Here is a 70160-nt window from a genome sequence, read left to right on the forward strand (position 1 = left end):
AGGATTTACGGTACTAAGAGTGCGTGTGACAGGCTCTTATGTTTTTCTAAATATGATTTAATTTGGTGGGATTGTCTCTGTGGGTAATATTAATCATAGTTTTACATTGGTAAAGTTGCAGTATGTGATGAACAATTGAAGAATAAAAGTTCATCACCAGAATGCCTCTGTCAACGTCATCAATAAGCGAAATTATTGATAATATTAATGATATAACAGATCCAGTTTATTTCATCCAGTCTATTATATTAAAAGTTTACACGCAACAGAATTTTCTGACACTTTAAACAATCAATTAACAAAATAAAGGTTTTATCAGGAGTTTTTTACAGGCAAGAGTTTCTGGCAAGATATCCAATGGATAACCAATCCATTGGTTGGGTCAAACAATTAGGAATCTCAAACATATTACAAAACAAGATATTCTTATAGTTAATAAAACTATTCCAAAAGAGACCTTTAAATTAGTCTATCTGCTGAAACCTTTTTTTTAAGTCTTTAAACTGTAATGACCTTATTACTTGATTATTATAATATAACGTATAATAAATACATTTGTTATATTCGCATGACATGTAATGGTTTTGCCTTGAAATGGTTTTCTTTTATATTGTATATTTTCAATAAAAAAATTAAATAAAACAAAAATGTTCAATTCAGGTTTTGTTTCATGGTTACTTTTTGGGTTCCGACCTGAAAACTTTGGTGTTTTGCAGAAAACGTCACTTGAAATAAAACAAAAGATAAATAAAGATAAGGTCTATTCCAGGGTACTGGAGAGGAGAATAGTGGAACCGATAAGTGAACCTCGGAGGAACAGTGTGGTTTTCATCCTGGTCGTGGAACACTGGACCAGCTCTGTACTCTCCATTGGGGGCTCGAGGGTTCATTAGAGTTTGCCCAGTCCACATGTGCTTTGTGGATCTGGAGAAGGCTTTCGACCACATCCCTCGTAGTGTACGTTGCAGCGGAGTGTGAAGCCGCTGAAATGAAAATCAGCACCTCCAAATCAGAGGCCATGGTCCTTGACTGGAAAAAGGTGGCTTGCCCCCCTCCAGGTGAGTGGGGAGTCCTTGCCCCAAGTATATCAGCATTGCTTTCACGAGTGAGGGAAGGATGAAATGGGAGATTGACAGGCGGTCGCTGCATCGGACTGTTGTGAAGAAGCTGAATCGAAAGGCAAAGCTCTCGATTTACCAGTCAGTCTACGTTCCTACCCTCACCTATGGTCATGAACTTTGGGTAATGACCGAAAGGACAAGATCACGGATACAAGGGGTCCAGCCATGGCTGGGCGCTCCTTTAGAGATAGGGCGAGGAGCTCAGTCACACAGGAGGAGCTCGGAGTTGAGCCGCTGCTCCTCCATGTCGAGAGGAGCCAGCTGAGGTGGCTCGGGCATCTGTTCCGGATGCCTCCTGGACATCCTCCGGGAAGAGGCCCCGGGGAGGACCCAGGACACGCTGGAGGGACCATGTCTCTCAGTCTTGGAGGCTCTAGACAGCTGCCCCTGCAACCTGCCCTGGATAAGCAGAGGTTTGGCCCATTTGTGCATTTTGAATTCTTTACATTTTCTAACAGTACCAGTGTAAAACAGGTGCCTGAATAGGTGTTTTGTTAATGTTTTGTTTTGTCCCTACACGACCTCTCTCACCTTTCACTGATTCAACTCAATTCCTTCTACTCGGTTTGTTCCGAAGAATTACTCGGGTGGCAGGCCTCTCTGTCCCCGTCCAAACTATGAAGACACAATGAAGATGTAGGATAAAACACATTTATTGAGAGGAGTTAGTTAAGGCTGTGTGAGTAACATTTGTGTGTAATTTATCAAAAGCATTACAGATATTTAAGAACAAATGTGATCATCAAACTAATGTATCACACAGGCACACTTTTTGATTATAATTTTGTGGACAGTTATGTTTTTTCTATTCAGTGTTTTCAGGCCCTTCTTCTTGCTCCTCGGGCTCCTCCACTTTATATGGAGTTTGCTCTTTCGGGTCAGTCGTCACTTCCTGGACATGTTCTGTATCATCTTCAGCCTCCTCTAAATCAAATCTCTTTGGTTCCTGGGTGGGATTGGTCTCTTCCTCCTCCTTCAGTGGCTCACAGTCTGCAAAAATGTTACAAATAACATGTTATTTAGACCAAAGATTTAATGTCCAAATGCTGACAGAAACATACACACAACAACAACAAAAAGTAGTGTAATTTGGACATGCATCAAAAAGTATCGTCTCTACTGACACCCCGTGGCTGCTGCTGGAACTTGATTAGTCTCAAACGCTGCAAAAAGAAATTTATTGTGTGTAAATGACTTGACTTTTTGAGTAGATCATAATGCCTAATCCTTTGTTTTATTTCAAACTAAATTATCAAATAGAAGTACATTGTTGTTCGGCAATAAATATTTTTTAAATAATTAAACGTACTAGAAAAATATATTTTTCCTTAACAAAGATAATCAACTTTCACAGTTTGTCAGCAGGTTTCAAAATCCAGTTAGAAGTAATAATGTTTAGATATTCCTGTTTGTAGTGCATGGCATCTATTGGGTTCTTTAAGGGACATATTATGTAAAAATGTGTTTAATTAGCATAATAATAGTTCTCCCTCGTCATAAACTTCCTCTAAGTTGTATTTTATGGATTCATGCATGTTTACATATTTGTGATTATTCAAAAAAATAATAATAAAAAAATCAAACTCCAGGTCTTGAATGTTGGGTTAAAAATTTAAACAAATAAAACATCGGCTGCTTTTTTATATCTATTCTACTATTAATTTGTTTTAGATCAATATTGAGAATGAATGCCCAAACAAAGCATAATATATTGTCTTTTGTGTCTACTCCTTTTGTGATCCACTATTATTCTTAAAACAGATATGAAAACCTCAACCATGTACTTAAGCGTACCTTCTGGCTCCTGTGTTTTGGCTCCAGTGTAGGAAGTTATCATCTTTTCCTTTGGTGTATTTGGACCAAACACCACATTTCCCTCTGCATCAGTCCAGTATGAAGTAATGCCTAAATCAGGAGTTCCCTCCACGACCTCCAACTGACAGCAAATTAAGCCGTTAGATCACAAAAAACCCACTAATACTCACAACAGCAAACTCATTACAAATAATACTTACCATAATGAGCGTGGACAGTCCAACTCACTTATACATTTTCTTTTAAGAGCGTTTGCATGATCTACTTTGATTATAGCCTTATATCCTTCAACATGTGATGTGACTTTACAAAGGGAATCGTATTAGTCTTCATGCAATTACTGGTAGTGAGCTTGATTTTCTGCCACATTAAAAACCAAGCCCACCACCTGTAATTGCAAACAAGAGCAAATGTGGAGGTTTAGGATAACACAAAAACGTGAGGGCAGTCGTCATGACGGCGCTTGGTCTTGAAGAAGTCCAAGTGTGCAGTGACAGGGAGGGAAAGAGGAAGTGGGAGACAACTGAAACAAAAAGTCAATTGTGAACAAAGAAAATGGGTTGAAAGACAAAATAGAGCAGGAGAGGGAATAGGTGTCATGAAGGCACATGCTTATTTATTAGTTTCACCAACAAGGAAGTGATACAGAGATATGCTTGCATCAACAGAAATACAGGGCTTTTGTAACAGTGTCTTTACAAATAAATGATCTAGTGACGAGGGGGCATCCAGTGAAGAACATAAAGTGATGGGTGGGAAAACAACATGTGAAAACAGGGAACATGACATGACAAGGCTTTTGCTTCTATTTATGTCATTCGTTTTTTTTAAATCAATGACTCCCTGAGTTTCAGAGTGATGAAACCCATTTACATGACAATTAACAATTTAAAACAAAGTGTGATATTTTTTAAATGGTGAAACCTGCTCAAACTGGCGCCTACAATCAGAAAGCTGAAATCCATTCTAAAATTACACGTTGCATAGTTATCTCCCCAAACAAGCACTGATTGAATTATAATACATACAGTACCTCCTTATTTTTATATAGCACTTGAATACATCTTATTACATGTTGTTTCAATAGACTTACTGGTTAAAGGGTGTATATTGTCTGTCTTTGATCGTGTTATCTCAAGGCTGGACCTTACCATGGTTTAAAATACTAAATAAATATCACTTGCCCACTTTCTACACAACTTCAACATTTTCAAGCTCTTTTTAAGCCTCTCGATACTTTTCCTTTGTATATTTGACGCTAGTGAACACTGTTACTTGCTCTTGCTGGCCTGGTCTGGGATGAAGACACTTACAGTGAAGTCTCCGCTCTCCGTGCCGTACTTGTTCTTCACCAGGATGCTGTACTTGCCAGAGTCTGAAGTGTTCACACCAGTGATGGTGAAGCTGGCAAACTTGCCAGACTCAAACTTAAGGATGCAGTGCTCATCTGATGTGATCTCTCTGTCATTCTTCAGCCAGGTAACCACTGGCACAGGGTCTCCAGAAATATTACAGGTCAAATTCAGGGCCTACGGAACACGAACCAAATGTGTTAAAGAGTTTTATGAACAGTGGAGTAAGTGTTTTCTCTGATACATTACCTTTCCCTCCTGGATAGTGACCACATCAGGAAGACCTCCTGCTACTCGAGCACGGCCTTAGAAAATATACAAACCATTAAAACAATAATTGAACAGGTAACAGAAACATTAATTCAACTGTAACAATTGTCAATATATATACATAAATATGAACAATAACATACTTCTCTCTGCAATAGCAGCAGCCCTAAGTAAACAGAAACAAATAAATTAGACATGTACTTTATCAATAAATATGAAACTTTTACTTAATACATACTTGAGTCTGTTGTATTCTGCGAAAGCCTCATCATACGCTGCAAATCAGAAAGTTGCAAATATTTGTTATCGGTGGCATCATCAGAACTTCTTATGAGAAAAGTCAGTGTGTGACACAGAATGGGGAACGTTGGTTCTTCTTGTCTCACCTTGTCCGCTCAGCTCCACAGTCCTCCTCAGGCCGCCTTTCCCATCGCTAAACTCAATGGCGTATGTGCCCATGTCTTTTTCTGTTGGCTCTGTGATCTGAAGCCAGAGCTGCTCCCCGACCACGCCGCTCTTGATGCGAGCAGAGAAAGCTATGGCTGAATCCCTGGGAACACCATTCGTATGTCACCATCTTTCAGGGCAGTTCTTGTATCTCTGCCCATCATGCAGTCTGAACTCACTTGTAATGCCATGTCACTTGCAGCAAGTCGTTGAAGTAGTTGACAAATGTGTAGAGTCGGATGCCATTTTCTGTACTGGTAATCTTCAGTGGAGTTGAGGAATTGGCTGGCAAGCAAAAATAAATAATGATGTGATATTATTCAATGTGCACTGAAATGTACGGCTGATAGGATTTTCAGTCTTACCAATAAAGCTGAAAACCTCATTCATCAAGTCTTTAAAACCTAAAGAACATACATTTTTCTTATTGTGGATACATGAATATATAGGGAAAGTGTTTTCTTTTCTTTTATATAACTATTCTACCTTGTTCTGTCAAATTCAACTTAGAAGTGTCCTTTCCCCGGTCGTCCTTCAGAACCACCTCATACACGCCAGAATCTTTCTTGGAAATCTAACAGAGACAACAGAATCATCACGTTTAACATTATTCACACAGTGCACAACACAAAACAAGAACATAGTTTGAAACCATCTGAAAAGGCAAAGCTTTTCTCTTCTGCTAAGGATGCTGCAGAAAAACGGACACATGACACAAGGGCAAAAAAGCCAACAGACAGACACTGATATGAGAAAGAGCACTCTCAAGCCGAATATTGCAAATCCACAATCATCACTTATGGTAATGAGTCATGACAAAATAAATGTTTCCAACTTTGAGTTTTCTCCAGAGAAGGCTGTCGGCATACTCTGCTGTTTCTGCTGGGGAGTCACGCTGAAATGGAACAAGGTCACATGTTTATACTGTAGATCCAGACTGTAGACCTAAGTATTAGATATATTATGTACCACTTGGACACTGTGGCGGCAACAAATGAAGAACAACGGGAGTTTATGTAAATGAAGAGCACAAAACAGGGTAGAAAGTTGTACAAAATAAAACAAAAGAATACAGTTGATGACGATTTTTGACACTTAACACTGACTTACACTTACTTGACATGAACAGGTTGGCTGATCCAGATTTCACTGTTTACATTAGTATATGCAAGAGAACTGAGTGACTTGTATAGAGTACACAAATACACAGAGATATCACACAGTATACATTACACATGCAGTACAACAGTGACATTTTCCTCACCTGAGCGATTTCCAGCTTCAGGACTCCCTCCGTGAAGCCCAGGCTGTTATCTGATTTGATCTCTTTGCCATCTTTGTACCAAACTGCAGTGGTCTCTTTCTTCATGTTCCCAACCTGAAGTGCCCAAAGCGTAGATTAGTCATTGGCGTATTATTTACAAGTAATCTTCTGATATTACTCTTAAAATCTTACCTTGCACTTGAGTATCACACAGCATTCAGGTGTCACCTCATAACCCAAGTACTCGATGAAGTGAGGACCTACACAACACAACATGTTAAGTATTTACATAGAAATATGTTTTATATTTCCCTCAATAGCCTTATTACCTTGTTTTCGGAACCATTCTTTTCTTTGGAACTCAGACTCCTTTTGCAGTCCCTTAAACACTGTCAGCATTAATAGATTATGTTATGAGTGAAACAAGTTATGGGAAATTGTGTTTAAATGTACTGCGCTGCCCTTCAGTGGAAGGAACAATGGACTTACCATCCCCGATCAGAACCAAACTAGACTGGTTTTTAGCCTTTCCATCCAGCAGCTGGAAGGTGAAGGTCCCCTCGTCGGCAGGAGTCAAAGACTCCATGATCATCTCAATAATGCCAGTATTTTTGTCAAAATTCATCTTGTATTTCTGCAAGAGAGCAAACTCCACAGTCATTTTCAAATAATTTTAACATGAATAATTGAAGAGAATAGAATAAACCTGACCTCCCCTTGAGAGATGCCATTATCATTGAACACGTAATCAATTGTGCCATTTCCTGACATCTCTGCCTGCAGCCAAAAGCGGACTCTGCCCTTCTCCAGCATCTCCACAGCCAACTCTGACTTCAGTGGAATAACTAATGCGTAAAAGGGATTGGCACAAGTTAAGGAAGTAGATAAACGCATGACATAGTAACAACCGGCTGTGACTGTGAGGATAAAATACTCACTGGGAAACTTATGGTCGTGACTAATCTTCAGCAGTTTTTTCAGCTCTGACAAAAGAATAATAGGCATCAGAAAGTGATGTAAGTGCCACAGATATTCCTTTTATTATAATCTACCTTCAGCAGACAAAGTGTAACTGGAGGAAGCACCATCTGTGTGAGTGACACTACACGAGTAAATGCCAATGTCTTCCTCTGCAGGACTGCTGAACACAGCCTTCGACCTGCAATACATTCAGAACACAGTCACTTATTTAAATATCAAATACATTGCAGTACTGTACGTCATTATGCAATGTTAGCAATAAACTGCCAGTATTGATGAGTACAAAAGAAAACACAGTCCTTGTGGTGTGTAAATGTGTGTTTTTGCTCTTCTAAATAATGGTACATAAATGTTTAATAATTGGTGCAATAAAACAAAAATGTCTTCTAATGTGTCATGTTTCAGATTAAGTAAAGACAGAGAACAAAATGCAAGTTTACTGGCAACACATACCTGTTTCCCTTGGTCTCTACAGCCACTCGAGATGACTCTGAGATTTCTTCATAGTTTTTGGACCACAAAAACTTGGAGTCTGGTGTAATTTCACCACATTCAAAGTTTAGGGAGACAATACCATCATCATCAACATCCACAACAATCTCCTTGGTGCCTAAAACACAGATATATATTGTTAAGTGTTGTAAATATCGACGCAGGAAGTGATTGAAAGTCTGAAAAACTTGCCTGGTTTGGTGACAGCTTTGACAGGCTCTGAGACCTCAGAGGATTTTCCAACACCCGCTTGATTTTGAGCACGAACACGGAACACATAAGTGTTCCCTTCAGTCAAGTTTTTAACCTGTCATTACCGTAGAAAATGTTGATGATGTGCTTGGATACAATGTGTCATAAACAAACCCGTGTGAGGAGACAGACCTTGAAATATGGCTTGTCAGTGGCCTTGGTGTTCACACTTCTCCAGGCCTCCTCTGAAGACTCAGCTTCCTTCACATCAACGTAAAATCCATTGACTGGATCACGGCCCTGATATACAGGTTTTTTCCACAGCAGCACTACAGACTCATTTCGCACTTCTCTGATCTCCAGGTCATGAGGTGGGCCTGACAACACATCACATTAAAATGAGCTTGTTTTTTAGTTTATTTAGTCATTTACATCTTGACCAAGTTTTATATAACAACTTTACCAGAAATAAGTTTTAAGGACTGGACAAAACGATACTACTAACTAAAAGGACATATATTATCTGTCTTTCCACTGCCTACCTGGGACTGCGATGGTCCACTCTTCACACAGGAAAGTGTCACTGGGCAGAGAGGGGATCCCCACACCAGCTATATTGGCTGCCCTCACCTGGAACTGGTACTTTTTTTTCTCCAGCAGGTCAGACACCTGCACAGTACACAGTGCACAGATGAGTAATAAACACACTTAAGAGCTCACTGTTTCAAGTACAGCAATGGTGTATTATAATCCTTGAGAATATTCAATAGAAACCTACTCTGTATGCCCTCTCACTGACAGCCCTGATGTTGGCTTCATGCCACGGTCCTGGCACTCCATCAATGACCTCCCGGTAATCCACAAAGTAACCTGTGATATCAGCGCCGACAGATGTGGGCTGTTTCCATGCAAGCACCATTGAGTCACGCACACACTCCAAAATATTGATGCCAAAGGGTGGAGTGGGGGACGCTGAAATGACAAAGTACTCCAGTTAACCTCAGTATGTCCAGCGCATGGAAGAGGTGGAAATGGAAATGGAAACCACATACTGTATGCATGTATATTATGTTTACTGTTTGACAGGGAAAGGCTAAAATGTCAAATGTTATGTTTTGTTCAAAAAGACATTGTCACTGCAGTATAGCAGTATATAGCACAAAAAGGTATTTTCACAAATACCCTTCTCAGACAAATCTGATACCTAGAGCTGAATAAAACCAATTGAAATGTGGCCCCACTTCACAGAATTCAGAGAAACCATGTGAGGCTTGCGTGCCACTTTGTGTGAGGTGTGATTAGCTACTGTTACTCTGTTACTTGTCTGTTATGTGTCCTTGGTGCAGAAGAGAGTGAAGAGGTGACTGACAACACATGACCAAGCGTGAGACAGGCAAGTGGGAATTTCATTGGTGGGTGACTACTTGGGGGGAATTTCATTGGTGGGTGACTACTTACCTTGGAGAAGAGAATGCCAGCAAATGTTAATTTGAAAATGTTGAAAATAATTGATGATACAAAGGAGTCTGTGATATTCCATTGCTGCTCACCTGACTTCCTCCTTGGCCTTGTAGTGTCTTGATAAGCAGAAGCATCTACAGAGAACTTACATGCCTGTGTGGGCTCAGGGTGGGCTGCAGCCTCAGCAGAGAGCTTTGACTGAGCAGAGGTCGACTCACAGGTAGGAAGTGTGACCGGCTCTATATGTTCAACTGTGTGAGTGAGTGAGTCTAAATCTACGGCTGACACACAGTCCGTGGCCAGTTCTCTGCCCAGGTTAGGGGTCCGGGGCCTGCAGTCTTTGCTCACAGACTCTTTACTTGCCCCGAGCCCCTTCCCTGGATCAGTGTCAATTTGAGCTATGCACTTTAGCACAGTGTCAGGGAGGGACTGGACAGTCTCATGCGTGTCCATCCAGAGTGGCCTGTGCTCAGTTAGTTGGCCCAAGTTACCCCCTGGCCCAATCTCCAACACACCATGAGGAATGCCGCCTCCTAAAGGAGTTAGCAGAAAAAGCATGGATAAAACAGGCAATTCAGAGCATTTTCATTACCCAATCACAAAATAACAAACCACAACATAAACCTGTAACCAATTATAATTTCAGTCTAAATGTCTTCATCTGAGAGGTCACAAATAATGAAGACAAGATGACCAACATCCAGGTGACGAGGTGAGTGAGGGTGAACATGCTGAACAAGGCGTACATTTAGACCCATTTATTAATGCAAAGAAAAATCTTTTATCTTTAAAAAGAGACGTGCACTGACTATGGTGTTTAATACAAATAATTAATTTGGTTCTACTTTGAAGAGACCGACTTGCATGCAGATGAGTAATATCAATGAATGCTTTGTCCACACATGCATGAAAGTAAAGGAAGGTTCAGTGGTGAGTGAAAGATTCCTTCATGCAGTTAATCTTGTTCATTGGAGTATAAATGCTACCTTTAAACCAGGTGGGGTCGCTGACACATCTCGTGCCCAATATAGGAAGGGAAAATGGAAATGGTGGAGTGTGATACGAGCTGGTTTGTAACAACCACTGAATTGGATCACTGTGACCCAAATAAGAGGAAGTGTACAAGTCCTGGCCCTGCCTCAGGCTGTGCAGGAAGTGTTGGGGAGAGTGAGGGAGACAGGGAGGTGGTGCCCACAGGGAGAATACAGTGATAAGGTGATTCAGTGAAACTGTCGGTAACACTTATAAAGCAAATTATTTCCATTCAACATTTTCTGTATTGTGAATATTGTGCCATGAGAGGCGTCATATGTAAACAGACTATATTTGTAGTCAAATCCTTTGTCTGCTGTTTTACTTAGACTTACTCACCAATCGCAGCCTTCACTTCAACAGCCTCAGATTCTGGGGAGAAGTTGCTGAGTCCAGCTGCGTTCACTGCCCTAACCCTAAAGATGTACCTCTCCCCTGTCTCCAGGCCATGGCAGATGAACCTGCAGAGCACATGGACATCAAACTACTACTCTAGGTTAATGAAACATATGCACATTTCCATTCAGTTTACCTGGTGACATTCACCGGCTTGTTGTTGCATGGCTCCCACACATTGCTGCCCTCAATGCTACATTCTATATAGTATCCCACTAATTCCTTTGCATTCTGGGAGGATTCCCAGGATACTACCACAGAAGTATCTGTATTTCTAGTGGGGACCACTTTGCCTGGAGCCGCTGGGATATCTATAAATAACAAAAGGTTAAAGTCTCATGATACTATTATACTCATAATACTACTATATAACAAATTATGTGGATATGATACATAGTTTTCCTGACCAAGTTTGTCTCCGACTGTGGTGGTCTCGGTTGGTTCTGATGGTTCGCCCACTCCGGCAGAGTTGCAGCAGCGAACACGAAAGTTGTAGGATTTCCCTTCAGACAGATCGAACAGTGCAAAGCGTGGGGATTTGACTGGGATCTCTGTATTCACCCTCTGCCAATTGTCTGTGCCAGAGACACACTAACGAGAAGAAGACGTTTCACTGCCAGTTTTTGCATATACTACGCTACATATTTACAGTTTGAAGTACCTTTTCTACATAATACATGAGACCTTCAAGGCTCTTCTCTCCTGGGGGCTTCCAGCTCAATACCACATAGTTTTTGGTGGCCTCAGTCACTTGCAGTTCACGAGGTCTTCCAGGAACAACACTTTCTACACAACAATACACAGATGAACTGATAACCACCAACTGCTTACTGTAAAAACTGTTAATGATAGAAATATGGTGGGTTTATACCTGCAGGTTCCTCCTCTGTCACAATGATCTGTCCGGTCCAGGGAGCAGAAGTGCCTGTTCGTGATCAGGAACGCCCCATGAAGAAATGAATGAATTCTCTCAAACACTAAGAAAATGATGATCCAATATGTTTATAGTGGATTTAGTACCTCGCATACGTGCACGGTCTGCTGGGTCCATGGCAGCGACAGGCTCAGACACTCGGGATGGATAGCTCATACCACAGCAGTTAACAGCGCGGATGCGGAACACATAGGAGCGGCCTTCAACCAGGCCAGTGACGGGGATACGGGCAAACTTCACTGGAGTGTCATTACACTGGACCCAGTGGTTTGTTCCAACCTCACACCTTCACACAATAGAACACATGGAACCATGTGATTTGAGCTCTTTATTGATTTTGAATATCTTATGTGTGAAGTTTAGTGTATTATAACTTTGAATGGTACTGAACATAAAAAATGGGACATTACATTCTTTGTCCCCAAAGAAAGGATGACAGTCAATTTATAGACTTTATTCAAAAACTAACTACTGCAATGGGAAAAATACTGGGAGAATGGGAGATATCCATTTGTTCAGTTAAATGGAAAAGTGGTGGGGCTGGACCATACTGACCTGTCCACAAAGTAGCCAAGAATAGAGTTGCCACCATCAACTGCTGGCTGCTTCCAGGTGACGATTATGTAATCCTTATTGGCATCAAGACAACGAACATCCAGAGGTGCGGCTGGGGCTCCTTCCACCTCGGCCTCATTATCTGATGAACACAATGACGCAGCTGTTTGTTCATACTCCACTGGAAGATGTCTTTTACTTGCACAAATATTGCCACTGAATATAAAGTCTGTATTCCCTTCCAGTTGTTATTTCCAGTATTTTATTTGGGTTGCGAGCCAGACCAGAGATTCCAGTGCTGAGCTTTCTTAGAATGGCTCCCCCACACAAGGGATCACATTGGTATGGAATCCCTGTTATAGACTCCTCTTTAAAAAGGGACATCAGCTGTAGCCGAGCGACAACTGGGGGAACACAGTGACTAGTATGTTTAGACAGACAGAAGCTCTTTAAAGGTCACTTAAGCCAGACTTTTGAAGGTATTCAAACTATTTTATCCGGTGATACGGTTTGAGAGGCTTGGCTTTTAGTGGTCAGAAGTTGTGTTTTTAGGGGACACGGGAGTGTCAGGGGAGGCATTTAGTTTACAGTGCCTCAAAGTGTAAAGACCAGTGCTTTACCATAAATTGCATTATTCCTCCTTTAACCCAAAAGCACCTAGTAGTAAAAAAGATTTAAAATTTGATAGGTTGAATAAAATACCTCGAACAAACACGTAGGCAGAGTGTGTCTCATATCCAGACTTAGTGGTAACACGTAGAGTATAAAGTCCCTCGTCCTCTTTGTTCAGGTGTGCGAGTGTCAGTGTGGCTCTGTCCCCACTCCAGTGCATCTGGTACCATTTAGAAGGAGACAGTAACACACCTAGAAACATACAAATCAATATAAATACTGAACATAAGCAGATATATGTTAAAGTGGTTTATTATAGAAGCAGTTCATAGACCTACCATCTCTGTACCACTGGATCTCAGGCTGGTATCGGTTTAAAGTTGGATAAATGATGACGGTACATCCCAGACTCATAGTCTCGCCCTCACGTCCAAACGAAACTCCAAACTTATCGACAATCTGAGTCTGGAAGTTAATGCCATACTCAGACACAGGGCCCTCTACAAACAGAAGAAAATGAGTTGGTAAAGTGGCAGTGGTCAAACCAACAGTGATGGCACAACACCGCAAGAATACACGTATTATATTATATATCCACCAAAAAAGATATAGTGGGAAAACATTCACACAACAAATGGAAAATAATGTAGAAAGATGTGGATGAAAACCCACAGCAAAAGCAAAAGAGTGACTGAACAGAGTATTTAAGATGAGCATTGAATGTGACCACAACACAACACAGCCAGAATGTGTGCTAGTGCCTGTACATTGTGAACTATATGAATATAAAACATAAAATTCTATTGCTAAAACATAGCTGACAAAAGCCATTCTGACAACATTTTTAAATTTGGTTCCACAGTTTCAATGGAAGGCCGTGAAGTGAGATGAGGCCATGCAATGATTCCAAAACCATTGAAAGCCAAAATGACCAGTTACCTCGAGTAATGGCCCCTGCAAAAGCGGCACAGCGTCAAAGAGACAAGAAAGTGTTAATGCAGTAGCACCCCCAGTCTCCCACACCCGCCCCATCACACAATATGAGGGATATCCTTAGAATGATAACAACATCAATCTAAAAGGATAGCAGCAGCAAGCAGCTTTGCAAATGATTCAGATACTATTTTGCTAGATACTCCTGCAACAAAGCAATGACCAGGATTAGAGTCAAATTGGAAAAATCTACAATAACCCAGAAGATACATAAAGATTAGTTTTATAGTAGGTACATTTTTGCATTCTGTATTAAAATAACTAAAGCAAATATGAACTGAAACTTAATTACAATGGGAACAATATTATAGCAAAAAAATTATATATTTGAAAAGCATGTGTTCATTCTAATCAGGGCACCCTTAGACACAAGGAAGTAAACAATAACAGATAAGATTGTACTTACGCCTGGGAGCTGGCAGAAACTCATCCACATCACCTTTAAACCCTGTCAGATACAACATAGCAGAATGGGTTTTATGCACACATTTTAATGTAGGTCTGTACATGTACTGTAATGGACTTGAGACCCTTCTTGATTTGAATGGTCACATAATACTAATAGACATATTGGTGATAAGAGGAGGGGGAAGCCAAACCTACTCTTCACAACGACAGAGGCAAAGGCGGACAGCTCCCCCTTGGAGTTCATGGCAGAAACGCGATATTGAGCTGTGTCATCAAAATCACACCTGAAACAGAGAAGCATCAGGTGATCTATGCATCCATGTCATCACATACAGTCACATACACAGAGGCCCTCCCTTAAGTCATCCCCGATGCTCGAGCCATTTTAATAACATAAACTATGATGGCGCCAACAGTGATGCATTCCATAACAGACTGAAATACTCAAGTAATAAATAGACACCGGGGACTGGTGACGTCAATCAGCTGATACTTCCTTATGCTCTACATCGTATGTACTGCTTATGTTCATTAGATACACATAGTTTATTAATATTAAAGAACTCACCTGTTGATCTCCAGAGAGTGGACATTGTATTTGCTTTCAAGTTTATATTTTCCAGGGTTGCCAAGGGGGTCAATAGGCACATTGTTTTTGTACCTTGTAAAACAATTCAATTCATTTATGAACAATGCCCATTAAAAAGAAATTGATTTCATGTAAAAACATTTATATAGGTATCTCTCACCAGACGATCCTGGGGTCCGGCCAGCCGCTGACAGTGCAGTGCAGGCGCACACACTGCTTCTCCCACACTGTGTGGGAGCGAGGCTTAATCACAAACTCTGGAGTGTGCATCAGGCTGTCTTCGTTCATACGCTTAAAGTGCTCTGATTGTTCATGGATCTTCAAACACAGCACAATTCACTTGTTAAAACATGCATGTTTACTGGGATATTTGAATATAACATATGACAGAATTACTTTGTATATACTATACAAATGTACATTCACATCAGGCATATGCATTACATGCCTGTTGCAAAGTAGTAAAACAATTACATGCAATGCTCAAGCAAAGTTTCAGTTTACATTTGCAATGACATTACAGTCTTTCAATATTCTAAGTGGTGATGAAACTTTATGGTCACACCACTGGTATTATGACAAGGCTCTTGAGACTTGTGTGTCTTCAGAAACGTGATCTTCTGGTGAATTTGTCACCTAGTAGTAAAGGCTAAGGAGACATGGGTCTGTTGAGGATTGAGGGTTACTGCGGTTTGTGACATCCAGTAAAGACATGTCTCTTAATCACCCCGGGATAAATAACTCCTTCATAAAAAGAAGCCTCTTAGCCATATTCAAATCATGGCAGTGGGTAGTCCACAACCACTAACAAAAACATACAAATACAGATACAAATTAACAAATACGTTCGACGAATATACAAATTAATAGATTTTGTGTTTGGTTTAAGAGATCATCGCCCTAAACATAAATATAAAACTCTACAACCTAAAGGGTTGAAAAATGGAGTGAGTTGTTATTATTCCTTGGTTCACCCTGAGTAAACTAACCCTTTTGTTGAGAGAGATGCGATTGGCTGTCTCACGAATGGCCTCCTTCCTAGAGATCTGCTCCATCTCCAGGGTTTCCCTGCGGGCCATCTGAGCAGACTCCCTCCCCCTGGTCTCTGTATCAGAAAATCCTGAAGCAAACTCTCCACTGGCCAGGTGTGTAGAGGAGGGCACAAGACATTTTCAATGTTCAAGACATTTTTGGGGTTCCACTTCCATGAGGTAATGAGCTGATTACCTGCCCCTGAAGATAGGCACAACATAGCCAATGACGTGGTTCTCTTTGTCCACTGCTAAGTAAGTTGGCTTAGGTCTCTTGGGCAGAGGGCTGAGTCTGCTCTCCTCCAGCCCAGGGAGGAAAGACACTGTGAGCCTGAGATGTACAGAAAACCATAAGCCTGGCTCCAGGCCAGACACAGCTGATAACAACAACACTAAGAAGTCAAATGTTGAGGACAAGAGGAATCGGGAAATGGAGGTGAAGTGAAGTTTCCATTAAGGGACTAGTCATTCAATTAATCACAAATCACAAACTATATAAACAAAGAAATGTAGTTATTAATTCCTTTGGCATTCCTGTTTTCCTATGCAATGTAGAAGTGTTCCTACACATCCTACACTTAATTCCCAGGGCCTTTAAGGATACAAGTGGCTTCTGCTGGAATGGAAATACCATCTGTGGCACTTAAAAGTACGGGTGTGTGATAACATGGGGCTGGAGGCTGAGGGCTGACTGTCCGCATTTTTTCACTATCTTTCTAGGTCACTCTCTTTTACCCTCTGAAATGGATGTGTGAATAGCATAAAAGATAGGAAGCATCTCAAAACGTTAGTTGTGGTCTTGAATAGTGCATGTGTGAAGCCGAAGATCACACAAGATTAAAAAAATCTAAGCCATCAGATCCGTTTATACTGTGTCTTCTTTACACAGTGTCACTTTTAAATGAAACCTTTAAATGTCTAAACACACGTAACCTCACAAAACAGCCTAACATAATATTGACAATTTGATAAACTATTTAAGATGAGCAATTAACCACTTTCTATATATTCTATAGAAAAAGAGTAGAGTCTCAAGCTTAATGACCCTCTGAATCAATTATCTCAACACCAAAAAATACAGGAAGAAGTCAGTTTACATTTTAATTGTGCAAACAAAAGTTGAATGTCCATGTCACACTATGCTACTACTGCATAACACTCTCCTTCTTCACAGCTGATTGAGAACTGATCACACAAATAAGACAGATTTTTTCAAGACATTGTAAGTCAGGCTTGGCAGTCATGCATGTACGGATGGCTGTTGTTAGTGTAACAAACAAAAACCAGGCTGAAGAAGTGTTTGCGTTGAAGTAGGAAAACTTGGGTTTGTCAGCCAAACATGAAATACAATATGATCCAGGGAAGGTGCTCGACCAGAGGGAAGTGGGGTGAGGGCCTTGATCAGCACAGGAAGGGTAGATGATAGTGTTAGGGGCAGTGGGGCTTTACTGTTACAAAGAAGTGGGATGATGGAGGTAGATGTTCTCCTCTTGACTTCCTCAAAACTCCTTACCCCCTGCTGCTGCTCAGAGCAGAGCTGCTGCTGCCAGCTCCTGTGACCCTGCTGCTGGACCGGTACCGGCTCATGGTGGACTCCATCTCTGAACTGCGGTAGCCGCGGTCATAGTGGCGATGGCGCCTTTGGTAGAAGGGTATGGATCCAGACATGGTGCAGGCGACTCCTGTGTCAGCCTATTGTGTGTTTATTATGATGTTTGGTTTGTTAGTGTAGAGAGCTCTAACATTCACTATTAAAACATATTTACACGGCCTACAAATATAATTAACTCACAAATAATAATCTTTGACATTCAGACTGTAAATTCAATCCAGCAAGACAGCTGAGAGACATGTCCTGTACTTCAGGCTAACAGGCATTAATCCATCATGCACAAATAGACTTATGCAAAGGGTACAACTATTAACAAGCCTTACCTGGGAGAGTCACTCCAAAGATCAGTGAAAAAGACAGGTAGCAGGCAATGGTTCGCTCTACACAACAAAAATACTGTTGGCCCTTGACAGAATGTCCAAGCAGCAGTCCCATCCTTTTATGGAGAGGGTGGAGATAAATATAGCAGACAGTGTTGGGGGGCAAGTCAAGTCCCATGCAACACATTTATGGGTGCAGGCTTCTCTGACTGAGTATCACTCCCTGTGATGCAGGTAAACAGTGTTAGTATAATTGTAGGCTTTATATATAAGACAGTAATTTGTGGATCATTTGGTGGTGGTTATTATTTCTTAAACTAATTACCATTTTTAATTTAGTAAGCCAAACTCCTCCACAAATGGAAGGCCTTGGACATTTGGCAGCCATGTTTTATTTGGGTGCACATATCTGAGACTGTTGTCACTGGAAATGGTGTCTCTCACGACTCAAGGCTTCTGTGTTGAACACTGTGCCCTCTGGCTTTGGGCCTTCAATCACCACTGTGTATCTGGTTCCCCTCCTCGCTTCTGATTGGTCCTCATATGCAACTTTTATTAATGCTTTCAATCAACTAATTAAACTAAGACGTAACACTATCAGACCAGGCCGGTGCGCGGATGACTATGAGTCATTATACAATATCAATATGGTTATTAATAAATCAGACCATAACAAAGACATCATTGTTAGATATAGGCTGCTAAGACAAAATTAATACTAGCCTTTAGTAAACTAACAAAATTGTTGATATTATATTTTTAAAACATGTAAATAGTTGCGCTTTAACCGTGTTTGCGCTAATTAAGATGTCAAATATATATTATACAACAGATATATCATAAGATAAGAGAAGAAGAGAAGAGAGTATAGGCCTTTATACTCATCATGCATACTAAACAAGAATGTATTTTAGACATGGTTTTAGGTTGAACATTTATAACGGATGTTGTTTTATTTACACCAGAAATTAAATGGAAAAATATAAACCTATTTTCTGAATGTATAGCGCACTCTAGTGGAGTAATGTGATAATACAAGTAAAGTAAAGCACATGCACATTTCTGAAGCATCTTTAGTCTTGAGCTTATTCATATTTTATCCATGAGTTTTGATGTCAAACTTCTGCTTGATTTCATTGTATTATTTTTTCTAATATGCTTAAGATATTAGAAAAGATGTATAGTTAAATTGTGAAGGCCTTATATTTAAGCATGAAAATGTTCAGGTGAGATGTAACCAGTGAATTACTCTGTTTTCCTTATTACTTAATAACAAATAGTGTGTATTTTGAAATGAACCAAGCTTGATCAAAACAAGGTATTCCCGAAATAACTGACAAGGCTGGACTCTTTTCCTAACATTGTAATGTGACCCTCAGAGAACAATGTGACTTAATTTAACCTGTGACTCAGTAGTTCCACATGCTGCTCATCCCTACACAAAGACTCACTTTCCAACAAATGTTTCTTGACATTTTAAAAAAATATTGTAATCTATCAATCAAAGCTGGCTATCTCACTCATAGTTGCTGTTAATGCCCGTGTTAATGCTGTTTTTCTGTCTCTCTCCATAATTGTCATTGTCTAACATTTAATCAACTAGTTGTGACGGGTGGCACAAAGTACTTAGTAATAAACATGTAAAACTGATAACATATAATAAATGGGCAATGTGTATATGTCTATTTTTAATCACGCATTATCAATCACGAGGGGCACATAAACCTATACATGCCTAAAACTAAAACACTATAATTGGTGTATTAGTACAATTGGCCACCTTTCCTGGACATAATTGCCTGGTTTTGGAAAAGGGTGTAATTCTATCCATAAAAGGAAATCTTCAGGAATGTAGACGGAGGAAAAGGGAGTGTTTTGTGAACGCACCATCGTCTGTGGCGGGGGCGCTCTATTGTTAAAGTTTCAGTAAAATGTATTATTTTCCTCAACTAATGGTGATTTCTTGTCATATCATATTTAAAAACCGTCAAGATTTATTTGTATCGTTACTTACAAATATTACGTACGGTGTTTCAATAAATGATAACACTTTTTGTTTATGAGAACCCCCTTTCTTGAGTTGGTTTCTTCCAGTTGTTGTCGTACTTTTATCAGGAAGTGAAGGGCGGTGGTTGAGAAAAGAGCAGCTGCACTGGACTAGTGGTCGAGATTTAGAGTTTCGGGTTGTTGACAGGTAAAACGCCTTTACTATCATTTTAATGTACTTTTAGTTACAATCTTGGTTTTGAATAAGAATTATGTGCTGTCGTGTTATCAGCTGTGCCTCCTTAGCAATCGTTAAGATAAAGTTATGGCCATTTGTTAGCCAAGATGCTAACTTCGAACGAGACGTAACCAAACAACGTCTAATCAATAGCTTCATTCTGTGTAGATATTTTACAAGTATTTGTCGTATTTAAAGTGATAAAGTGGACCCGGGTATACGGTTTTGATGTTTTTGCAACACTTTGTCAGGCCGCAGACCAGTGACAAACGCAACATCTTAAATTGCCTCTTAAATGTCATACCGTTTCGCAGAATTAGGAATTGCGCGTTGAATTATATTGTATGTATTTTTTATTTCGTACTTTATTTTGTGTAAAAAAAATATAGTCACAATTAATAGCTAAATTGGACAGTATATTTGCAATCATACGACTGCTCGCTCGTGGATATAACTGACAACAGAAATGAAGTGATGTTTCTACAGTGAACTGGAGATAAAACAGCCTGTTGGTTTACTGGATTGTGCAGATGCATAAGGCATTGCCTAATTTGGGCATCTGTACTCACATCAGTAGTTTTTCTGTCCTGAGTAAACCCACCCAGCTGATCAACCTAGAAAGACAGGAAATATGTCCATTTATAGCACAGTGAGGACACTACTCCAGAGGGCTGTTGGTATAAAAATACTCTATAACTGACTTGTAATGAGCTCAGTTGAGAAATGACATCATTACTTCAACATGACTTTATTTTTGACTTATGCTCATCACAAAATATCTTATGTGGCTTCTATTGGATTGTGTTTACAAATGAGTGCAGTTACTAATCTGGTTTGTGCTTTGTCGCCTTTCATCTTCTCATTCTTCTGCATTGTTGATTTGCATTGAAAAGTATTTGTGATATAATTTAACATATACTTGTTCCATTTCTTTGCAGAAATAAAACCTCAAAATGTCGAGCAAAAGAGCAAAGGGGAAGACCACGAAGAAGCGCCCACAGCGCGCTACTTCAAATGTTTTTGCCATGTTTGACCAGTCCCAAATTCAGGAATTCAAAGAGGCATTTAACATGATTGACCAGAACCGTGACGGGTTTGTCGACAAAGAGGACCTTCATGATATGCTGGCATCTCTTGGTGAGTGCTGCTGAAGTATTTGTGGATGCAGCTGCAGTCTACCTGCTTTTACTTGAGCTGTATTTGCCCTTTTGCCAAGCAAAACCTCCTCTAAATCTTTTATTAAAACATGTTATGTTTGCAATTCTAAAGGAAAGAACCCAGCAGACGATTACTTGGAAGCCATGATGAATGAGGCTCCTGGGCCCATTAACTTCACTATGTTCCTCACCATGTTTGGAGAGAAGCTCAACGGCACAGATCCTGAGGATGTTATCAGGAATGCCTTTGCTTGCTTTGATGAAGAAGGGTCAGGTACGTTTGAGGGACTATAAAATTGATTTTTGCTATCTTTTTAAAACAAAATCTAATCAGCATTTGTCTTTGTTAGGATTTATCCATGAAGATTACCTCAGAGATCTGCTCACAACCATGGGTGACCGGTTTACAGATGAGGAGGTAGATGAGCTTTTCAGGGAAGCCCCCATCGATAAGAAGAATAACTTCAACTATGTGGAGTTCACACGCATCCTAAAACACGGTGCCAGGGATAAGGACGATTAGAGACAATGCCAAGATGTTTCCCCAACCTTTTCCCTCTTCCATCAGCTAATCTCCAGTGCTGCATGCCTTAACTGAGAAATGAAAAAAATTTAAACAAACCAAAGCAATAAGTACTTGCATTTGCTGCAGATTAACACTTGTGGTAAAAATGTGTCAAAAGTTTGTTATACTTTGTGTGAAGTAATTCACAATTCATGTGATTGGGTTTAGCTGAATTTATACATTTTTATAAAATACACTTTTTGAATAAAGCCCTTTATTAAATTGTTTCCACAGTCTTTGGTTCAAATCTTATCATTGAGTGACTTTCTCCAGTAGACAAATACATGCTGCTTTACGAGTCATGACGCGTCTTCTACAGCAGGAAATTAGCATGTTCAGGCAAGAGCTCTGAATTCTTTTGGACTATTAACATGATGTCAACAAAATAGATTACTTCACATGTTCATAGACTAAAAAATATTTTTTAATGTCTTACTGAATCCGTCTAAAAGCAGTTTTCATACATTCAGCACGTAAAGTTTAGAAATGATTTCGTACAAGCAGTATATCTGCCTAGACTCAATGCACCATTGTTTATGCAGGATGGATACTGTACATCCTTTTATTTACTTTCTTCAAACCTGAGGTATTCTGTTCATTTTATCTGGGCATGGGCAGCTCTGTGAATGCAAATCTTTCCCTTTCACTGACAAAGAAGCTCAAATAGTAAATTACTATAGGGTACAACAGTTTAAATGTTTTCTTAGGGTGGCATTTAGATGTCAGGCAATTATTGATTTATTCGACTAAAGGGCTCGTTCAGAGACATGATTCATTATCAAATTTACTGAGGAGAAACTTTCAGTCACCTGCAGGATTGTGGAACAGGATGATCAGTCAAACCTTTGAGTAACATTTGATCTGTAATGCAAAAAGAGTTGCTAATTATGTAATTATTTCTCAAACCGATTCACATAAATGACATGCAAAAAAACAAAAAAACTATGATTTGTAATCCCTGACCCAGCAAATGTCTTGAGGGAAATTGATATTGGCCTTTTTCTAAAAGCATAAAATCAAATGAAGCATTGTGTTTCTTCATAATTGAGACTACGTGCCAGAAAAGTGCATGAACAAGAGGTGCAGGATGAAGAGTTGCACTGTGTGGATCCTCCCGTAGTGAGAGGGAGCCCAATATATCCTGTCCAAATACAAACAACTAAACTTTTTCTGGAAAAATTGTGAAGACTTTACACCATTGAACGATGATGGAGCTGGCGGTGATGGGAGTGTTGGGAATCAAGATTATGGTGACGTCTGTGGAGCTTAGATGAAACAAGTCCACAATGGGGACATGAATACTGTATGATTGCACTGACACAAATGCATTAAATAAAGATAATACATCTGATTGCACAATGAACTGATAAACATGTTTTTAATTACCATAAATTGTCATTTAAGAACACAGGATAATACATTACAATTAATATTTTCCTACCGTATATGTTAAAAGCGGGAAGTTTAGCCATAATAGACTTTTTTTTCTCGTTTGCGAAACATTGTGGACTTTAAATGGAATACGCCATCTTGTGGTGTTATGTGCATCTTGAACGCTTTTTGTTCATACAGCAGCATTACATTTAAACAGTAGGCTGACAATACATCTTAATGAAGTTAATAAGATAAGAAATTAAGTAATAATTAAGTAATAATAGAATAAAAATATAAAACGTTTTCAGCCAAAGCTACTTGCGAAACACAGTAAAGTTCCGAGGTACCTTGAACGCCCCACAGGCGGTGTTACAGAATGAACTGGACCCACGTTATATCAGCCGCATCCTTCTCTTCATTACGTTACCGACTCTGAGGACGTCTGCCACATGCTACAGGTACGAACTGATTTGACATGATCATAGTACTGTTGCTGTTTTTTTGTGAACGCTTCATTTAGTGTTCTATGCAATAATACACGCAGAGTATTGAACGTAGGCTAACAGCTAAGCTAACACTAGTTTAGATAACCCTCAAGGTTGATAAAGTTTTCTCAATCCTAAGAATGAAAGCGAAAAGTAAATGAATACGTGAATCCTATTATAAACTCTATTCATGAAACTCAATGTTTCTGATGTTATTCTTTTCTTGGTGTCTTTCAGCAGCTGTGTGTGGGTCATGGCACTGAAGCTGCTCCAGAGGCTTCCTAAGCAGGTGGGACAGATTGGGATTCATCGCTATGCTTTTGCTTGTTTCAACTCACGGCTCTTCAGGTGCCAGCCAGAGCAGCATCTGTGTGTTGCCTGCCTGTGCACCTCATCTACCAGCTGCATCCAACCTCATGGCTGTTGGAAACTGGACGAGACCAGGAGGGGACTCACCACTATTGTACGTGAGCCCTCATTTGTGGGCGTCAGCTCTGTTGGACTCCACAAAGATTCTTTTCCCAGGTTCTGTCTGACTCAAATGCACCAACCGGCTCCAGCTGATCAACAGGCTTTCTACAGGAGTCTAAGCAAGTGCACTTCATCCAGGCAGGTCTTCAGACTCCTGCACTCTGTGGAAGTACTAACGGACAGCATGGCCGCAGCATCCCTTCATCGTGTAGCTGACCTGGAGCACGGGGGGAACTGTTTGAAAGACCCTTCGGTGCTGGAGAAGGATACCATCAGAGCGCTATGCAAGCAGCTGGAGGAAGACTCTGGGCGGCTAACGGATGGCGGACTGGTATCTGCGCTTCTTGCCTGCACACGGCTCTACCTAGACCCCTGGAGTACTCTGATGGTGCGCCTTGTGTCCGAGAGCCAAGAGAGACTAGACCGAGGCTACCTGAGTATAGGGCAGTTGTGTGACTTGGCTCAGGCCATGTTGGCTCTGGAGGGTTCTGGCTCTGTCATGCTGGAGCAGATCATGGCCCAAATACAAAAGCAGGAGCCAGCGCAGTGGAGCTTGGCAGAGCTCAGAGCGATGTATAAACTGTTACAAAATGGTGTAGGTTTTGATAAGAAATACTGTGACCTACTGAATGCCATGCACACTCGTGCTGTCACGGTCACCTCTCATATGAGCCCTGCCACTGTCAGTGAGCTTCTCAGTGTTCTCACAATTCTAAATCAGACTCAGGCCATGCCTTTAGTGATCAGTCTTTGTAAGCGGGCTGTACGCCATGTGCCTCACTTTACAGATGATGAGCTCAGTCTTGTTCTTGGAGCACTTATGCACTTTGGTCACAGTGATCATTACTTTGTGGATGCCATGGAGAAGTATGTCCCCATGATGGCCTTTACCTCCCAACCAGAGACTGTTACCAAGGTGATGCAGTTCTTTGGAAGAAGAAATATCCTGTCTCCAGTGGTGTTTGATGCTGTGGCTGAGAGTTTTGTGTACAGAGCAGATGAGTACTCTACCAGCCAGGTGGCCAGGCAAATCATGCCCTTCGGAAAGCTTGGCTATCTCCCACCGAACGCTGCCGATGTGTTCAGGAAAGTCGAAACAATCCTACACACTCGCTTTTCACACTTCCAGCCTCGCACTTTGCTCAATGTGCTTCATTCTTGCATCTTGGTGGAGCGGTTTCCTGTGAACTTTGTCTCCAAACTTTTCAGCCGATATTTTCTCCAACAACTGCAAGGTACATATCATTATGTTTTGTGTAAATATTCTAATGTCTTATATTTGGTATGCATTAATTGTTTTGTTATTCAATCATTACTTCAGAGCAAGGTACAGGAGTAGACCGTTATGTTCTTGCTCAGCTAACTCAGCTTTACATGACTATGAAGCTTGAGTGCCCCTTTTATGAGGTACTTATAATAATCTCATTTGTATTTAAAATGTTGCAACCTATTATAGTCTTTAGTCGAATTAAAAACACATGCTGCACATTATGTCTCTTCAGGGACCTCGGCTTTTTCCACAGTACCGTGTCAAGTCTTTCCTCATGCCCGGTCAGTCCTTGGAGACTCCAGTTGACAATCATTTGTACAATTCTGTGAAAACTGGATTGGTGGATTTGCTCGGTGGTCGTTCATATTTTGGCTCCAAAGTTTTGACACCGTACTGCTACACAATAGGTATGATTACTTACTTATAGGATTACTTGGTTACATTTGTCAATCCCTTTCAATTGATTATGAAATGTCTTGTAATCCATAGATGTGGAGATCAAACTTGATGAAGATGGATATGTCCTGCCTGCCAGTTATCATGATGACGTTTATAAGAGGTAGTTTTGCCATATACATACATTCTAACATATGAATTAGTGTGTGAGTTTCCCTATTCGTTTCCTTTTCAGAATAGCTCTATGCATTGATGGACAAAAGCGGTATACTTCTAACAAAAGGCAGTTATTGGGTAAAGAAGCTATAAAACAAAGGCAACTTAGGCTTCTAGGATATGAAATTATACAGGTAAGAGGCCTTAAAATGACAGATTGTAGGCTTATTTCTTTTGATGTTCTGATAATGCCTTTTTATTTTTCCTCAGATCCCATTTTATGAATTTGATAAACTCCGAAACAAGACCAGTGTTGTGGAGTATCTGCACAAGAAGATTTTCCCGCACAGCTACAGACTCAGCTGGTGAACATCAGCTGAAGGGCCATTTAGTTTTTTACTATTTAGATGCTTAGGAATGTATTTATAATAAACTGCCAAATAATAAGAATAACTATGACAATTGCTGTTCTGAATATTTTTGTACATGGATGATGCAGATTCCGTTTGAAAAATGTTTTATTTGTTGTTGGCAAATTTCATGCTGGAGAAAATGTACAAAGTAAAGAACCCATCTCCAACTATGGTTTATATAAAATATTTATAAAACGGTAAACCCGAAGCACGATTTATTTTCTAAAATGACCACCATTTCTTTGATAGTAATTGCTTGGCAGGTTAATCCTATGATTAAGGCTTGGAGTGCAGTTAGATAAATACACACAAAAGGAAATTATACAACTTTGGATTAAGCTGGGATCTGGGGAAGACCAAACTCGTCAACAAGAACGCCATCCTGCAAAACAAAAAATACTTTAATTTCGAGTCTCTTTAACACAAGCTACAGCCATACAAGTGCACATTACCCTATTATTGAGCCTATCACCAGGAAGACCCTCTGGGATTGTGGGTGCTGTTGAGGCTTCATCAAGGTAAGAATTGTCATCATCCATCAAGAGCTCGTCTCCCAAAGCGTCAAGTTCTATGCACACACCAAAAGAAAACGGCACTGAGCAAAATGCGACCCAACAGTAAAATGTAAAGTGAGTTTGTGACCGACCTGCTTCCAGATCAGCTTCATCAATGTCAGGGGTGTCATAGCTTCGGCCCAGAGCGTCCTGAATCTCGCTGGCGTCTTCCATCATGTCCTGTAGTTGGTCTTGAAGGTCCTAAACGGGATAACAATTGTATTTTTGATTGCGGACAAGACAAACTGTAACAAAAGAAGAATATAACTTACCTCAATTTGATCTATTTTCACATGTTTATACGCTTTCTTCATGTCTTTGAGTCCAACTTTCATAGCATCAACCTACAAATAACAGATTAGTATAAAACATATGACTGAAAATGGTTAGATTATTGAAGTGTCTTACAGTAGTTTTAGTGTCTTTCAGGGACTGAATTGAATAATTTGTTTGTTCCATGTTAAACGATTGCTGCATTAGATTGTCTCGTTGGTTTTCATACCTAAAAGAAAAGAGAAGGATTCATAAATACTTTTTTGACAACACAAATGGCAGTTAAGATGAACTACTTACATTCGTTTCTGCTTTAGAACTCTCATTGCTTTTTGTTTGACCATATTCTGTGAACAAATGTTTTTTCTGTGTCAGTTTTTAAGACACTATAAGCACAGTTACACAAAACAGTTCTAGCAAAGATGCTTACTTACCTTTGATGGCCCATCTCTCATCTTCTTCATCTGTTCCTTGTACTTCACTAGTTCAGAGTCTAGTCTGGCTATTTTCTTGTCAACAGATTCTGCTCTAGAATCAACCTAAACAGAAAACACAGAGGACATTTTCAGGACCACCAAAATACTCCACATGAACTAACAAACTCGTCAAACTAAAGGCTGACGCACTGGCTGGGGCAGATACTATGAAAACACTTGTGAAACCGGTTATTGCCACTCGAATAACCGAATACTTATGACATAATGCTGAACCCATTGTTTTGTTAAGCACGTCATTTTCATTCGTAACATGTGATCGTGACAAAGACAGCATTGACTGAAATAACGTTAGATTAGACAAAAATAAATAAATAATAATAATAATGTAGTGACAGTATCTGAGCTGTGGAGATATTTGACGTTTCCTGTTCTTGAAGTAAAGTTGGTCAAAGTCAGACGAACAATCAAGGCTGGGCTGTCTTCCATATTTGTTTACTACAGTTCAGCCATCAAAAGTGGTTTTAAATTTCTACTTACGTTCCCAATGCAGTCGCCGAGGTTGGGTGGCGGACCCTTGGCTTTCCCTTTGCCGAAAATACGATTCATTTTGCGATTTCAAAGAGGAAAAGGACAACGGAACAAAATCTGATCTCGCTTGGACACAATCCGTCCCGAGCTGAACGCGAGAACCCGGAAGAGGTGTTTCTGTGACGTCAGAGAACACGTGACCTGCTCTTTAACGCCTGCTCACAGTCCATTGTGATGTCATCGTTTGATTTTATGTTATGCATTTTATTACATGCAATTATCAGGATGGAGTGGTAGATCATCGGAAACAAAAAAGCAGCACTAAAATATAAAGTGCAGCCTAAACTGGTGTGTGAATAAATGGCCACAAGAGGGAGTTGCTTTACCATAAATATTGTCTATTGTTTATCTGAAAATGTTAAGGCACAAACGTATTATTTTAGAGCTATACGAGGACATCAGTTCATTCTTGAATGTAAAAAGAAATACGCTTTACTTTTAGAATAGAATTTGTGCAGGTATGTGTGAAATTGTCTTAAATTAGTATTGAATTTATTGCATTATTGAATACTGTCAAATTAAAGTGAATTATACTCGAGAGTAGTATTGCTGACCATAAGCAACCTAGATATAGGCCTAGAGAGTAAGAAATTACAAGTACAAGAAATTGTAGGCTAATAAACAACCAACAACTATATTTTCTCTATTTTATTATTACAGAAAGGTATAGAGAAGACATATAGATTTATTTAAGCTAATCAAATATGCATTGGACATTCAAAATAGTTTGCAACAACACAATCCATGAAGCATAAACTGCTGCTTTTTCTTTACCTTTGCAGTTATTGTCATGCTAAATATGTTATGTGCTATGCATGTTCAAAAACTTGATTTATCTTCATACAATTTTGTACAGTCACATTTTATTTACAGCACACTATGTGCTCACACATCTAGTTGTGGTTAATGATTGTACTTTTCCCTTACGACAAAGCACAAATATATAATATTGAATCTAGTTATATACAATATTACGCACTATGTCATTGTTACACAACTTTTCAAACTGGACACAACTCCAGAATCAAAGCTGAAAGAGCCCTCTGACAAATTGAAATGCACATTTGAGTCAAGGATCTTCACATTTCTTGAGAATCAGTGGTCGAGCAGCACAATCCTAAAACTTCCATACTCCAGACATAATGGACACATTTTCATTGTTTCACTAAGTCACAAGGCTGCACATAAATTGAAAATGCTACTTGACCACAGCCTCTTCAAATCCTCTATCTTGATATCCTGGACTGTAAAAGGCACTTTTGGTAAATCGTGTGAATGAAGGGAGATATGAAGATAACACTTCATGCTTCATTTAATACCATTTATATATTATTTGGCACAAGCTTTAATAATTGTTATTTAAAAATGCTTACAGTGGATGTGAATAAAAAAATATTTTAGGCTGACGGGGTTTTTATTATTATTTTTTAGCATTGCCATTTTCTGAAATAGTTGACTGATTAAAGCCATAACGGATTTGTTTAATTCACATGAAAATGGCCAGTACATATTAAATGTCACATTGCTGATGTGACGTGGGTCAGGCCCAGGTCATTGGAGTCTTCTTTTCCAATGTGGGAAATGGAAGACAGTTCCACTGCTAGTCATGTGGGCTTAGTCCCATCGGGGTTCTCCCGGGGAACAGCCAGCTCCCGCACTTTACTCAGGGCCGTCTTGCTTCCTGACACTTTCTCTCTCTTCAGCCTCGCAGAGAGGCAGAAGTCTTTGAAGCAGCGCTTGAAGTTCTCATCCAGAAAGGCATAGAGCACAGGGTTCAGGCTGCTGTTGGTGTAACCCAGTGCAACACAGAAGAAGTAAGCAGCCATGATGGCGTTGGACTCCGGGATATTCACTAGCGCCTTCACTAGGATGAAGATGTGAATGGGAGTCCAGCACACAACAAACACTGCCACCACAACAACGACAAGTCTGGTGATGCGTCGAAGGTTCCGGTCCTTTTCCCGAGAGCCGGACAGCATGCGGACACTCTTCAGCCGCAGCACCATGAGGGAGTAACACACGGTGATGATGAGCACCGGCACCACGAAGGCAAAGACAAACACACACACTTTCATCACGGTGTCGTAGTACACGTACGGCTCGGGAAACTGTAAAGCACACTCCGTGATCCCTGCAAGATAAGTCAAATTAGAAATTACTTTCAGCAAAAAACAATTAAATGGCACTCTGTCAATTCCACTTGGGCTAATATGCACTCAAAAGTGAGCAAGTCAATATTTAATTCATAAATTGTGTTCATGTGGATGGAAAAGCAGAGCTAATCAAAAGAATTGGCAGATGAATTTGATTCATATTAATATTACACATAAAAGTAAGGTTTATTATTCTCAATTCTCACCACTATTTGTTTGTGTTCCTCCCAGAATAAACGCAGGTATCCCGGCGGCTGAAGACAAGATCCAGATGCAAACATTTATCATTTTGGCCTTGACTGCGGTGCGGAAGTCCAAGGCTTTGACCGGATGGCACACGGCGATGTAGCGGTCCACACTCATCATGGTGAGAGTGAAGATACTGGTGAACATGTTGTAGTAGTCAATGGCAATGAACACTTTGCACACCACCTCTCCAAAGGGCCATGTCTTTAGCATGTAGTCTGTGGTCTGGAAAGGTATGGTGGTGGTGACCAGGGCATCGGCCAGGGCTAAGTTGAAGATGTAGATGTTTGTAGCAGTCTTCATTTTGGTGTACCTGAATATGACAGATAGTATAGAAGCATTAATTCGTAGTGTGGGTTGTGTACAACCTCGACTTCACTTCTGATCTCATTATGAATTATACAAGCTCCAGCCCTAAGGCTGTACCACATCTTAGAATTTGTAATGTAATTCTTCTGACTTGAGGTTCACTGTTGGGTGCTGCTGATTTCATTCCCTACCCTGGAGTTTGGAATAATGTGTGTATCTTGTTATAATTTTAAATGCTGAATACATACCTATTTGTTTATGAAAAAGTCACAAAATTGAAACAAAAACTAAATAAAAATCAGTGCCTTTGATTAATACCCTAACTCTTAAAATAAACCCCTGAAATAAGTAGCAAGCTTAATTAACACCTTGTTTAGTTTGAATTAAGTCTTCTTGCTTTATTAAGGCAAATTTAAGTGCATTTCCCTAAAAAATCTTCTAATTTAGCCTTCTTCTTTTATGTGGTTAACTCTACTTCACGTGATGGATTGAAAGCCCCTTGGAGGGTTTTGTGGTAATAAGTTTACCCACAGTGGTCATGAGTCATGACGTCATCTAAATGTTATGGTATTGTATTATAGTTGGTATTTAATTACCTTTTACCAGTTGTTGGCCAGATGGCCATCCATCTGTCCCATTCCATCAAGAAGTTTCAGTTATGCACCACTTTTGGGGGGTCTGTTGAATGCATACATTTACTTGAAGTGCAATGTGCTTTCTCAGCCATCCCAATCAATTATCTCTAATCTCTATCTCTAATCTCTAATCTAATTTTATGTACCATAATGTATGGTGTCTAAGCAAGTTTTATCCCATTTTTCAGGAACTTGATTGCTCCGGTGTGTGTTTCTAAAAAGTATAACAAACCACACTAAGGTAGTTGAGCTTTTAAAAAAAGTATGGGCAATCTTCTAAAGAGCACATGTGTTGCTGTTGTTCATTTACATTTAATCCTCCAAACCCATTTGAGTAGTCTGAATTACTCTCTGTGGAGCACTAAACCACATAATGCAGTCCTTTTCAGTTGTAAAGTGATAAAAGTGTGTCTGGCGACAGTCGATGCGATTGATCTGGAGTAATGGCTCTCTGTGGACCAGAGTATTCAGGATGCCACTGCTGCGCCTCACTATACATCAACAAGATGGCTTCTATAAACTTCATAAATAACAGCCGACTCTACATGAAGTGTTTCTGCTTTAGCAATAATTGATAACAAGCCCAGCTATGTGAGTGTGGATTTTCAAAACTGATTGTTGTATTGTTGAAAAGACAAACATCTAAGTTTTTAGAACTTTGACTCACCACTGAGTTCAGAAACTACATTAACGATGTTTACCCTTGAGAAATAAAGCATGTGTGAAGAATGGGCAGTCTGCTTATCTTCAGTCACATGCTGTCACATCCTAAAGAAGTGAGGCACTGATCAAGTGTGAAGTATATTTAATAATACTCTTTACTGTATCCAATTAAAGCAGAGGGCACATAAAAGGTAAATAGGAAAACTAGAACATGGACATTTTCTTGGAATAATCTATAATTATTGCACTTTAACCTGTAACTGACCATTTTGATATGACTCTGGCTCAATTTGATCCTCACCTGATGATGACGTACATGACCAGACAGTTGCCAAAGAGCCCCACCACGAACACCACAGAGTAGACCGCGGGGATGATGGGAGACATGCCCTCCTGCTCCCAGCTCTCCTCCTGCGTCACGTTCTGGCTCTCCGTGTATCCAGACGTCCAGGATGAAGACCCGTTCATCAGACAGTTCTCCAGGATTCCCGAGACGCACTTGGCGTCCTCTTTGTAGATTTCCACGGGAGTTTCCTCCATCCTGACACCTGTTTGTGCCAACGCAAAACACAGAGACGTAATTTCAGATTGGAGCAGATGGGTGCGGGGTGATGAGAGCCACGTCTGATTACGCACAAAACATACGCAATTAGGGCAACAAAATGTACACTTCAAATACAAAAAAATGAAATACAACAATCAAAAACTTCAAAGGGGAAATATAGCTTAATACACAGAAAATCTCAACTGTATTATTCAAAGCAAAACGCGCGCCTTAAGCACACGCACACATCTGGCGCGTCACTTACCTGATTTATCCCAAACTAAAGCGCGCGTCAATTAGAGATGAAAGCGCAATAGAACACAGCAAATTAGGTTTTATCTCGGAATTGGAGTCGCGTTGCTTGTCTCCCTCCCAGCAAACCGCGCGTCAAAGTTTGTGGACGGTTCTGCGCGCCCGGTGAGCGGTGGCGGCGGCTTTGCGGACTCCCGTGCACGCGCAGCGACGGAGAGGTGGCGCGCAGAGACGCAACACCAACGTACTCACGGACACACGAGCCAGAATGTGAGCTGACAGGGCGATGACAACAGCCCAGGGGCAGAAGCGCAGCCACGCTTGATTGGACTGAAAACAGACAATAAACCCATCTACTGAATTGGTTCCAAATGCTGGGGTCATCATCTTTTCAGTGGGAGCTCGGCCATTACGTGAACCCTCCACTGCCAGGGCAATGTGGTTTTAGGAGTCAGTGTGGAGTTCAGGGTCCAGAGAGCTCCAGAACAAATTGCACAAGGTCTTGTTACACTTGTAACCCACAATTCTGGTTTACATTGCACAGCAGCTTTTACAAGTGTCATGAAATGACCTCAATCAGCATAAATGTTGGGGAGGCCATGTCCCATTTTTCATTCAATTGTTCAAATAAAATAATAATATGTCTGTTTCTTTACAAATGCAGTTCAACCATAGATTGTATAAATGATATATACAAAATGTTAAAGTCTCAGGAAATAAAATAGAATAGAAAAATAAAAATAAATTCTGTTCAAAAGTTATTAATCATAAAATGTTTTTTTATGAAAAGATAATGAACGTAAATGAAAAGATAAACACAAATGTAATTAAGATTTCACTAACATTTGAGAAACAAAAATATATTGTATTTAGACTTGTGATCAATAACTGAACAGAATAAGATACAGGGCAGTGATTTAATTATTGTGTTACCAGAGACGTTATTTCCTGCTTTGAAATTTAATATAAAGATAAAATGTTTTAGAGAAAATCTGATGTATTCAAAAGTCAATCCACCCAACTGGACTTTTTAGCATAGATCCATAAAATTAATTATTTCTACATTTTGCAGTTGTAGTTATAAAAAAAAGGTCCTACTTAGCCCCAACTTTGACCTTTAATATCAGTGGTTCTTGACCTTTGAGCACATTAAAAAATCAGAATTTTGATATTTTTGTATGTGGTGAATTTTGATGCATTTTCTGCACATTTTACTGCAGCTTTTTCAAAAGCACTTTTCAATAAGCTGATATTTTGATCAACCCTGGTTTCCATTAAAAAAAAAAAAGTCTGCAGAGACTACTGCGTTTGACAAAAAAAAAAGTTTTTTGTATGAAGCAAAAAAAAACGTTTTCAAAAATGCTCAAAACAGCAGTGCAGTGAACGCATCATATCTGGTGAGTGATGGAGTATGAACTTTAAAAACAAAGAGGCACACAATGGAGGAGGCAGGTCTTTTACTTCTAGAGACAAACATTAACTATGACATTAAAATGTTTACAAATGAAACAAATTCACTTCTGATGAGGATCATAAGCTAAATCAGTTTTGCATATATTTATTTTATCAGAATCAATATTTTATGCACATTACAAGTTGCAAAGTAGCAACATTTAATCAATCTACTTAATAGTTTTCTGATATAATGATGGAACCCAAACCTTGACTGATTTGGGCAAATGGAAGTAATTATCATGCATGTAATGTATACTGTCTATTAGCAACATCAAAAACATCGTAGTTATTGATGTTCCTCTTCAGCACTGTCTCCGCCTCTATCTGTTCTTCTTATGTTAATGAAATCACATTGTTGCGTCACTAGTTTAACTGTGTAATGGCAAACTGGCAAGACGTGTCGGAAATATACATTTAAAACTGTTGTAGTTAACGTTCCATTAAATAAGCGTTACAAAATAAATCGTAAATACAGTTTGATAATTATGGAGATAAATCACTTCTCTTTCACACAGTATGAATAAAATCAAAATGTGTATGAAAGTGTGACGTGCAGCTGTCTTATGTACTGCATTGCAACAGTTTTCTTGATGCAATTCTTTTATTCTCATTTCTATATGCAGTGTAGTGGGCTTACCTTTTGGTTAATTATACACCTCAAGCATGAAACGTTTTATATTTCAATGTTTTTGTGCAAGGAAAGTAGATTTTATCGTTTTTGATTTGTAGTGCCACAAATATTTAAGTAAAAACAAAGTCATATTAGACATACAGACAAAAGCAAAACATAACTATATAGAGCCCTCCGGGTGTCTGGTGAAGGAAGACAGATGCATAGTTGTTTAATTATACAACTTAATTTCGCCTTGACAGTGGAAACGTACAATCCTGAGCCTCCAAATGTAATTACAGCATTAGTCATTTACACAGCGGGTCTTTACACAAGCACAGGCCGACTTGCTGGGCTGGACTTGAGAAATTGTAGCCTGCCCTGGGGCTAAGAACATTGGCAAGGAATATGTCTTGCGGAAAGGGCGGTTTTTACTTTCTCCCAGCAATCACACATAAACTCTAATTCCCTTCTCACCCTCCCCCGGTGGTCTTGTCCCTTTTCCCCATCAGAGGACAGGGAGCTCGAGGGTTCTGCGCAGTACCTTTGCTGTTCCTGCACTGCACTTTCTGGACTGAAGTCTTATGTTTTTCCCAGGGATCTGTTGTAGCCACTCCTCCAGTTTGGGGGTCATTGCCCCAAGTGCTCTGATGACCACGCCTTCTCCAGCTCTTCACACTTCACACTTTGAGGGCATGGTTCTATAAAGCGGCTCCCCTGCACTGACCTTAGAATCCAAGCCGCCTCTCTCCTTCCTATAGAAATCAATATAAAAATCACACAGCTATAATCATGGCTACTTTATATGGTAGATGTTAAGGCAGAGCAACAACAATTCTGGACCTATAAACTCTAAACTAAGCTGGGCTCAAGCTACTGCTATACCTGCTTATGTAAACATTGAGGTCTGCCATTTAAGATGTTATTGCTTTGCCTGGAATGTACACAGTATGGTGTTCAATGTATATCTCCATGGAGACAAGCAGTTGAGACCACCATATTGCAGATCTATGAAACAACACCTGTAATTGAATAAATTCAAGAAAGTTATATTTAATACAATTTCCTATGGTAGAGCATTTGAGAATCGAGGCAAAGCAATAACGTCTCCATAGAGATAAGCAAAAAAGTCACATGTACGGTAGTGCATCCTACTTTTAACATGAATGTTTAAACAAGTGTATGTTAAAGATCCATTTGTATGTGGAATGTGTATGGAAAGTCTTATTTATCAAAACGCCAGCAGGTGGCACAAAGTGCATCGAGGAGTAAAGAATGTAGAGTCCAGTGAAGGTGTTTGCCTTTTAAAAACAAGAAGGAGTAGTTCCTGAATTAGCACAAGGTGGCTTCAAGCATGTGGCAAAAACACAACTCAAGTATGTATTGATTAGGAAACAACATTAGTATTAAAATCTCCATAAAGTCAATTTAAAATAAAATAGACCTAAGTAGAATACATTTATCAATGACTGATTTACGATGTACGTACCAATAATGCTTGAACAATTAAGGATTAACTACCCAAAATATATTTAAATGTTCTCTTTTAAGTTGCCAACATAAGGCATCAATTTGGAAGACAAAGCTTAATGAGATGGGTTTATGCTTTAGGTCACTCCACTGAGCACAACTTTACGTTCACACGTTACGTTGGTGAGAAACCCTGTGGACAGAGTAATTACCTCTTATAACACATGAGGAAATTAGCCAGTGACATTCTGTGTTTATTTATAACCTGCCAGTCCAGAACGCTCTCTGACAGCTTGTGTTTGTGATGGTGGCAATTTGCTCATAATCTGCTAAAATGTGGGAGGGAGGACGTTAAAACCAAAAAAAACTGACTGATCTTCAGAATTATCCTGGCAGACAGAAGAGTCTCAATATCTCTCTAGTCTGATTAATAAACATGCACAGTTCTGCCTGTTTTTCTTTTCTGGTTTTAAAAGATATATTTGTGTGACTCTAAGACATGTATTCTCGTATTAATTATAGCTTATCATTTTGTGAATATTTTATATGACTTTTAATAGTGGCAGGGGCTTGTTTCTTGTAAAGTTAATTTTGTTTTGAAAAAAATATAAGCTCCCCTATAAGCTCCCCTTCTTACTAGAAAGCAACAGGAAGACAGTCCCATTATGGGCCCCGAAGACCCTGGCCCGGGACAACACACCCCTTTGTGTGTCATTCTTGTCAACTGCCCTGACAACAACATAAAGCATCATTGATTTATAGTTTAATAGTAAGCAGGAACCAGGGACACAATCATTAAGGTGTAATTTGAAACACAATAACCGCTTACAGGTGCAATACGTTTGATAAATTGAGCTGTATCAACTCAGCACATGCGTATTTCCAGTGAATTTCAAGAACTTTGATTGAAAAAATGCATTCCGTTAGTGTATTGTATTGTTTCCTTTTCACAAATGGCCTTTCTGAGTCAATCCAGAGTTTATCAGCTGCAGGTGTCTGGGGATAAATGAGCTGTCTTTTAGTGTGCATTGTAGCGTGCACCTCTTTTCACTTTTAACACAACAAGGCTAAGACAGAAAATGTGTAGGTTCTCAACAAATGGTATCTATTTTTGGACAGTGGATTTCCCTGGTGGATTTAGCAAAGCATGTTACAAAAGCAGTGCTAACTTCTGTTCTTAAATCACAGCCCACTGTATAATATAAAATGTACAGTTCGTATCAATAGTCAAGGCTTTACAGGTCAAAATGTCATTGGTTGAAACAGCAGAGTAGTGTGCTGTTTGATTGACAGCGTTTTTAAAAAATCAGTGTGCCCCTGTTGCATTGCATAGGTCGGGAAAGTTGCATAAGCTTGCTGTAAACTGCCATGACACATACCATAGAGCGGCATATTGGAGCGTTTTGATTTACCACCCAGAGGAACAGCTGATCATCCTCAGATATGCTGAATGTGCAATGTGGGAGAACGGAAGACGGGTACAATCAATGCCCAATGGATCGGACGGCGCGGGGCAGCTCACTACATCAGCCAGACAGAAGGCAAAGATAAGGATTTAGGGGTTGAGGGGTGAAAAAGTTAGGACAGAATATATAGAAGAGGAAGAGAGAAGGCAAAGTTGGTGCAGGAATGAGTGTGTGACTTGTGGAGCACTTTCAATGATTGAAGACAGTCTATATGTATGTAGATGTATTCATATCCACACTGGATTTCCATATTGATCGTTGTCTTTTTTATATACTGACCATACATTGGCATCATGGCGTCAGCACTCAGTGTTGCCCGATGTGATTTATGTGCTCACTCAAGCAATTCTAGACCTCCACCAAGGCATTATGCTGTAATTAAACCACTGAATTCTTTCAAATCTAAATGATGTGTTTTCTAGTTTTACACAAAGTTTGAAGACAGCACACAGGTCTACATGTGTGTCTTAATCTACATTGAAGTTGTATGACAAAACTCTCTCTTATTATTCTCTTATTCTCTCTTTTTTTTTTTAAATTGGCCTTGAAAATATGCATAGCTTTAAGAGGCTGTAATGAAGTTAAATCTGATTAGCCCCAGTCCATATTTATAGCAAAAGCATCTATTTGGGTGAAAAGGAGTCCATTGTGTGCTGTCTGCATTATTTCCTGTGTGCACTGTTAGCATGCCAGTTGTTGTTAGCTTTACTGTGATTGCAAAACCTCCAAATCTGGCCTCTGATTAAAAAAAAACAAACAAATGAACTCATGCTTTAAAAAAGTGAGCAATATATGTGGACTGCTGCAACATTTTTATTTTGTAAATTGTGTTTATTTGAGCAAAAATACACAAAAGCAAATAAAAAGCATCTGCTCAAAAGAGGCTAGTTTAAGACATTAAAGAGAAGAGAGCAAAGAAAATCATTAAAGCACAGCTAAACAAAACTGTTATTAGCCTGGATTTGAACATTACCCTGAGGTCTTAAGTCCGAGATGGTTCATGTGGCACTAACATGTCCAAGGTGTACTTTGGTGCTAGGCCATGGAGAGACTTGTACACAAGCAGAGCTGTTTTAAAGTCTATTCTCTGAGCCACAGGAGCCAGTGCAGAGACCTGAGAACAGGACTAATGTGACGGTACTTCCTGGATCTGGTCAGGACCCGAGCAGCAGCGTTCTGGATGTACTGCAGCTGTTTTACAACTCAAACTCACTGTCTATACAACACGGCCTTAAGAGACAAGGCCAACCTGTGACAAGAACTGCTAATTACAATATTTCAGGTGTGTCAGAGATGTCCGTCAGTGAACTTGACAGAGGAAATGGCACCATGAAAGGAACAAAGCAGAAAGAGCCCTGTCCCGCAAAATGGACATCTGGAGACATTAGCCAAAGAGAGAGGGAAGTAGTTTAAATGAGAGCCTGAAGAAAGCAGTAGAGAAGAGTGAGGAGCAGAGTGGACACTGCAGAGATCCATTGTGAAAAATATAGAAAAGAACAACAAAGTATGTTTTAGGATTTAGGTCAGTGCACATCATTGGCAACTGTAATGGTCAAATCACAAAATGACAAGTTACCTCATTTTAAAAGTTTGGACTCTCCAAAATATGATAGTAAATTGTGAATGGTAAGTACATTCCTTTTACAAACATGAGCATATTAACAGTCGGTCAGGGGCAACGAAGCATGTTATTTTAGATGAATATGAGAGATTAAAGCTTATGGATGTGAGAAAAATAACAATAAAAGATAATGGTGTGTTGATAATAATTGTATCAAGACAAATCCCTCCTAAACCTGGTGACAGGGGAAACATCTGATTGTGATTGTGTTCAAGAAGCTGAGCACTTAATGTGTTTGTGCAGCACCATTATCCCTCTTCTTTCACTGACCTTCTGACTACTTTTTGGTATTGCTTGTTGATTTTTAAAGTTTGTGACAACAGCTTAATGTAACTGAGATCAGAGCGTGATCGTGAACCAGGTCCAGGATACATTTAAATTAAATAGACGTCTGTGGAAATGTTTGTCTTAACGTTATTGATTGGAATACTTACTAGTCAGAAGCTTCATAATTGTTTGCTTAGTGTGTTCCGAATTATTATCCAAATTGTGTTAAAGTGTAATAAAGGTTTTTTTTTTTTTTTCCCCAGTGAAACTCATGGATGGTATTGTGTCCCAGGGCCTGGTAAATCCAATTAAAGAAAAAACTACTTAAGAAAGACGTTTCATGTTATTAAGCAGACCACCATTTTAAAACAATATGGGAAAGAAAAAGGATCTTTCTTGTGCTGAAAAGCGTGAAATAGTTCTTTAGGGAAGGTGTGAAAATGACCTCTGTAAAGTGTGTTTGCTACTTCCTGTAACAAAATCATCTTCATGCCTGACAATGCACCATCTCATGCTACAAAGAATACCTCTGCATCATTGGCTGCTATGGGCATAAATGAAGAGAAGCTCATGGTGTGGCCCCCATCCTCTCCTGACCCTATTGAGAACCTTGTGTGACAATCTTTTAATTCCAGGTAGTATGGACTGTTGGATGAGGGATGGTGCTGAACTGAATATATCAACTTTTTTCCAACTTGGGCCCAAAAAAAAGGATATCAGCCCCACTAATAGTAAATTGTTTAAGTCATGTTTTTAATCTCACAATTCAAACTGAAAGTATCCCCTTACAATGGAATACTGCTTTTGTTCTCTTTTTGCATAAAAGGGGGGCAGAAACATTTGAATATTTTCCAGGTGTTTTCTTGCTTAACCAGGTGTTTGCTTGCTTAACCAAATATTACATTTTAAATAGTCCAGGGCATAGTACTATCCCAGTTGTTTCCAAAGTTATAAATGATATTGCTATTGCATTGGATGCTGCTCTTTTTGTTGATTTATCAAGGTCCTTTGATTCAGTAGATCATTGTATTGTCTTGGATCTTCTAGATACTATTGGGTTATATACATATTCTTTAACATGTCTTACCTTAATAAAGGTGTTCCTCAAGACTCTGTCCTTGGACCACTGCTATTTGCAATTTATATAAACTCAATTGGACATAATCTAAAACGTATGCTAGGGGAAATCCTCTTGAATATTCAAAATATTCAAGAGGATTTTCACTCCATCCAACAAAACTGTGTTAAAGGTGGTATGGACGATTCTTTTCAGCAAATTTTGTATCATATTTCCTCGTGGCGTGGATAAATCATTTGTCCTGCCACGTATCAATCATAAAACGCACCTACCGCTCACCTGCAGCCGCGTGCGGTTCGTCCCCAAGTTTCCGCGTGCCTAAGCGCATGGATCTATCATAATATAGTTCCCTCAGTGTACGGGGCAAAATGAAGACGGAGAAAGACAGTTCGAGCTGACGCAGAAGTGGACAGAAATCTACGGGAGACGAGAGATGCGTGTGTGTTGTATCAGTCCTCACGGGGGAGTGCGCATGCGCACTTCCGCCTGCGTTCTCAAATCGCCGAAAAATCGTCCATACCGCCTTTAACTTAAAATTATGAATGCATTCAAATATAACCAAATGTGTGCTGTTCTCCAAAATACACTATAGTGAAAGGAGGATACAGAACTCACCACTGTCAACTATACTCTAAATCATTGGATGCAAGAAGAGAACAGCACTGCATTTTGTCTATTTATAAGGCTCTCTTTGGCATTTTGACTGAATATTTATCAAGTTTGTTGCACCTCAGATCAAGTAGTAGTCACCGTTTGAGATCTCAGGATATCTTTGTCTTACAGACCCATCGTGTCAACGCAGAGACCGGAAAAAAGGCTTTCAGTACCTTTACTCCCTCCCTGTGGAACAACTCAGAGATTTTTAAAATTAAATAATTGTATGCCTTTTAATTATTCTAAAGAACTAGCCAAGGACTACCCGCAGTGCTGATGCACTTGTTGTATATAATTTCATCTCATAGTGTATGTTTTTATGTATTTGTTAATTCTATTGAATGTTTTATTGGCGTTTTATTTGGATATCCTGTGTTTGTTTGTCGGTTTGTTTAATCTGTGTTGTGTTTTAAGAGGTTGCAAATAAATGTTTATTAAAGTGTTTTCCGGTTAAATAGACTTGATTTGGTCTCCTTTGTAACTACTGACAAAGCACAAATTTAATCAAATCATACTAATAAATCTCAGCACCCTTTCACGGGCCAAATCACATCTACTTCAGGCCCCCCTGGTCTGTATAGTGGGACGAGGATGCACAGTGACAGATATGCAGATGCCAATCTGCACCCATGGCCTTTGGAACAATTCAACTGAATTCAATTTATTTTGCATTGTTCAAAATGACAACAGCAGTTGCCTCATAGGGCTTCATAAACATTTTAAATTAACTCTCTAACAGGCAAATGGAAAACTTTCATTAACAAAAATTAAATAGATAATAATAATTTTCACGTTGCAGCCTCAGCATTGTGTGAATCAATATTCCTAAGTGTAGACGTGGTTTGATTGGCTATTATCTCACCAGTCCAACAATGTCCCGGTAATCATCAGAGACCACTGGTCACTCAGAGGGGTGAGTCTTATTTTTGTTGGTTCTTGTGCTAAAAAATACACTTTTGAAATGTAGAAATATTTCATTTGAATGTTGCGTTTAAAATTCAGAATTGTATTTTAACATTTCCTCTACATATTCTGTTCAAATTGTATAAAAAAGATGGTCACACTCACCCCCAGTGTGTCGGACTAATGAGTCATGGCTCCAGCTCTTCTACCAGAGCTGAAAGCACAGGGCAAGAAGGCTTTTAAGCTTTTAACAATATAATTCTAACATTTTAGTGTGGTTGTCAATTACACTGATTTTCTACACACCAGGAAGTTCACACTTTCACAGAACTTACAGTAATTCCAACTTCAAAAGGCTTTCCCTACAAATGATCCGTCTGTTAGTGTGATGTCAAAAATCAATAGAATCACATGCACAAATATTTTTCCTACAGATATAGCTTTCCTTGTATGTTTAGAAATGTGTGTAAAGAAAACAACTACAGAATGGTTCTGGAAATTAGTTACTTCCGCCAAGTGTTTAAGTAGTGGTCTTTTTAAATTCCCCAGGGAAAGTCTGTTTGCGAATGCTCAACATTTTGGCTCTGCAATAGCGCCTAAAATACGCCTCTGAACTTGTTCCAATTCCCCGTGACCTTAACCAAAATGTGATGAATGAATAAACAATCCAGTCTTGATATTTGATTTACTTTAGAATGACAAATAGTCAGCTTGTTTTCCCACGATGTCTCTCTGCAGATCGTTGTGTACATTTTGCGAGTGGCGTCGGAGTGCAAGGGCCCCGCTCGCCTTCAGATGGGTGCGCGCAGCCACAGACGGAGACAATGACGCACTCAAGTGAATCACTCACTGTTTTGTGGCGCCCACATATCCCACATATGCGATAGGTGCAGCCGCCAAAGCAGACTGAGCAGTGACCTTTCAAGAAAGATTTGTTCTACAGTTGGTGAGAATATAATCTTTGGGAGCTCATGAAGGCTTTTAATCTGAAACTAAACATTCACATCTAGCTCACGTGACATGTCAGCTGTTGTTTTTTCCAAGATGAATCACCTCCTCTAGGGAATTAATCAAGAAAAGTCTCCATGCAGTGTTTCCCTACCGTATATCATCAATCTCATTTGACTATACGTTTATAATTGAGGCAGGGATGCTACTTTGGTTACGCATTAAGCAACTGAATTAAAAGTGGTTGTTCTGAAACCTTATTAACTCGCCTGTTTGCTTTAACCACTCAAGCTGCAGCGACTCGACAATGTTATTAGCTTGTAATTCTCTGGGATGCCATAGAAATTTGGCACAGTGGCTATTGTGGCGAGTAATGTGTCTCGATGGTCTCGATGCATTTCCTCTGGCTACTATGATTTCCTCCATTAAACCAAAACATGCACAATAGGTAGAATCCTCCAGCTATTGTAGACCAAGCCGGGCTCAAGATCTGACAGGTTTCCACAGCGGCTTTGAAGCAAGGTCCAAATGCAGAGGACGCGGTTTCCTACAGGGACAAACCTTTAACTTGAGTAAAATAAATGCAGTCCATCTTCATGCAATATTACACAACACAATTTTAAAAGAGATTTTTTTTTTTAAACCAATATTAAATGTATTTGTGAGTTCCTGTGAGCAAATGTATTTTTGGTGTGTTTGAAGCGTCTGTTGTCTCTTGTCTCTGGGTAAATAACCAGCTTTGCAACATGGCCAACACCGACCCAGTGTTTTCTGGGGACAAGGCAAAAGTGGTAATTTTACCGTAATGAAGGTAACAATGTATAACATACTTAACGACAGCATGGCTACATTTTTATTGAGTGATGATTTTTTTTTTTTAAGAATTGTTTTGCTCGAAGGCTTTCTTAGACAGGAAAGGTAAGTGTGCAATGGGGAATGGAAGAGAAGGGAGGACATGCAGTAAATTGTCGGGTCCGGAATCGAACTCACGACACTGCGACAAGCTGCACAGGCAGCACTTTTTAAAACATGTTTTATCCTGATTAGTGCCAGCAAAAGCTTTTGCTATTCAAGAATATTGTACAGCACAACATACATGTTTTTACACAGTTGCTTTAATTAATGTAGTTTAATTTCATCCTCCATCCGTCCATCCTCAAAGTCATCCTCGACTCCCTTGAGAAGCAGTCTCTACTCCATATGAACGGTTCTTCATCTGCCTGGAAGAACTGGTTCTCCTCCTGAAGAACTGGTTCTCCTCCTGAAGAACTGGTTCTCCTCCTGAGTGGGCCCAGCTCCACTGTCTATCTCGCGTCCGTCTGAGGGAGTCAGATCTCTCCTTCACTGTGGAACTCCTCCAGGTTTCTACTTTTTCCCAAGGAGGTTTTGCAGTTTTCCCTGGAGGGGACAGGGGACACTGGGACATTGTCCCTCGTCCCTATGAACATGGTTTAATCCGTTTTTCACTGTCACCCTCCGAGGCAACTGCTGTTGCGATTTTGGACGTTACAAAAATGTATTAAATTGAATAATTTTGTTATTGTTTGTTTGTTTCATGGAGTTTTTCGGTAACACTTTGAATTTAAAATGATTTTCAATTATTGTTAAACGCTTAGGCAGTCGGTTCCATTCATACAAATTGAAAGTTCTTTTAAAGTACCATAGTTGGTAGTTACTTTAGGCAACATAAAGTTATTGGCAGAAACATGTCTCGTGGCATTTCTGCACCAAGAATTATGTTATTAAAAATAATCTGCTGCTTTTGTGACAAAAACACTCTTGAATAATCCAAGCAGTGAATATAAAAGTCTGTCTTGTACCGATAGACAGTCTAATTTCTGATGCATGAATTTAGTACTGGTATAATAGTCACAGTGGAGAACCAGCTGTTCAGCCCTATTTTTTACATTTTGTCATTTTCTTATTCTTTCTGCTGTAGTATTAGACCATAAAGTCTAGGTTTGATCATATCAGAGCTTGTGCTATTAATTTAATCACTTTACAAGGTAGAAAATGTGCATATCTCTTAATCATAGTAATAAGCAAGGAAGAGCAAGATTATTTGTGGAGCACATTTCATACACAAGGCAATTCAAAGTGCTTCACACAGAAGGAAAAATTCATTAAGATCACAAAGAAATTACAGAAACAGAAATACAATAAAATTAACTAAATATGACAAAAAACACCTAGCCACAAAGGGTAACATGTTTTCGGAGTCCAACTCCCTTTTTAATCAGTCCAACTGATTGTTTAAACTAATGAAATCACAAAACAATTTAAGACATTAAAGAGAAGAGTGCAAAGAAAAATCCTTTCAGTCTAAAGCTAAACAAAACTGTTTTTAGCTTAGATTTGAACATTGTCAGAGTAGAAGCCTGTCTCATATCTTCAAGAAGACTGTTAAAACCCATGTTTAGTCCTGACTCTGGCACCAGCAGGAGGCCGGTCCATGTTTAGTCCTGACTCTGGCAGCAGCAGGAGGCCGGTCCATGTTTAGTCCTGACTCTGGCACCAGCAGGAGGCCGGTCCATGTTTAGTCCTGACTCTGGCACCAGCAGGAGGCCGGTCCATGTTTAGTCCTGACTCTGGCAGCAGCAGGAGGCCGGTCCATGTTTAGTCCTGACTCTGGCACCAGCAGGAGGCCGGCCCATGTTTAGTCCTGACTCTGGCACCAGCAGGAGGCCAGTCCATGTTTAGTCCTGACTCTGGCACCAGCAGGAGGCCGGTCCATGTTTAGTTCTGACTCTGGGCACCAGCAGGAGGCCGGTCCCTGAGGTCCTCAGAGTCTGAGATGGTTCATATGGCACTAACATGTCCAAGATGTACTTTAGTGCTAGGCCATGGAGAGACTTGTACACAAACAAAGCTGCTTTAAAGTCTATTCTCTGAGCCACAGGAGCCAGTGCAGAGACCTGAGAACAGGACTAATGTGTAATAATGCTTCCCATTTTGGTCATACTGTCTATATGTTTTGACCATGATGATTCATTATATATAAATATTCCTAAAACCTTAGTCTCATACATCTGAGTAATTGTAACACCTTGAATTCTACAATCAAAATACAATACAAATAATAGCTTCAGATTAATGAATGATTAGAGTCAAATACGATGCTGAGTTTTTGAAACACTTAAAGCTAATTTGTTTTAGTGTGTCCATTCCACTACAGAACATGACAGTGTTCAGTAGGACAGTATAAAAAGTATACATATATATATATATATATATATATATATATATATATATATATATATCTTGTTGAGTCATCTGCATACATAACATCTTGGCGTTTGACGGAGCCAGTGGCAAATCGTTTGTATAGATGTTAAACAGTAGAGGACCGAAACTGCCCTGTGCTATTCTCCACATGTCAAAGTGCTGCAGCGTGAATTAAATCCATTGAACAAGACAGTCTGTGTTTATACAGTTAAATAGCTGTTACACCAGTTTATGAAATCCATATGCTGCTAGCTTATCAATTAGAGATTCATGGTCGATTTAATCAAAAGCAGCTAAAAAATCTTAGCATAACACTGCCTACTATTTTCTTTCCTTCATTGTCTGTCAGCCAATCATCTGTCATTATAGTCAGAGCCGTGGCTCCATGCTGATAAGGAGTGAACAGTTCATACTTGTGGACACACGCCTGTGGTCAAGCTCAGGTTTACTATGTGACAATGGGTGGGGCATTGCTCTGCTGCCATCTTAAGGAAGTTAACATCCATCCCATCTACACCTGGTGGTTTATTTTGAAGATTTCTCAACCGGCTTTTAACTTAATTTACTGTCACTTCTGTATGTGTCATTTTTACTTTCATCATTTCTTGTTTAATTTGGATTTTAGATGTGTTACTTGTTGCCTTTGATTTTCTAAATGTTTCAACTTTATTTAAAAAAGGTTAATTGAAGTAATTTGCTATGTCCACAGTTTCTATTCCTGCCTGTTAATTCACTGATTGTGTTGCTCTATTGAGTTTTGTGACATGGTTTCGCAATTTTTGAGAGATCGTTCAGTCTTCTTGACTCTCTGTGAAAATAGCAGTCTCTTGTCTCTGCATGTTTTTCGACAAAAAACATACATTCTTTACATTTGTTTGCTCAATTAAATTGGACCAGCTTGATCTTCTAACATCATCCAAAAATCCATCTTGGTCAGAGGATTTGAAAGATCTGTTCAAAATCATTCTAGGACCCATCTTATCCTTGTTGGCATTTCTTACAGTATTGATTGCATATTAGTCGGTGCAGCTCATTAGAACAGAAGCAGTGCCTGTGCACAATTCTGGAGAATTTGTAAAGATGTGATCAATGCACATTGATATGATCAATCTACAGCAGCATCCCATCAGAACGAGTCATCTGTAGCAAAATCACTTCATTTATAATAACTACACCTTCATTAGCCTTAATAAAGCATGAACAAAGACTTAATTCATAATGAACAAATAGTTTATTAAGAACCATTCAAGCTTAGTTAGTTAATACTTATTACATTTTAATGAAGCAGTTACTAAGCCTGAATCATTGTATTTGATTCATAAAGTAGTTGTTCATCATGGATCTTTGTTCATGCTTTATTAAGGCTAATTATAGTGTCTTTATTATTACGTGGATCCAAATCATGATATTTTACAAACATAGGTTTTATAACAAATACTACTAAGTCAAGCCTCTTCAACTCAATAACCGTGGGCCAATTCAGGCCTTCAAATGATCTTATCTGGCCCGCGGCCTATATTTCAGATGTAAAAAAACTGCTTATGCTAACACCTAACGCCTGACCCTTGAAACAGATTGTGTTGAGGATATTTTGTGTTATCCCAGAATGTGTGACAAAAAGTGGAGGCTCGTTGTGCACCAAACCAGCTCAGAGACCACGGCCCCGTGAAAACACTCAAGTATAGCTGAATATGTAGATAAATATATATCCTAAACACACAATATTTAGCCTACATCACATTAAGGCTATTCTTAATGGACAAACTGTTCATGTTTTACTATATCGTCATCACTGCTTTACATCGACCTCTTGTCCTTAGGGAATTTTTCAACCAACAAAATGATGGTGCTACAATCTGATAAAGTTATATATGAGAATAGCCTACAAAGATGAGCTTCACTAAAAGCCTTAGTCTTAAAGTGAAAGAATATATTGCAACTCTTTAAAGTTAAGTGGCTCAAGAACAATAAATCCAGACAGATACAAAGCCTCACTTTCATTTTTGCAAATTAATATTTTTTTTTGTTCTAGTTTTGTTCTTGTGATTGACTAATTAAAACAAACAATTTGCATCGTTTAAGGAATTTTAGGTTCATTGGGAAAAAACGTATGAGAGTTCAAACATTCAAGGTGCAGAATGTTGTTATTGCTATTGTTTATTTTATTAATTTTTCCAAAAGCACAGACATACAGCAGATAATCAGGGAACAATGGCAATTAACGTCTTTTACTTAAATGTAGTAACTGTTATCTGATATGAGTTATTATAAATTCAAAATTACCTTTGGAAAGTGTATGTATAAATATATCATGGAACAAATTCAACTGAAAACCTTGTAGACAAGGGGAAATTTGTACTTTGATTTGGCGTCACAATTATACTGAATAATAAAGAGCAAGCATAACTTGTATTCACATATTCATTGATGATTTGCAGCTTTGTTAAGAAAAACATGGAAAACATTTATACAATTTCTGTAAAAAAAACAACAACCTTTAAACACATGTGTGCAGCTTTGGACTATATTTAATAACCTTCTCGATTCCTTTCTCAATTGGCCCAAGTATCTTCAAAACTTTTGATTAAACATTTTACTTTACTTTTCTTCATCAACAATCAAGATAAATGCTAAATGCGACAGCCTCCAGTTGTACGTGGCTCTCAATAGAAACAGTTCTGATGAAACTCCAGAACTTTTAAATTCTATTACAATATTTTTTTATATGTTTCTCATCTTGTCATTGGAAATGGATTCAATTGCAAACCAACCAAAAGCTAACACAATAAGTATTAAGGGAACATTGGCTCTGATTGGTTGGTTGTGATTGGCTGCTTTACAGTTGAGCTTGGTTTGCTTTGGTGCTGTTACATGATTCAGCACAAAGATTTTGTTACATTTCAGCCCTTCATAGGAGCCATATGCAACGTGTACTATTTCGAACATCTCAAATGAAGGAATGAGTACTTCTTGCTCTGGATAGATTGAATACTTCTGAATGTACACTCCTAAGCAGGTCTTAATGTGAAAACAAGTCTTTGAACCAAAGCCTGACAGATTAGGGTGTTTAGAACTGGATGCAAATTGGCCAAAGCGTATTTTGTCTCCTTTATTTCCATTAATAACTATGTTTGTTCTCCTGTAAGTAGTTTGACAGGGTTCTCTAAGGATCTGTAAGGCAGTAGTGATCCAAAAGTATAAAGCATGGTACTGGAAGGCAGGAGTGCTGTAAGTGACTGCACCAGTTCTCAATGCCGAATTGAGAGGATCATAAAGATTTGGGACATTTGCTGTGTAGACACATAAGGCTCTTGTGTGATTAAGAGTTAGTTGATTGGACTTGGTCTGCAGTGTTACTAGTTTCTTTTGTGCACATGTCTCTGCCTTCTTCCACGCCTCTTGAAAGTTAGGCGTCGTCTGGATCTCTCTGGGGAAGTAAACCTGAATCACTTTTTCCTCTGTCTTCTCAGTGCAATTGTAGAATCTGTCATCAATGGCATTATCCATCATACTCAGTTCAACTGATCGCACAGGTTCCTACAGATGTTACAAAGACATGATTAACTTATGAGGAAATAATGTATGACAAACTGGAAAAGTATACCAACCTGTGCAGCAGTAACAGTTAAAAACAGGCAAACCCCAAAAGTCAGCACAAAGGTCTTCATTTCTGCAACAAAAATAAATGTTATAAAAGCGGCTCAGTGGTTAGAGTGCTCCTGCACCGACCTGTAGGTCAGTTACCACTCCTGTCTGTTACATACTGTCGTGTCGTTGAGCAAGACACTTCACTCAGCTTGTCTAAATGATTAGTGGCAGTTGGAGAGGCTGTAGGTGCAGATTGTCAGTTTACCTCAGGCACGCTGTGGATACAGAAACAGAAAGTATGACGTGAAAGAATAATACAACATATAAATGATTATATAAAGTACCTATATAATGAGCACACATTTACATTGTTTGATGCTGTTATGAAGGCATGGTTGTAATGGTGAATTTACCATGTCAGGCCGCCTAATGAGCAGACAAACTTTCTTTGTGTTTTTATTCTTGATCTGTGCCTCGGAGATGTTGTTAGCTCTTCCCTTTAGCCCCGTTTTTGTGTGTTATTAGTTAGTGTGCGTCCATGAGACAGGTGGGTGTTTTGCTGTGCTTTATTGTGGGGTTAGAGATGAAAGTCGGAATGCTTGGTGTTGTTACAGAGGTTTAACCTGCATATTACCTGGACTAGCTTCCAGCTAAGAGCTAAGCGCTAACGCTAATGCTAAGATAACCTGTCATTCCGTGTTCTTTAGCTAGATCTTGCTGGTATCATTTGGGCCTCTGTATTTATAAGTCAGCCTTATACGCATGTCCTTTAGAGTATGTTTCCTTTGGTGCCATTAGGGTAGTCTGATTATTATTTGTGAATAGATTAATAGTAGAGGCTTTGAGGCCTACCCTTTTTCATGAGGCTGCAGAGTGCTTGTTTATGTCCTGTTGGAAACTATATATGTATGTATATATATGATTGTTTATATATTGTCATTTAAGTAATCACTGTTTATTAGTATTATTGTTAGTATCAGAGCACTGCTTGTGTTATTGCTACTGGATTACTTTATATGGAAATTGTTCTAATATTATGTTTATCTGTTTTGTTTACATAACCACACACACACACACACAGACCTATGTACGCTCATTATCTTCAATAAAAGGAAGTAACAATCCATCCTGTTTCAGTGCATTCTGACCGATGCCCACTCCGCGATCACTCCACTGAACTAGCCAGTAGTAGTGAAGCCCTCTTATAAGATTGAGGTGTTTCAGAAGTCTCCCTTACAGATGCTGATAAATGTCCCTCTTCAAATGAATAAATACAATTATTATAAATAGAAAAATGCACAACACACATACGGAAAAATCAGTTTTGACCGACTCAAAAATAAAGTCTCCGGACATACTGACTGACACAAATTTTTCGACGCGTGTGACCCCATTTTGATTTTTATAATGGCTCATTCACTCCGCTGCGTCAAAGCGTCCAGTTTACTTTCAAAGTCTATGTGGACGCATGTTTTTACGGCGTGAATCCTGCGTTTTGAGCGTCGGACACCGCTGACGGCGCTGGAGCGCAAAGCACTCACTCTGTGCGGCTCGCAAAGTGGAGCCCCGGAACGCACAAGCTCAAAGGAGGAGAGGGAAGAGGGAAGAGGGGACAGGTAGTTCCAGAGCGTAATCTTACCTGTAAATGCTTTTTTCATATCTGTTTGTTGTTGGCGTGAGCCAAAGGAAAGTTTCAAGCCCCTCCCTCGAGCGTTATCATGGAGATCAACTCACTAATAAATGATATAATGCTTAAAAGAGCTACAATAAGGGGCCAATAAGCATACTTTTATATTATTTAATCAATTTGTGGCCATTTTATTTTTAAATTAATACGCTGTATCAAAGAGTGGGGAAGTTAATTGTTTTTAAAAAAAATACAATATAAATCTTTTCTTACTTTTTTCGGATAATTGTGAATAATCGTAAAATCGTGATATTTCTCATCATGATAATCGTGACTAAAATGAATATTTTGACATCGCTAATAAAGAAACAAACAAAAGGCACCCAAAAGCTAATAAGAGGAGGAGATATGAGGAAGTGTATGTGGCACTTGTGACTGAGGTGGAGACGAGGAAAGACCTGTTTGTCTACTGTGTCTTACAATGTTTGCAGCGACAGCATGAAGCCAAATAAATTACACATCAATAAAACACTTATGACTGATTCAGATTGGTACCTGTCATGTTGACAGGGACGTCAAAATAATTATGTCAAGGCTTGCAACAAGCCAATATATCTAAAAGATCAAAATCCGGCATTAAGATGGCTCCATTCACGCCCAATATAGCAAGATCAAGGGTTATGTCAACAAAAGCCCCACCACCCATCCCCTCTCGTCTTTCACCTGGTCCCAAACTCTCCCCGGCTACAAAAGCCCCACCACCCATCCCCCCTCGTCTTTCACCTGGTATCTCCCATAAATAGGATGCACTGGGTCTCAGTGTTGCCGGGACTTATTGTCATATTAGAAATCAAACCAATGTAAACCCTATGTAAAAAGAGCCCCCCCTAGTGCTATTTCTGTAGTCACATCACACAGATGTGACTACAGAAATAGCAAGACAAAATGCGAGTCAGGCGGCCCGATCTGAGAAATTTGATTCATATTCCCTGTGAAAAGATAAAGCCCAGTCCCACTGAAACTAGTCTGAAACTTGCTGTACTAAATGTCAGATCCTTATGTAACAAATCACTCTTAATTAATCATTTTATTTCTACTAATAATCTTGATTTTATGTTTTTAACTGAAACATGGCTTGACAAAAACACAGGAAATGTAGTTCTGATAGAATCTGCCCCACCTAACTTTAAGTTTGAATCTGAAACACACGAGAAAACAAAAAAGGGGGTGGAGTCTGTGCTGTTTTTAGAGATGAAATAATTACCCACAGGTTGTCTTTTGGGGTTGTTTTCATCATTGAGTATGTATCCTTTAAAATGGAGCTAAAACAGTCTCCATCCACTCTCTTCATTGTTTTATACAAGCCTCCCCAGCACTGCCAAAGTTTTATTGATGATTTTACTGAGATGCTTTCAGTCGTGAGCACAGACTTTGATGGTTTGGTCATTACAGGTGATTTCAATGTGCACGTTGATAATATTTGCGACAGAAACGCTAAAGAGCTTGATGCTGTCTTTGAAACTTTCAGTCTTACTCAGCATGCGAGAGGCCCCACCCACAGCAGAGTGGCTCCACACACAGCACAGGGCACACTCTAGATCTCATTATTACAAAGGGGGTAAATATTTCAAATGTCAATGTGGTCGATGCTGCTCTGTCTGATCATTTCTGTGTCTTCTTTGAAATGTCTGTTTTTCCCAAACCACCGGTTGGTCCTGCAGTTGTTCAGAGGAGACGTGCATGATGGCACAGGTGCACTGTAACAGTAACAACTTGCGTGTCCTGTTTGCCACAGTAAACAGATTAACAAACCCTCCAGCTCAGCTGCCGTTAGAACTCATTTCCACATCCAAGTGTAATGAGTTTGCATTATTCTTTAATGACAAAGTTCAGGGCATTAAAAATGCTATAAATCCCACAATGAAAAAAATAACCCTAAAACCACCTAGACACTTAGAGCTGACTGACTTTGCACCATTAACTGACAAAACTGTCCATGAGATCATCTACATGCTGGCTTGATGTACCCACGGATTTCAAAAGTCCCACCAGATTTCTAAAGTCTGTGCTGAACAGTTTGTTAGCACCACTCACTCACATAGTTAACATGTCGCTTCAATCTGGAACATTCCCAATGTCTTTGAAAACTGCGGTCATAAAGTCTCTCCTAAAGAAGAGCAGTCTTGATGCCGCAGTACTGAGTAACTACCGGCCCATCTCTAATCTGCCATTTTGGGGCAAAGTCCTTGAAAAGGTTGTTTACAACAGTCACAGATTTCCTCTTAATAAACAACTCATTTGATGTTTTTCAGTCAGGTTTTAGACCTCATCACAGCACTGAGACTGCTCTTGTCAAGGTGATAAATGACATCCGCCTGAACACTGACACGGGCAAAGCCTCAGTCTTAATTCTGTTAGATCTGAGTGCTGCTTTCAACACTGTCGATCATGGGATCCTCTTACAGAGACTAGAAGACTGGGTGGGCATCACTGGCACTGCCCTAAACTGGTTAAGGTCCTATCTGGAAGACAGGAAGTACTTAATTGGTAGCTGTGTCTCAGACCACATGACCCTGACCTGTGGAGTGCCCCAAGGGTCAATCCTGGGTCCCCATCTGTTCAACCTCTACATGCTGCCGTTAAGTCAGTTGATACGCAGTGAAAATGTGTCCTATCACAATTATGCAGACGACACTCAGATCTATGTTATATTGTCGGCAGATGACTATGGACCAGTGGATTCACTCTGTCACTGCATCCAACAGATCAGTGTGTGGATGCAGAACAACTTTCTCCAGCTGAACTCAGACAAGACTGAAATCATCGTTTTTGGCCCAAAGAAACAAAGAGAAAGTGTTAGTGGTCACCTCCAGAGTCTCGCTCTAAAACCTACAAACCAAGTTAGAAATCTGGGGTAATAATGGAATCAGACTTGAATTTTAACAGCCACATCAAATCAATAACATCAGCAGCTTTTTACCATCTAAAAAACATTGCCAAAATCAAAAATATCGTGTCTAAACCAGACTTGGAGAGACTTATCCATGCGTTTGTCTCCAGTAGATTAGACTACTGTAACGGCCTGCTCACTGGCCTCTCCAAACGAGCTGTAAAACAGCTGCAGTACATCCAGAACGCTGCTGCTCGGGTCCTGACTAGAACCAGGAAGTACCATCACATTAGTCCTGTTCTCAGGTCTCTGTCAAAAATGCCAGAGTTGTGGCAAAATTTTCCCATGCAAAACAATCATAATAATAAGAAACCATGGCAAGAACAATGTCTCGATCCATTCCATTCTGGAAGGCTCGAGACAATAATTTGGCTGAGCAGAGGTGTGTGTGTAAGAGGAAGGGATGGGGTGATGTTCATGTGTGCCCATGTGTATGATGTGGCTCTTTGCGGTAACACAGTAAAAAATGTGGCTCTTAGTCTCTGACTGGTTGGCCACCCCTGCCCTGCACTCAACTGCCACATATACCTTCACCATTTTGATTATTGTAAAGTGTGCAATATCATTAATGAAGTTTTGGGCAGCAGCTCCTCCTGTTAATTCAGAATCATTTCCTCATCAGAGAAGTCAGAGGATTTTCGAAGGAAGCGACTCAGACATTCAAGTGGCACATGCAGGAGCTCTACAGCTTGAGCTCATCGATCTGCCGTGAAATGCTCCATTAAAAGAGCATTTTGAGACAACTGACCCTGCTACTCAGTCCTGTTTGCATTTCTCCCCCTAAAAAGCCACTTGTTTTCTGAAGATATGGACCTTTTTTTCTGGAAAAGTAGGCCTTCATTTTTTTTGGGCTGGGACCTCCTTATTTTAAGAACAAAGATGAGAGAATGTTAAGTCAATGCTCTGTTTGCACACGTTATTTACGAGAACAATTAATTATTCCACTTTGCACTTGGGACTACATTTATTTATGGTAAAAGAGATAGTTATGCTGCCAGTTCATTTCCCGCATTGGAAATTAACAGTAAGTATTGTTGAAACCAGATGAAAATGTCGACACAAGCTGGACTTCGGTTTGGACCTTCTACTTGAACAAAATTTAATGACTGGACCTCAGTGACTTTTAATTGAATACCCCTGCCCTATATGATCTAGTGCTGACCCTCTTCTCTCCCACATTCTTCATTGTTCTTCTATGTTGCACCTTAATGCCAAAGCAAGTTCCTAGTTTCTGATTCTGACTCTTTTCTAGTTTCAACAAGAGAGATTTGATTTTAGAATTATACTATTATAATATTTGATGTTTATCTCGTTCAACGATCCATTGTAGAAAGGGTTTCAAAGGTTTATCTTTCATAGTCAGATTGAAAGTGACTTTCAAAGGCAAAAAAATATTGATTTTTAAAAACATTATCCAGATGACTACATTTTAAACATTATAACATTGATATGTTGGCACCTTTTGCTACAAGCAAACACTGAAACAAAAATAAGATGAAACATGCAACGGGACATGCATGAAATAAAGGGGGGAGGGTGTCTCCCAGCTCGTATTCATTCAGACCAGGGACGAGACTTTGAAAGTCACCTGATCAAAGACTTGCTCAGAATAATGGGGATAAGGAAATCACGGACAACCCCTGATCATCCGCAAGTAGATCCACAACCCGAAAGGTTCAATCGAACACTCCTTTCAATGTTGGGCACCCTGAGTAGGAAAAAGAAGCGTCAGTGGAGCCAACATGCCCCATACCTCGTTCACGCATACAACATACACATGCTACTGGGTATTCACCCGATTTGCTTATGTTTGGTCGTGATGCCAGACTGACCGGTTTTGGTACTTCGTCTGCCAAGGCTGTGGAATGTCACTCACGCTATGTGACAAAATTGAAAGAAGATCTCCACCATGCATATAAGTTGGCATCTGTTACTGCAGACAAAGTACACCAAAAGAACAAAACTGCATATGATAAAAGAGTTGGCTTTCAATCTTTGGAAGTCGGAGACAGAGTTCTACTCAAGAACTGGGGTCTCAAAGGAAGACACAAGCTGGAACCAAGATGGAGTTCAATACCCTATCAAGTTGTGGGAAAGATGCCAAATCTACCTGTCTATCAACTGAAAAAAGAAAATGGTAGTGGGGGTGTAAAAACAATCCCCAGAGACCACATTCTTCCTATTGGGCAACATGTCAAATTACCATTGCCCGATGAAGACGAGAACTGTTCTGTCCAACAGAAAACCAAATTAAAGACTCTAAAGAAGCCGAGAGTAATAGCTGAGCCTACAGTGATTCTGACTCATCCTCCGAGTCCTTAGAGTTTTATGAGCCCCCAAGGCGATACTATACTCGAGAAAGAGTGAAAGAAGGTCTCAGACAAGCGCTCAGATTTCAAGAGGATCTTGCCAATGCTCGAGAAAATGAAAGTGATGGGAAAAGGACACAGGAGGAAGCAACAGTTGAAGATGGTGTAGAATCTGATCAGAAAAGTGAAACCGAGTCTGATCCAGTACTGGTCACCCAAGAAGAGTCAGACCAAGATGAAGAGGAGATCTATTCTGTCTCAGAGCCAGAAGTGGAGTCCAGAGCAACACGGTCTGTCATAACCCCAAAAGTTACAGTCCCATGATCGATTGGCAGAAACTCCGCAGTCAAGGCCCAAAAGGCGGGTTGAACCAGTTGTTCGGTTAACCTACGACGAGCCGGGAAAGGCTAAAGACCAGCCAATCACAATAATTCATAGAGGGGTTGTGATCACTATTGGAAAGGACTAGTCTTAGAGTTATGGGTCATTCTTCCCTAGTTCATACAGTTTTATGATGATACGTTTAGTGGGGGGAGGATGTAACCCGGATGAAAATCCATGTTCATTTAAAACCTTTTTGTATATAGCTAAAGTTCATTGTTAAAACATATTTGCAAGTAATAAACCAGGTAATACTCATTAATATTTAATTTGCAATACTGTACAGGTTGTAAAGTAAAGTATTTTTTTTTTAGTTGTCTGTGAATGTCACGTGGTTCCTGTGTGAGGAGAGAGAAAAAAAGAGGAGAGACACGAGGTTTAGAAAACGCTCTAGTTTTGTGACTTTTGTAATGTTTTGCACCGTGTTTTGTCCATAAGAGAAGCCACCGTTAAGACAAGTGTGTGATGTGTGATTGAGGACACTGTATTTTCAACACGGAGCAAGTGGACAGTGTTTTCATCACTCGTGACTAGGTAATTGAGCTCGTAGAAAACGACCTCATTAAAGTACTGTTTGCTGCGCGTTTCGCCGACCACGTGGGACCACGAGCGGACAGTGACTCGTTGCCGGACTGGACAACGAGAGACGGATCCAGACAGCACTCTGAGTGCCCGCGACGCTCAGAGTACCTCTGGCCACGTTGGAAGCACGAGCGAGACATATTGGAACAGGTGCGGGCCACGCACCTGCAGCGCCATTGGAGCCACGCTGTGCCCGGTGCGCCGAGCCGCATTGACGGAGAATGAGACAAGGACTACGCTGGAACGGACCGGTCGATTCTGGTGGAATTAACAAGTTTACACGAGGTACTCTGCTTTTATTTTATTTTGCTCCCTGAGTGAAGTGGCCACGAGTTTTTGCATCGATATAGGCCTGCAACGTAGGGTGTATTTCGATGCCGGTGTTAAGACTTTATTAGTTGTAATACACACCAATTTGCTGTGTTTGGTGTGCAGTTGATTTTGCTGTACATTTCTGTGTTTGCTGGGGAAACAAATTTTCTCTTTATTTTAAGTTACATTTCTTATTTTCTTTATTAAAAAGGGGATTATTTTTATACTTTGTCTTGCGTGAACTCATTATTCCAGTCCCTACTGTATTAAGGTACTATCCTGTGACCCAAACATTGATTAGAGTGAGTACACTGTAAAAGAACCCATAGCCCACTCAAGTAATTCCAGAGTAAACAAGGGCTACACACACAAAGCACTAATAAAGTTCTGCATTTTCCCCTCGTCTTTATCTGTATGACAGTTTTTTCCCCTGTTCCCTCTGGTGAATGACTAGTTGATCTCCTTTGCACGGCTGTAACTTTGCAGAAAACACTACTGTAAATACTGCGTGTACTCACTTGTATGCCGGGTGTGTGGGTCTGCAGTCTGGAGTCCCGGTGGGTCAGTAGTGATGGCAGCGGAGGATGCAGAATGTCGTTTTTACCTCGCCACACCCTGCTCCCTCCCTCCTCTCCTCCTCTTCTCTCCCACATTCTTCATTGTTCTATGTTGCACCTTAATGCCAAAGCAAGTTCCTAGTTTCTGATTCTGACGTGTTTTCTAGTTTTCAACAATCATAACACACAGAGAATATATTTGATGTGTATCTCGTCCAGCGATCCATTGTAGAAAGGGTTTCAAAGGTTTATCTTTCATAGTCAGATTGAAAGTGACTTTCAAAGGCAAAAAAATATTGATTTTTAAAAACATTATCCAGATGACTACATTTTAAACATTATAACATTGATATGTTGGCACCTTTTGCTACAAGCAAACACTGAAACAAAAATAAGATGAAACATGCAACGGGACATGCATGAAATAAAGGGGGGAGGGTGTCCGCTGAGGCGGCCCAGAGTTCGGGATGGGTGGAGTCGGAGGCGGTGACAATTGACCAGCGTCCTCCGTGTCAGAGTCCCACAGCTGGGACGGGCCAATGTTGGAGTTGGAGTCCTCACTGGAAGCAGGGGGTGACACCTCCTGTGGTGCCGACGGGTCAAATCTATGAAAAACCCAACTGTTATCTGGCAGGGTTCTGGAATGAAAAGGCTTCAGCTTATCATGATGCACGACTTTAACTTTCGACCTTGGTCCCTTCTGAATCTGGTACACCAAATCGTCCAAATGACCCACAACAAAATACGGGCCCTCATAGGAGGGCAGGAACTTCCGCACCTTGTTCTTCACTGCTTTTGTGCCCTTGATCAGGTGCCAGACTGCAGCACCAACCGGGTACTGTGTCTGGCAAATGTTTTTGTCATATTGTCTCTTTGCTCGTTCAGAAGCCCTTCCCAAGACCTCCCGTGCAAGCCAGTGAGAGAGGTCCAGCTGTTCTCTGAGCTTTAGAACATACTCCGGAAGGGAATGGGCATTTGTGTCATCTGAGGGAAAACCAGCTACTAAGTCCATGGGTTCAGTGACTTCCCTGCCAAATAACATCATGTTTGGGGTCAGCCCGGTAGAACTGTGCCGGGTGGAGCGGTAGGCCATAACTGCGAAAGGGAGCATTAAATCCCAATCCCAATGGCACCTCTCTGCAGTAGATGCCAGAATTTTCAGTAGAGTGGCATTAAAGCGTTCCACCTGCCCATCTGACTGCGGGCGAAATGGGGTCGTACGAGTCTTTTCTATTCCCAACAGCTCACACATTCTCTGGAAAACTGACGACTCAAAATTGGTGCCCTGGTCACTGTGTAATGTGTGGGGGGCCCCGTACCTGCACACCCACTCTGAATTTATCTTCTCTGCAACTGTTTCGGCTTGCTGATTGGGAACCGGATAAGCTTCAACCCACTTACTAAAATAGTCCTGTACCACCAAAATATGACTGTTGTGTCTGTCCGTCTCGTTTAAAGGTCCCATAATGTCAACCGCTATCCTTTCCATAGGTGCTCCGACCCGCACGGTGCCCATGGCGGCCTGTGGCGTTTTCTTTGGCCGTGCTCTGGCTGCACAGCTGGCACAAGTGCGACACCAAAGTGTGACATCGTCCCTCATATCGTACCAATAGTACCTGGTTTTAACTCGTGCCAGTGTCCTTTCCCCCCCAAAATGGCCCCCAACCGGCCCATCATGCATCTGCTCCATTACAGCAGTGCGTAGAGCGTGGGGCAGGAGGACCTGTGGATAGAATGTTTTACCTTCGGGACAGAAAAACTTCCTCATTAATACACCATCCCTTAAAAACAGTCTTGTCTACTGTGACCAGTAAGCCTTGGTAGCTGGGCTGCAAGCGGCGACAGTGGACCAAGACGGACGGCTTCCCTTGCTGTCTACCCACTGCCAAACTGGTGCAATATCTGGGTCAGCTCTTTGAGTGTCGCTCAGCTGCTCTAGTGTCCAACCCTGAAACAAACTAGGTGGCGGTGAGTCAGTCACTCTGCGAATATTTGGAACCCTGTCAGCCCCACTCTGGGCGTCGTCCACCCCCACTATAGAGGACCCAGGTTCCGGCCCCACTTCCCCCACTAAGGTCTGCGGTGTGGTGAATAGGACAGGCTCAGATAGGTCACACTGCACGGCCTTGTCCCGGTGCAGGTTACCGGGGTCCTGTATAGTACAAGGGCAGGACTCAGAACATGGACGCCTCGAGAGTGCATCCGCATTCTGGTGTATCTTGCCGGGGCGGTGAACAACAACAAAGTCATATTCAGCCAACTTCTCTAACCAGCGCGCTAACTGACCCTCAGGTTCTCTCAGCCGGGTCAGCCAGCGCAGGCTGCTGTGGTCGGTCCGGACGGTAAAAGGACGGCCCAGTAAATACTGCCTAAAGTGGGAGGTGAAATCTACCACTGCTAGAAGTTCCCTCCGGGTAGTACAGTAATTTTGTTCAGCAGGTGACAAACGCCTGCTCCCGTATGCCAACACCCTCTCTTCACCCCCTTGGACTTGAGAGAGGACCGCTCCAACCCTACAGTCGCTAGCGTCCGTGTCCAAAAACATCCCCTTTGTCAAGGGGGTAGCCCAGGACAGGTGAGGAAGTCAACAGTCTCTTCAACCCATCGAACGCCTGCTGGCACTGGGTAGTCCAGTTAAACCGGGCATACTTCTTTGTGAGTTCATGCAGGGGCTGAGCTATTTACGCGAAATCAGGGACAAAATGTCGGTAGTAGGAAGCTAAACCTACAAACTGCCTGACTTCAGACACGTTCCTAGGTGTTGGCCATTCCCTCACCCTCTCTGTCTTTTGGGGATCAGTGGCGATGCCATTTGCGGAAACAATATGTCCCAAATAGGCCACTTCCTCTCGAAACAAACAGCACTTGGATGGCTTAAGTCTAAGGTTCCCCTGCCGTAGCCGGATAAAAACCTGTTCTAAACGTTCCAGCATTTGTGAGGTGACCACAACGTCATCCAAATACACTAAACATGTCTCCCACTGCAGCCCCACCAAAACCCGGTCCATAAGTCGTTGGAAGGTTGCCGGAGCGTTACACAGTCCAAATGGCATCACATTCCATTCAAATAGGCCCTTACGTGTAAGAAGCTTTACAGGCTCTAGGCGTCAACTCCATCTGCCAGTACCCCGATGTCAAGTCAAGTGTGCTGAAGTACCTGGCAGTGGACAAGGTGTCAAGAGTGTCGTGGATGCGCGGAAGAGGGTAAGCGTCCTTGATGGTTCTTTCATTCAGCGGCCTGTAGTCCACGCACAACCGAGGGGTCTGGTCCTTCTTCTTTACCATTACGATAGGGGCGGCCCAGCTGCTATTACTGGGCTGGGCCACTCCCGCGGCGAGACTCTGCTGTAGCTGCTGGTCAGCGGCGGACTGCTTGTCGGCTGCCATCCTGCGTGGGGGCTGTTTTACAGGGGGCCCTGGTGTAGTCTGAATGTTGTGAGGTCAGTGGGACCCGTGGAGAAGACATCACCATAAGACTGCAGCAGGAGGGCCAGCTGTCGGCAACCGCTCTCGGACAGGTTGAGGCAGCCCTCAGCATACAGCGCCTGTAAATGAGAAGGGATAGAGATAGAGTTAACTGGCCCCGGCTTGGACGGGCGCACGACCGGTGGGAGCTCCGGGCCGCCCACCACCTCAGCAGGCTGGAGGACACCTGCCACAGCCCCCCTCTTCAAGGTGATAGGCGTAGACCCCGGGTTGAAAACTCTGATGGGGATGCCTTTGGAGCTCCGGGGATGCACAATAGCATGGGCCACCAGGACACTGTGTCTTTCAACAAAAGTCTTAGTGGGACTAAGCAGCATGTCTCTATTCGTGGCTGAACGAAGGCGGGAGAAACCAGGCACCACTTATTCGCATGCGGGCTCCAAGATGGTGGTGCGGGCCAGTCGAACGACATGTGTTGTTGCAGGCAGGCCGTTCGGATCAAACCGGGGGATCTTTTCGTCGAACAGTGTAATCTCCCTGCGGCCGTAATCCGAGCAGGCGTCGGACTGACGGAGGAAAGGATGCCCCAAGATTACCTCTGTGCTTTCAGCGGTGTCGGCCATGATAAAGTTTATATCAATCTGTTTTCCCCCAACCAGCGCCGGCAACATGACCTCCCCAAGGACCGCTAGACCTTCGGGCCCAATTCCCTGGAGAACCTTGGCAGTAGATGGCTGTATTTGAGGTCTGAACTGCACCGGGAGGGAGTCAAAGTGGTGCAGGGGAAGCACATTTCTCCTAGCACCAGAATCCAAAAGGGCACAAAGTCCTAGCCCATGTATTGTTATTTGTACGCACATGTTCTCTCCTTGACCTTTACTGCAAACAATCACTGTGTTAGTGTCAGGAACAGAATTTGGCGTGAAACTATCTTGCCTTTGTTGGAGACGACGGGGGGAAGGACACAGCTTCGGCATGTGTCCCACTCCGGAACAGTTGTGACACACTACCTCCCCTGTGAAGGTTTTGCCCCACGCCGTCTTGTTTGGTTTTTGCTGGGGCTTTGATGCCCCCTGCCGTTGCGGAGAGGGGAGTACGGGTGTATCTTCAAACACTAAAGCGGTTCTCGCCGCTAAGCTGCGGGGCACCAAACCGGGGCGCATCATTTGAGTTACGGCCCTGGCGGCCTTCTTGGTAGTCTCATGCCGGTGTGCAATGTCATACGCTCCGGCCAGAGTGCGGGGTTTCATCTCCAGAAGCTTCTGGACGATATCAGCGTCGGTCATGGCGTTGGTGAAAATCTCAACAGCGATACTATCAGCGTTACTAACTCGGCACGGTCCCCGTACACAATGGCGATCTTCTCATATATGTCGTCTCGGAGATTGTGCAGAGCTTCCCCTGGTTTTCTGACCCTCTGCCTCAGCTCGATCCCGATGGCGGCGGCGTGCTCGGAATGTGGACCATAAGCGGCATTCACCTCCTGTAGGACACGCTCATAGCTCCAGTTTGCAGACTTAGGGTTTTTGTGAACGATACCATAATTCCCTGGAGAACCTTGGCAGTAGAACCTTGGCCCCAGTCAAGCTGAACCGGAGTTGAATCGCTTTGGTCTTCCCTGTCCAGTGATTGGCTCGTGCACATGTTTCAAAATGATAGATGAAATCTTTCCACGAACTTGACCCATCAAAATGTCCCGGTCGCAGGGTTGGGATTCTCTCTTTAAATCCGCAGCATTCCTCCTCGCCGCTGTCAGTGGAGTCCTCTGGCAGGCGCGTCGAGTGGAGTGGCGGTGAGGCGTTGATTCCGCCTGCCTGGGACCGTGCCTAGTAGCCCGCCGCTCTTGCTCAGTCACCAATGGCTGCCATGAGGCTGGGGTTGGTACAGGTCTGAGGTCTTGAACCGGCAAGGCGTCAGGGCTTTGCTGCACAGCATCACTCAGTGGGTACGGTGTACCATGCCTGCGCGCTTGAACACCAGGGGTAAAACACTGTATGGGTAGGCGGAGGGTCTGGAGGGCCTCATTATTATTTGCGTCAAATATAGGCATATACTGTGTCACCATCCCACTGTGGTGGAAAGCCCCAACTTGACCGCCATCCATGTACGTGGGTGAGATAAAGGGATTTGTGCATACCGACTGCGGCGGCGTGAGCAGCCAGGGCTGATGCTCGTCCGGTTAGCTCCATGCTAGACAAAAATGGGTTGGTCTCGTTCCCATTCACATCTCCCACACGTTCAGTTTGACCAGTAGTGGCCTTAGCAGCCGCTGTCATCTCCGGCCAAAACGGATTCCTGCTCACATTATGATCTGCGACTTCAAATAGTCTCTTATTGTCCACGTTGTCATTACCACGGTAAAACGGCGCCGCCATCTTGTCTCTCAGGTGCCGCCGACTTTCTTCAACGTAGTCTCTGAAGTTTCTGTTCAAATATCCCAGGACGAGCCCCCAGTGTTACTTTCCTTCCCCTGCCCAGTAGACTCCTAACCGTGGTACAGAGGCTGAGCAGGCATAATACTCGTTGCAACACGATTTTATTTGGGATTCATTCAATCAGAAAAATACAGGACATACGGGCGGCGGCAGCAGATACACGCGCGCACCGAACACACAGAGAGCGCGGCGCACTTCCCGTTACCCACAATCCCCAGGTCTTTCCTTAAAGGGGCCAGCCAGGCTGGTAACAATAATGTATGAATAAAGTGTAGCCCTATTGTTAATGAAAATCAGAAATGGTTTATTCTATGTTGCCATTTTGATTTAATAATGCCAATGTCTTGTAATGTTCCTCCATCAGAAAAGTTACGCAGTGTACCTTTAAGCGTAATGGTCTCACTCAAGCTGAGACAAGTCATGGTTTATTTTTTAATTACAATCAAGACTTACTTCAACAGAGGCCTTACCCGCTAATTAAGGTACATTAATTTGTCATCTCGTTTTAGCTGTGTTCTATTTAAAGCCCTCTGAGCCACTGTTTCAGGTTTCACACTCACCTCTGCTCCTCAGGGACACATTCTTTTCTTTGGCCACATGACTGTCAGTGTTTTCATTTCCGTCACTGTGTCAGGCTCGCGTTTGTGTCATGCGTTTTACTCTGCGCCACGCCCCAACTTTATCCTTATCACTGCCTTGTGACTCGCATACCGCCCGCTGATACCATTGTGACTTGACTGATGTTATCTTCTGTTCTTCTTCCAGAAACGAAAGGTCAGGTGCATTAGTGTGATAAAATGTGAATATATGAGTATATTTCTGTGATGTATTTTATCTGCATAATAGTGATATTTTATCTGCATCATTAGTCTAAGAGAAGAACGGGTGTGTGACAGCATTTGTTTGTGAAGGGGTCGTAAAGATGGGCCAAAGGATGTTGCCCCAGAGGGGGGGGGAGTTGCACCCCCCCTTGCAGGCTTCAGTTGTAGTCATCTGGACTCTGTTTTTTAGGAAAAACTAAACATTGGAACAATGTAACACTCCTGGACGAATGAGGGATTACACCGACATATTTATCTATATTATTGAAAAAACATATTAGTTAGTGGGGTCCTCTTGGGGGTCGCAAAATCCAATATATTAAATATGAGCTTGGGCTCCAGGATACTTTGTACAGAAAAAAGGCCCTGAGGTAGAAAATCCCTCTTTCTGTGGTTTGTGTCAATTAAACATTTGAACAAATTTAACAATCTCATTCTTTTTTGTAAAGTTGTCCACAATATCTGTCAAACTAGGTGCAATTTGCATTTAAAAGAGAGAACAAAGCACTGACCAGGTCAGGGTCCTCCAGTTTCCCCCAAAAACATGCAACAGGTAAAATACCTCAGCTCTGGGGGTCCTGACCTAGCTCCAGATCAGTGGCTGATTCACAGTGACGACTCACTAAAGGACGAGTTTAAACAGAGTTTCCCTGATGAGGGTTCGCTAAAGGACCATTTACCTTATAGAAACCTTATAATACATTTTTTTACGATTGAATAAACACAATTTTGATGGTTTTGTTTTATTTAGCAAAACCCTACACACAATTAGCACAACCTCAAACCCAATTATCAAAACACCTTATCTCCTTTGCAAAATGAAACACTCTTGTAAAAACTCTACACTAATTGATCAAAACCATATTTTTTTACCATAATAACACACACGTTGCATATGACTCAACTATGTTTCCACCAGTTACACACTGCTGTTGAAAACCTTGAACACTTTGGGCTAATCCTGCTTCTAAGTTCACAGAGTCGTATGGGCGAAGTACACAGTGAATTTGCAAAACATGGCTCGGATTCGCACAACTCTAAACACAATGCCTGCTCACACTTTGTGCAAAACAACACACACAGTGAACACTACACACACTTGTATGCATGACTGTGGACACCACACAGGACACAAGACTAATGCTGTTGACAATGTCATTTATTTTTTCCATATACTCAAGCCAACATGGCTTCCTAGTTTTCATGAACATAACAAAAAGGAAACCCCCAAAAAAGAAAACACAGTACAGTTGGACCTCTTCTCCTTTCAGCTTCACCTCCTCCTGCTTGAAGTCTTCCTCTTCCTCTTCCTCTTCCTCTTCCTCTACCTCTACCTCCACCTCCACCTCTACCTCTGGCACGGCCTCTGCCTCTTCCTCCTTCTCATCCTCAGATTCCCCCTCTCATCCTCACTCTTCCTCTTCCTCTTCCTTCCATTTTGGTTCAGTTTGGTGAACTCACATGCTGCATTTTTATAGTGCTTAAATCTGATCGGTGTGTTTACAATTAAGCGATCTTGTGTTTGCGCGCCTGATGATAGTGTTCAATCAATTGGCACATGGATGTGGTCATTTGACAGTCAGTGCTTTAGAATTGCAAGAAAGTGACATTTTGATAAACTTCTGTGTCTAAATACATACAAGTGTGTTCAGTGTTGTAAATCACTATGTGTCTTGTTTTGCAAAAAGTGTGAACAGACTTATTGTGTTTACAGTGGTGCAAATCTGAGGCCGAGTTTTGCTCCTTGAGTGTAAGGTTTTGATAATTAGGCAGATTTTAGTGTTTATTCAATCGTAAAAAACTGTAATGTATATTGTGCACTTTCCCTGTCTCTAATAAAGTGCGTATGGTTTTTATGATTTTCTAATTTTGACTTTATTTGGTGTATTTATACCTGTTGTACATATGAATTATAGTTTTACACAAATCAAATAGGTATTTGTGGAGAAAAATGTAACAAATCTGTAGAAAATAAACCCTTCCTTGAGCCGACACCTTACCGTGGTGGAGGGGTTTGAGCGCCAGAATGATAACAGGAGCTATGTTGTCGGGGGCTTTAAGCCCTTGGTAGGGTCTCCCAAGGCAAACAGGTCCTAGGTGACGGGTCAGACAAAGAGCGGTTATGTCTCCTGGATTTTCAGGTGTCCAGAGAATCTCAAATGTTCTAAGGCAAAATCTTCAGTTTCCGTTTTACAAAGTTGAAATTGGGCTTATTTGTTTTTTGTAAATGTGGTAATTTAGATTTACAGAAGTAAAACAATACATTGTATGTGACATTGTTAAGTCTGTTAAATAGCACCTTAAAACACAAGACTGCATAACATATCCAGATGATTTCAAGGGGGCAGTTTTCATACCAGTGCTCATGAGATATTAACTTCTCTTTTCTCAGACTGCTTTATGTTAAATAACGTGCAGAGGCAGAAGAACCCTGGAGTTGACTAAAAATAGGAAGAATTTGATTGTAGAAAAAGATTCAGTTGTAGTCATCTGGACACTGTTTTGAGAAAAACAAGACATTCTGACTCATTCTCAATCTGCGGATCGTGTCTTAAAACTGGGATACTTTGAGTCTACTCTGAGTTGGCCCGGCCCACCGGGCAGCACCTCCTGATAATAATATCCTGTCCTGTTTTATTTGGTTGTTTACATTGTGAGTTTTCTCTGAAACTAATATTCTTTGTTTACCCTAACGACCCTGTAAGGCCACAGTTATTTTATTACTTGGTTTACGGAACCGCCGCACTTAGATTATTGATTTGTACAATATAAAAACGCAGGCGGAAGTGCGCATGCGCACTCCCCCGTGCGGACTGATACAACACGCACGTGCGTTTGTTTATTAGCGCAACGGAGCGCATCCCTCGTCTCCCGTAGATTTCTGTCCACTTCTGCGTCAGCTCGAACTGTCTTTCTCCGTCTTCATTTTGCCCCGTACACTGAGGGAACTATATTATGATAGATCCATGCGCTTAGGCACGCGGAAACGTGGGGATGAGCCTGACGCGGCTGCAGGTGAGCGGTAGGTGCGTTTTATGATTGATACGTGGCAGGACAAATGATTTATCCACGCCACGAGGAAATATGATAAAAAAAATTGCTGAAAAAAATTGTCCATACCACCTTTAAGTATTAAATATTTTTTTTAAATAAAGTACCGCCGACAATGCAAAATAACATTAAATGAAATATAAAAAGCGGTATTAAGTCAAAAGATAAGAGCGCGTGAAGCAATTTTTCGTCAAAATCCTCTGTGAGTCTGTGACGGCGCCGCTCTGTCCCTGTGCGCCTCTCATTAAGTTTCACAAGTTTCACAGTTTTTTATAAGCTTGTGTAAGTCATTCTTTCCCCCACACACTGCTCCTGTGCATCGTAATGAAAAAACATTAATAACTGTTGCCTGCAAAAAGCCAAGTGCATTTCTATTACGTCCTGGCAGTCACATTAAATTATCAGAACATAAAGATAGGCAGCAGGGCAATGGAGGGAGGTGTCTGCGTAAAATCAGTCCAGAGTGATGTAAGGTCATTTGATTAACAGAGCAAAGTGTGCGTAATATTGAGTTTAAATGGAAGGCTGGGAACACTTCCTGGTAAAAAGATTCATGAAAATATGACATCTCGCAGTTGAGCTAATTTAAAACATACCATTAGCTGCGGCCTAATAACATAGACTTAATTTGCAGTGTACGGTGGCATCGTCAACTGGGTTTGGCCCTGAATTGTTTTATCAGTAGTTTTTAATTAATTATGATACAGTCTCCTCAATTTCTTTCTCTCCTTCTCCTCATTACCAGCGCTTCGTGAGGAGAACTGCACCTTAGTTTTGTTTACTTATAACTCAACAAACAGTTCAAAACTTTCTATAAAAAACGTTCCATGCATTTTAGAATAGCCGGCTATTAGCATGCATCATGTGTGGGGGAATGATGGAGTGACAGGGACGAGAGAACAGCAGGAGGTGCAGCTCACAGGAGAGGGTCTTCATGATTTATCTGATGCTCTTTTCATATGTGCTGAATATTGTCAGGAAAAACTGGTGGAACAGAATATATAATGTCTATGCTGGGCTGAGGACATTTCAAATAAGGTTGATAAGTAATATTGCGGGTAGAAAGATGGGCTTTTCTCTTTGGGATTTGCCTAATACCGATCCTGCCGCCTCGTGCGTGGTGATTTGCATATAATGTTGGTTGTATGCCAGATGCCTATGTTGTACCTAACTGTATCCATGGAGACTGTGCTCCATGGAGTAAGCTATGGACTTTTGAAATGCCACAGACTTTTCAAACTGAATGCAGCGTAAGACCTTCCGGAGTAAATACTTTGACGGAACGGCTTGTTTTATCGCAAAACTGAAGCAACAGAGCGGCGTAAGTCAGAGTGGTGCTTTGGAGAGAGCTTTTCTCTTGGGTCTCCAGAGTTCAACTGCTC

At 40.9% G+C, this 70160-nt stretch overlaps 6 protein-coding genes across 13 annotated transcripts; 2 read left to right on the plus strand and 4 right to left on the minus strand.

The window, feature by feature from the left end:
* Nucleotides 1-1758: 1758 nt before the first annotated feature.
* myom1b (myomesin 1b) lies at nucleotides 1759-18006 on the minus strand. 6 transcript variants are annotated; one of them, XM_072451008.1, is made up of 40 exons: nucleotides 17459-17647; nucleotides 16142-16276; nucleotides 15904-16051; nucleotides 15075-15232; nucleotides 14894-14986; nucleotides 14521-14609; nucleotides 14324-14365; nucleotides 13864-13878; nucleotides 13263-13424; nucleotides 13015-13176; nucleotides 12313-12454; nucleotides 11844-12043; nucleotides 11695-11748; nucleotides 11485-11609; nucleotides 11231-11414; nucleotides 10960-11134; nucleotides 10767-10888; nucleotides 9911-9928; nucleotides 8713-8906; nucleotides 8477-8603; nucleotides 8127-8311; nucleotides 7935-8049; nucleotides 7704-7860; nucleotides 7322-7428; nucleotides 7208-7252; nucleotides 6981-7114; nucleotides 6759-6903; nucleotides 6599-6658; nucleotides 6462-6529; nucleotides 6270-6383; nucleotides 5492-5579; nucleotides 5371-5409; nucleotides 5185-5290; nucleotides 4945-5108; nucleotides 4797-4833; nucleotides 4702-4724; nucleotides 4538-4593; nucleotides 4250-4465; nucleotides 2916-3057; nucleotides 1759-2111 (listed from the first exon to the last, which is right to left on the minus strand). In XM_072451008.1, exons 1-40 carry the CDS (start codon nucleotides 17611-17613, stop codon nucleotides 1927-1929), a joined length of 4686 nt encoding a protein of 1561 aa, XP_072307109.1. In that variant the 5' UTR covers nucleotides 17614-17647; the 3' UTR covers nucleotides 1759-1926. The 6 variants fall into 6 exon arrangements, with proteins under 6 accessions (XP_072307109.1, XP_072307110.1, XP_072307112.1 ...); XM_072451009.1 differs by lacking the exon at nucleotides 13864-13878 and having other exon boundaries at nucleotides 17459-17613; XM_072451011.1 differs by lacking the exon at nucleotides 9911-9928 and having other exon boundaries at nucleotides 17459-17613.
* A 1952-nt stretch (nucleotides 18007-19958) lies between these two features.
* Nucleotides 19959-22050, plus strand: myl12.1 (myosin, light chain 12, genome duplicate 1). 2 transcript variants are annotated; one of them, XM_072451018.1, is made up of 4 exons: nucleotides 19959-20063; nucleotides 21040-21238; nucleotides 21371-21532; nucleotides 21609-22050. In XM_072451018.1, exons 2-4 carry the CDS (start codon nucleotides 21055-21057, stop codon nucleotides 21779-21781), a joined length of 519 nt encoding a protein of 172 aa, XP_072307119.1. In that variant the 5' UTR covers nucleotides 19959-20063; nucleotides 21040-21054; the 3' UTR covers nucleotides 21782-22050. The 2 variants fall into 2 exon arrangements, with proteins under 2 accessions (XP_072307119.1, XP_072307121.1); XM_072451020.1 differs by having other exon boundaries at nucleotides 20053-20071.
* Nucleotides 22051-23563: 1513 nt separating this feature from the next.
* Nucleotides 23564-26463, plus strand: fastkd3 (FAST kinase domains 3). Of its 2 annotated transcripts, none has more exons than XM_072451015.1 (7): nucleotides 23564-23655; nucleotides 23920-25388; nucleotides 25475-25560; nucleotides 25656-25830; nucleotides 25913-25982; nucleotides 26055-26169; nucleotides 26246-26463. In XM_072451015.1, exons 2-7 carry the CDS (start codon nucleotides 23936-23938, stop codon nucleotides 26342-26344), a joined length of 1998 nt encoding a protein of 665 aa, XP_072307116.1. In that variant the 5' UTR covers nucleotides 23564-23655; nucleotides 23920-23935; the 3' UTR covers nucleotides 26345-26463. The 2 variants fall into 2 exon arrangements, with proteins under 2 accessions (XP_072307116.1, XP_072307117.1); XM_072451016.1 differs by having other exon boundaries at nucleotides 23582-23655; nucleotides 23923-25388.
* A 149-nt stretch (nucleotides 26464-26612) lies between these two features.
* Nucleotides 26613-28358, minus strand: chmp5b (charged multivesicular body protein 5b). Its single transcript, XM_072451017.1, has 8 exons — nucleotides 28190-28358; nucleotides 27650-27754; nucleotides 27516-27562; nucleotides 27351-27444; nucleotides 27215-27286; nucleotides 27035-27143; nucleotides 26841-26956; nucleotides 26613-26770 (listed from the first exon to the last, which is right to left on the minus strand). The coding sequence occupies exons 1-8, from the start codon at nucleotides 28256-28258 to the stop codon at nucleotides 26723-26725; spliced, it is 660 nt and encodes a 219-aa protein (XP_072307118.1). The 5' UTR covers nucleotides 28259-28358; the 3' UTR covers nucleotides 26613-26722.
* A 525-nt stretch (nucleotides 28359-28883) lies between these two features.
* On the minus strand, nucleotides 28884-32786 carry LOC140364717 (delta-type opioid receptor-like). Its single transcript, XM_072451021.1, has 3 exons — nucleotides 32548-32786; nucleotides 30600-30952; nucleotides 28884-30371 (listed from the first exon to the last, which is right to left on the minus strand). The coding sequence occupies exons 1-3, from the start codon at nucleotides 32784-32786 to the stop codon at nucleotides 29845-29847; spliced, it is 1119 nt and encodes a 372-aa protein (XP_072307122.1). The 3' UTR covers nucleotides 28884-29844.
* A 16389-nt stretch (nucleotides 32787-49175) lies between these two features.
* LOC140364999 (ecto-ADP-ribosyltransferase 5-like) lies at nucleotides 49176-50609 on the minus strand. The gene is made up of 2 exons (XM_072451370.1): nucleotides 50348-50609; nucleotides 49176-50276 (listed from the first exon to the last, which is right to left on the minus strand). Exons 1-2 carry the CDS (start codon nucleotides 50405-50407, stop codon nucleotides 49461-49463), a joined length of 876 nt encoding a protein of 291 aa, XP_072307471.1. The 5' UTR covers nucleotides 50408-50609; the 3' UTR covers nucleotides 49176-49460.
* Between the last annotated feature and the right edge of the window lie 19551 nt (nucleotides 50610-70160).

The sequence above is a fragment of the Eucyclogobius newberryi genome, unplaced genomic scaffold (assembly GCF_026437365.1).
Source record: "Eucyclogobius newberryi isolate DKJ021-1_F unplaced genomic scaffold, fEucNew1.0.hap1 SCAF_18, whole genome shotgun sequence".
Lineage (NCBI taxonomy): Eukaryota > Metazoa > Chordata > Actinopteri > Gobiiformes > Gobiidae > Eucyclogobius > Eucyclogobius newberryi.

Coding starts and splice junctions, on each gene's coding strand:
- fastkd3 (XM_072451015.1), top strand. CDS start 23,936: ATGGCACTGAAGCTGCTCCAGAGGCTTCCTAAGCAGGTGGGACAGATT. Junction 25,389..25,474: donor TTTTCTCCAACAACTGCAAG/GTACATATCATT, acceptor TCATTACTTCAG/AGCAAGGTACAGGAGTAGAC. Junction 25,561..25,655: donor TTGAGTGCCCCTTTTATGAG/GTACTTATAATA, acceptor ATGTCTCTTCAG/GGACCTCGGCTTTTTCCACA.
- chmp5b (XM_072451017.1), bottom strand. CDS start 28,258: ATGAATCGTATTTTCGGCAAAGGGAAAGCCAAGGGTCCGCCACCCAAC. Junction 26,957..27,034: donor TGAAGCTGATCTGGAAGCAG/GTCGGTCACAAA, acceptor GTGTGTGCATAG/AACTTGACGCTTTGGGAGAC. Junction 26,771..26,840: donor GTGATAGGCTCAATAATAGG/GTAATGTGCACT, acceptor TTTGTTTTGCAG/GATGGCGTTCTTGTTGACGA.
- myl12.1 (XM_072451018.1), top strand. CDS start 21,055: ATGTCGAGCAAAAGAGCAAAGGGGAAGACCACGAAGAAGCGCCCACAG. Junction 21,239..21,370: donor TGATATGCTGGCATCTCTTG/GTGAGTGCTGCT, acceptor GCAATTCTAAAG/GAAAGAACCCAGCAGACGAT. Junction 21,533..21,608: donor CTTTGATGAAGAAGGGTCAG/GTACGTTTGAGG, acceptor TGTCTTTGTTAG/GATTTATCCATGAAGATTAC.
- LOC140364717 (XM_072451021.1), bottom strand. CDS start 32,786: ATGGAGGAAACTCCCGTGGAAATCTACAAAGAGGACGCCAAGTGCGTC. Junction 30,953..32,547: donor GTCATGTACGTCATCATCAG/GTGAGGATCAAA, acceptor TGTCATATTCAG/GTACACCAAAATGAAGACTG. Junction 30,372..30,599: donor AGGAACACAAACAAATAGTG/GTGAGAATTGAG, acceptor CTTATCTTGCAG/GGATCACGGAGTGTGCTTTA.
- myom1b (XM_072451008.1), bottom strand. CDS start 17,613: ATGTCTGGATCCATACCCTTCTACCAAAGGCGCCATCGCCACTATGAC. Junction 13,177..13,262: donor GATCCAGTGGTACAGAGATG/GTAGGTCTATGA, acceptor GTATGTTTCTAG/GTGTGTTACTGTCTCCTTCT. Junction 10,889..10,959: donor AAGCCGGTGAATGTCACCAG/GTAAACTGAATG, acceptor TGTGCTCTGCAG/GTTCATCTGCCATGGCCTGG.
- LOC140364999 (XM_072451370.1), bottom strand. CDS start 50,407: ATGAAGACCTTTGTGCTGACTTTTGGGGTTTGCCTGTTTTTAACTGTT. Junction 50,277..50,347: donor TAACTGTTACTGCTGCACAG/GTTGGTATACTT, acceptor TAACATCTGTAG/GAACCTGTGCGATCAGTTGA.